The following is a 63500-nucleotide window of genomic DNA, read 5'->3' on the forward strand; positions in this document are numbered from 1 at the left end:
TCCAAATTTCTGCATATATCAGCAAATGGGCTGCAGACCCTGCCTGAGCTGATGTGCCATCCTAAGCGGCCATTGTGCACTGCTGACGGGACACCAAGCGCAGACCTAGCAGCCTGGCGCATACATGGTGCAGGGGATCATTTGGTACATCACTGGCACGCTCCTGCACATGGGGGCTCGGAAAGCCACAGCTGCTCTGGTGAGGTGCAGCGTGGTGCATCCTCCATCAGCTTGGGCCCAGGCTCAGCTGGGTCTGCAGGAGCGATATGTTGTGGCTTGCAAAATTCTCATTACCCAGTTTTGGATTTCACCAGAACCCTGCTGTGGTCCCTGGCAGCAGCCAAGGCTTCAGCTCTGAATCACGCCAACAGGCCAGCATTTAGCTGATGCAGTGAAGATCCCAGGCTGGAAATGAGCATGCCCATGTGCTACGCATTCGATCACCAGCACAACTGCTTGCTGTTCCTGCAGGGAGGGCTTTTATCCCCAGGTCTTCTGGCCCCAAAAGATCTTTTCAGACACACTCACACAATTTCAGCAGAAACTGGTTCCAAAGCAACATTTAAAAAGCAGTCATATATCCACATGAGTAGAGGACACACAAAGTAATATATTCACAGGAACAGCAGAAACTCATTGATCTAGAATTATGCCTGCCTTTATAACTTTCCCATGCAAGACCTCGAAAGAAAACCAGGCTGCAAAGAACTGTCATAAGCCTTTCAAGAGCTGACATGTATCCAAAAATGTGTCTGCTTCTCTGAATGATCCACTCTGCTTAGTCTGAAAAAAATCAGGGTCTTTCAGCAACAGTTGTGCCACGATTTCCCACCTCTATTTTGGCACAAACTCAAGGCTTGCCTTCTGACGTTTCGAAGCCTTCTCTTGTGATATTTGGAAAGCAGCCCCAGTGCAGACTATCAGTTCATGTGGCCCTTTGAAAAGGCGGTCTCAGACTTGTCCTTCAGAACATTGCTAGGGGGAGACACATTTTTGTCTCCTCCAATTACTGCTGTCCAGTTTTCTTTGCTTCATATTTCAGTCTGCTCTCCAGATTTGCTGGGCTCTGTACAATGGGGTCAGAAGAAACTTGCTTTTAACTGCTGAACAAAAGTGACATTTGTGCATGAGAAGGAAACTCTTCGGGTTATTTCAGGGTCAAGGAGGCTACTATTGATTCATATGATGGAGCCAGACCCAGTATCCTTCTATATCCCTCTGGTTTTCCCTTATGTTCCTCAGCATACTCTCAGGATGGTCAGTTTTTCCCCTCATGCTTTCATTTGTAGACCTCATAAGACAATTTTGGGGTTTGTTTGTGGTTGGTTTTTTTTTCTGGTTGGCATCCTCCTATCTCTTCTGGCCCAATGCTCTTTCAGTCAATGTGAACTACCACATGTCCCTCCTCCACCCCGGTAAAGGCTGAATACAGCTGCACGGGGTCTAACACAGCACAAACAACAAGGACTGAAGGCTGAAACCCCCATTGCCCTAAAGCCAACGTAGCTTGGCACAGCTTTTGACACTAATGCTGAAGATCTGTGGAATATATTTTCAGACAGATAAGAATGCTTCTTTCCCCATTGATTGCAGGGTTTTTTCATGGTCACCACTGCATGCAGTCAGAAGGGTTACAAGGTGGTGGGTGGAACTATGCTGATGGGCACATTTACCGTTGTAATGCTAAATCCCAATAAATTCTGTCTTTCCTTCTCCAGCCCTGACCTTTGAGCACTCAACACCGAGCTGTAACAGGAGGAACAGAGAAGGAGACATGGGATGGCTGGACAAAAAAATAGAGAAAATCACTACTTTCAAACTCAGCAGGGATGTGGGGAGGGAATGGGATTTGCTCCTAGGGTAAAACGTTGCTCCCTGAAAGGACCCATTCACGGGGGGTGGGGGGGGTGGGGGTGGGGGTGGGGCATGTCCAACCTTGTGTTTCTACACCAAAGGATCTTGATTGGTTTTCCGGCCATTGACTTCGCTGTGTTCATCTGTTTCCAAAGCCTTGAGAAGGCAAGCTGAAAAGAATCCCCCCCAAAAGCACCTTGGGGACCATCCCATTGCTTTTAAAATAAGACAGGGTAAAGCAAGAGAAAATACACTGTGAGGAGCAATTCTGCTGCAGCAAGACAAATGGATCAAAATTCTCCTAGGTCTCTTCCAGCTCTCACTGCTGGGAAACTTGAGCCTAGACCCCAGATGCTTTATAGCTCTCGATGTCTCCTGTGCCACGGAGTCACATAGATTTATGCTGCCTGAAGATCTGGCCCTTGCGCTGGAGCTAGTTGAGGAGCAAGTGTGCCCTCTAAAGCACCTTACAACTTGTTGGTGTCACCACCAGTGAGCAGGACACAGTCATGGGGTCAAGGGGAGCCCTCGCTTTTAGGATGGTGGGGTGTCTCCCTTTTTACAATCTTCAGTAAAATCTTTCTTTCTGAGTATAATTTTTTTTTCATTTTTGATGTATCATTTTTGATGATGCATGTACCAGCCCCACAACACACAGGAGCAGGAAGGGTATTGCACCTTGTGCAGCCACCTGCGGTGGGAATTTCCTTGGCTGTCCCCCGAGTTGAAGAGACAGGCATGCTGAATGGGAAAAGCAACATGTAGGGAGACAATCTTGACAATCTGGCCACCCCATAATTTGTGATGTGAGCTGTGAACATTTATTGCATAAATGTGTGCTGTGATCCTCCTTTTTATAAGGAAATTGAACAAAGTGGAGTTTTTTGAGATCCTTACAAACTAAAAAAGCTGCACAGGGTGCAGAAAATGCAATATATGTGCTTCTTGCTCTTCCTGCCTCTGCTCCTGATTCTTTCTGTGGCCAAGCATTGCCCCTCCAAAACATTTCCCCAGTCCTGTGCATGTGACCCTGCCTGCTGTAGGACCAGGTGGGTAGTGCCAGCCCCTCACATCCCAACGTCATTTATCCTATGGGCAAACCCTAAATGCTGTCCTCAGAAGTAGTCATTGAAGCACGATTCAAGTGATGCTTCATGACTGTGACAACAATGAAGGAGGCTCCCCTTGATTTGCCAGACTGGACGTATTTCGGAGATGCATCCTCAGATGAGGTGCTCTGGCTGTCCTCCTTCCCCTTAATTCCCAGTTACTTTTCTTCACACACATCTTTGCTTAGACTCCCCCTCACTTCTGTCTCAGCCCAGCACCTTTGCCAGCAGGGCTCATCCTCCTTCTTGGAAATCTCAAAGACAAGTCTTACTTTATATGGGGGGTGTTGAGAGGCACTGAAATGAAGATCATTACTTGGGTTTTCTAAAACAATCCAGAGCCTGACAACCTAAATCAATCAAAAATTTACAATGGTTGTACCAAAGAGAGCATTTGGTCTGATTTGGATGTCACTGAGATGTCCTGAATGTATCCAGAGAGGGAAGACAGGCTTCATCGTGCGCTTACACTTCCATTTGACCCCAACCTGAGGAGCTCCCTGTGTTTTGCAATACACTCACCTCCCCCTACTCATACCAGATTGAGCCATCATTTCTTATCAAGATCCCCAAGTGCAAGGTCACCAGGTTAAACTGTGTATTTCATTACCACAGGGCATGGGGATGCTAAAAGTTACAAGCATTCAACAGTAGGACCCCAATTAATTCTGCATATCTTAACGTGGTGGACACATTGCCTTGTATATTTGGACTCAAAACTTGGCCTACATTCATCTCTCCATACCAAGGGTAGATTCCACCTCCCACAGCTGCTTCTTACTAATTATCTTTCTTCTTGGTTTGGGGAGCAAGGGCTCTCTCTTGGGTTTGGTCAGAGGAAACAAAACAGCTCCATGGACATGTTTCAGTGTGTGTCTCTCCATATTTGCCACATGCAAACACAGGAACAAGCTGCAGCCCACAGCTCAGCGCAGTCCAGCTAGCACACTAATTATGGGAAGTAAATCGCTCATATGTGTGGGACATAATCTTTCCTTGCAGAGAAATTAGTTTTGACCTTCTGCTAACTGCTGAATACATTCTTGGGTTTGGGATAGGGTTGGGATTTCTTTAACTTTATCCAGATGAAGTGTATTAAGCAAGGGGCATAGGCAGTGGATATTTTTCTCAAAAGACTTTCCAGGCGGGTGATTCAAGCCCATCATCCACAGTAAACTCAGCAAAGTGGGCTCAATATGTTCTTTTTCCAGCTCTTGTGATCACACTTGCATTTCTGCTCTGGAGCCTCTAAGCACCAACAGGATGGAAGACTATGGTGCCAAAAGACATGGCAGGTGAAAGAAATAGTCCACGGACAAGGGTGTTAGACATGTTGAACTCCTTCCTGGCAAGTGTTTATAAATTATTGCCTCAACATTATGGCTTGTAGACCTGGGATCATGCAGACGGGACAATTCACTGCCCAGTCCAGCCATCAGGACCAGCCAGGTGCTCTGGCATGTAGCACGTGTGGGCAACACTTTACCCTCCACCCAAGAGCTGTGTGGACTGAGGTCTGCTCTCAGCTGCGCACATCCAGAGATCTCTTTCACATTTCAATCCACCTTACCCTAGCAGGACCCTGCTTTGGCCTCCTGACTGTGCCGTGCAAAGTGTGCTTAAGTGAGGGGGGCTGCCAAGGACCAGACCCCTGAGCAATCCCGTTCCTGTCTCAGACTCTGGCAAGGAACAAATGCGTCAGGAAAACTGCAAGAAAATCCAGAATAAGCAAACGTGGATCAATAGCAGGAATCTCTTTCTAACTTCCAGCAAATATTGACTTAAACCCCCAGAGCAGACATGGACAAATATTGCCTCATCAGACCTTGGGGGAAGGGATTAAAAATGTCTTTTCAATGGAAAAAGAAAATCTAAGCTCTAAGCTTTTTTTTTTGTTGTTTGCTTCTATTTGAATGTTCTGCTTTTTTTTTTCCCTGAAAAGAAAGCTCAAGTATTTTAATTTTTTCTCTGTGCTCAGAAATCTACCTACCATCCTCAAAGCAAAAACACCATGACACATTAAAAAGAAAACAATATTCCCTGTAAAAAAACAATTGGACTTTTACATCAGATTTGTTCTGGAGAATGAAGATTTACCTCCCTTCAGAATTTTCAAATTTTCTTTGTTATGTGAAAACTGATTATTTTAATTGCTGATGCTCTTGTTATCCTCATAAACATCCACTACCATGGAGAGAATGTGCCAGGGTCACGGCACATTATTACAGCATGTTTAATTTCTTCCTGAGGCTGATAGTCTCCTAAATAGTCAGTCTTGACATTTATACAGGGAGGCATTTGTGGCAAGAAACTCAAATACATCCAACACTGAAGCTGGCTGAATAAGCAGAACAAGACAAAAAAATCTTGAAGTGCAAGGAGGAAAAGGTTGAAATAGAGAGAGGTGTTGGCAGGGTAGGGGGGTGGTGTGGGTGGGTGTCAACCAATAACTTTTACATCTGTGTCAACTACCTGTAACACCAGAATGTTCAACTCCAGAAGAATTATAACAATACAAAGCTGTGGCTGGCAAAGCCATCATCTCACGGCTATTCAGTTCTCCTGTCCCTGGGCTACTGCTAGAAAATTAGTTTAGCTTCTTCTTTAACTTCCCTGCATCCACCATTGGTTTTCAATGTCATGCAAGTACATAGTCATCTCACCCATCCTTTGCTCTGCCGTATGATTCTTCTCTCCTTTAAATAGATTACAGTCTGCAGGATGTTGTGATGTGAGTGTCAGTCCTGCGGTGAAAATCAAAGATCATCAACCTGCAGATCTGTACCCAAAATGACCAAAAGATCACAGCGTTGTTTGGTGGGAAATGCATCTCCACTCCACTTTCTGGTGGGTCAGAAAACCACTGCCACCACAAGCCTCCCCTTAGCACTGTTCCCTGCAGAGACACTGGAATGCCAGGGAGATGGCGACGGCATCACTCCTTTCCCCTGCAGCTCATCCCTCCATCTCCAGCAGGCAGGAGGTCTCTGGGTGCCTGGTGTGTTACTGAGTAGATGAAGTTACTGGATGCTGCTGATCCTGGGTGGAGAAAGGCTCCAGGGCCATTGGTGCTAAGTGCACAGAAGCAGGAGCATGTCATCTAAAATGTACACTCCCATGTATGCCTAGTAGGGCCTGTAGCAATAGGACAAGGGGGAAAGCTTTAAGCTGAGAGAGGGGAGATTTAGGTTGGACATGAGGAAGAAACCCTTCCCCGTGAGGGCGGCGAGGCGCTGGCCCAGGCTGCCCAGAGCAGCTGTGGGTGCCCCATCCCTGGCAGGGCTCAAGGCCAGGCTGGACGGGGCTGGGAGCAGCCTGGGCTGGGGGGAGGGGGCCCTGCCCCTGGCAGGGGGTGGGACTGGCTGGTCTTGAAAGTTCCTTCCAAGCCAAACCGTTCTGTGATCCTACAGTTTGCAACAGTTGTGATGGCCCATGCCATCCTCACAGCAGCCCCAGGTCTGTTGGGCTGTGCTGTGAACAGCTGCCACAGCTGCCTGAATCCACCCACAAATTTCCCCAACAGCAGGGGCTTTGGCCACAGATAGTCCTGGTGGGGAAGCGGCTTCTGCCCATGTGTTCTGCAGAGCTGGCTTTCTCCTAGTGAATGCCCACCAGTCACAGCTAACGTGGCCCTGGGCTTTCTCAGGTGCCCCCATGTCAGGACTTGGGAACCTTTAAAAAAGCCTATATAGGCAGCTTGTGAATCTCCAACATCTCAACCTATTCCCATTTAGGACAGCTACTCCTCCTCCTTCCCTGCTTTCCTCTTACCAGCTCCTCCTCACTCCTTCCTCAGGGTCTGCTGCCTCATCCTCTTCTTCATCAGCACCGGCCACTTCTGTGGGACCCTCTTCCCCAATCCATCTCTAACTGCTAAAGGCCTCGAGAGGATTTAACCTGTGGAAATGAACTTCACTAACAATATACTAAATAATTCAAGTAAGAATTTAATTTACAAGCAGCAACAGAGACCTGTCTCTGAGCACCAGCCTGGGGGAAGGAATTTGCCACAGCTATTTCAAACATTTAAATTCTGCCTCTTTTTTTCCCTTTCAGTTGTCTAATTCCAAGATCTCAGCAAAGTTCAGAGGTGAGTGACTGTCTACTCAAAGAGATCATCAAGATTTTGAAATAGATGGAGCTCTTCTTGCCTGGGAGCAACAAACCATCCCAGACTTGCTGCGTCTTTGTGGAGTGGGTGAGTCCTACAGCTGTGAAGTTTCTTACACTGTCCTTGCGAGTATTTGGTGGTAGCTGTTGTTGAAGACAATATGTGAAATGTGAGTCAAAGTAGCACAGCAACTCCCAGGGTCCCAGATATGTTTGTTACTGGATTTGGTCATCTCTTCTGCCCTCTCGTCGTCTCAAAGCTGTATATTTTCAAAGATCCCAGTTCCAGAAAGGCCAATTGAAGATAATTTTGGGTATAGCCCAAGCCTCAGCTCCCTCTTTTCCTGTGGCTGACCCTGTACAGGGTAGCTGCCAACTCCCAGATAAATCCTCCTTCAGTAGCTCAGGGGCTATTGAATTGCACCCGCAGAGCTGGCGGGGTTACAGGACTTCCCTTGGACAGGATGGACAGTGTGATGGGACAGAGATCATAAACATGATACCCAGACATGGGCAGTCATGATAACCTTGCAGATGGCATCTCTGTAGTGATGGACCACAGATGCTCTCCACATCTGCCACCCCATTTGAGGCGCAAAGCAGGACAGAAGTCTTCACACCCAGCTCTGTAAGTATGTCTCCTGCTAGGCAAGGTTTGTGGTGGGGAGAACATCTATTATTACACCAACCTGCCACTGATTAGTAGACAAGGTTTCCATGACACCAGGCCTTCTGCAGGTCTGAAACAGGAGCAACAAAATTCTGTGGTGGTTACATTTCACTAGCAAGTGCTCAGAGTTAAACTAGATGTGTTAATTGACTGAAAGAAGGACAAAAAAAGGTTAAGTGCAAGCTATTCATTAATTGAAAGAAGAGGGTGGCAAGATGGTTATTTCCCATGGGAAAAGAGGAAGTTTGTCAGCTGTGGGACATGGAGAGTGTGGTGGTTTGGTAGGGAAAAGAGAGAGCTGGGGTTCCTCAGGCACTTAGTGAAAAAACAGTGTGAAGAAGAGAGACAAAAAGAGAAACTCCTTCAAATGCTTTCTACCCTCCCAGACCTGAGTCATACACTGGGTTTCCTCTGTGGAAGAAGACTCCCATCCAGTCTCAGACTGGCACAGAACAAAATCATAGCCAAAAGACAGAAACTCTAATGCATTTTAGTTGAATTTTACATTATCTTTAAAGCATCGCTATCTCACCTGTGTGTCTTCTGATATTCTCCATGCTAGTTACTTAACTAAATTATTGTAGTCAGAAGGTAGAGGGGTTTGCAACGTTATTTGAAGAACTTCTCACAAGAGTTCCAGGTAGCTGCCAAGGGTCTGGGGAAGAAATGCTGTCCACCTGCTGCTTCCCTGCGCCACTCTGTCTTTATTTATAGCACACTTTGAGGAGCTGGGCTGAAACCAAGCACCAGGCTGACAGCTGACACCAGCACTGAGCCAGACTCTGGCTGATTTACGCTGGGGAACAAAGCCAAAGGGAAATACAACTGCATGAGGGGAAGAAGTTGGCACTGCAGAGCACGGATGTATGGGATCAGCCAGGAACTTAATGGAGGTAGTCCATTTTGGAGCAATAATTTTGCTCCTCCTGTACATTTTGTTTTCCTTGTGTTAACATAAAAACCACCAATGGTCACTGTCTGCTGTAACTTCACATTTCTCAAGGACATTGACACCCAAAATGTGAAAGATTAGATCACTGACTCCAGGCTTGGATCTTGATCACCCAGCTGCAAACCTTGTGTGATGCCAGTCTCTGGTGTGATGCAAGGTGATGCAGACTGTGGTCCATGAAGGCATTAAACAGACCTGTGTGTGGCCAGGCAGGATGTGGAGCCCAAATACGTGTAATAGTTTTCAGATTTCATTGTACTCCCACACAAGCCTGTGCCCTATATCTGTGCCATTAACCTCTGAACTCTCCATGACCGTAATACCCATGTTCGGGACAAATATAGCTCAAGCGCTAAGCTACCTGGGTACCTTGGTATCACCACCACAATACCGAGGGCTGGGAACATCTTAAACTTTGATTTAAGTGAAACCACTTGTATAGCTTAGCTTTCCAATATTTGGCTTTTGTGATAGTTGCAGGCTGTAAAAGATTTTGACCTTTGTGTTTAGGAAAGTGTTTAAAGAGTTTGCAACTCCTGTCCCTGTTTTTAAAGGATGATAAAGCAGTACTTCATAGTTCTGAGAGGTTTTTTTGACTGTATGTTTCCATCAGGGACTTCCTCTGCTTTGTGTTGCTGGTTGTTGGGGGTGGAAGGTTGGTGTCGGGGAGCTGATATTGTCACAGAGTGCTGCAGCTGCTTGGTCTGGGACTGGAAAGGCTGAATCACTCTTTGGGTTGCAGTCCAAAACTTCCCACGAAGTGGTCCCTTCCCAGCAGGGGATGGAGCTTGACATTGTATGAAAAATCTCAAAGATGAGCAGGAGGAGAATTAAGTGGGTTTACTATCGTTTTTTCCTTCCACAAACTCCAGGCTGAGAAATAACAAGACAGTGGTTAGTATCATCACCAAATGGGTCATCTACATCAGTCTATCTACTTCTTGTAGGGACTATGCAAAAAGAAAGGATTTGATCTGGGTATTGATCCTAAGTAGTGCAGATGCATGGCAAGGACAAAGAACACCTTCAGCTGCTCAGGGACAAGCTGGTTCCAGATGCCCTGCCTACACGTGGCAGCTAAGGCCAACGAGGCAACAGCAAGAAGTCTAGCAGGAGCTGTGAACTGCATCTGCTAAGGAGCTCTTGAGGTCCCACAGGGAGCTGTGTCAGTCACGACAGCCTCCACCAGGACCTGCATTATCAACATGACATTTTCAGAACCATCAGCGATGAAGGAGGTCTGGGTGCTCGGTGTTTTGTTGTGAAATGTCAGACTGCGTTCAGGTTCAGATGGCCAAAGCATGGTATTGCAGTACTGTTAGGATCACAAGGTGTATTGATTGGCTCTCCAGGTTAATTAATGTTCTGAGAAATGCACAGTGGCAGTGCTGAATGCTGATCCTCAGCAGATGCAACTTGATATTCAGTTGGTGAAAACACTAATTTCAGCCTGGCTGAGACTCAGTGTGCACAGACCCGAGTGTTTCTTTCATATAATAAAAGCAAATAGCCAGGAGAAAAAAATCAGACTGCTTGCCCACCACTCCTGCAGCCCACTCTGCAGTCACCTTAGCTCATCTCAAAGGGAGGTCTTTCAAATCCTGCCTTTCATTTTCAAAATGATTAATCTCCATTCTTGCCGAGAACAAAGGGACCTACAAAGGGCTTTGCATTTAGCGAGGAAAACCAAGAAAAAGAATGAGCAACGTTTCATTTTATACACCATCAGTCATGGGCTACTGGATTTTGGTAGAAGAGCTGACAGCAGCTGTGCCAGAACCAGAAGGGACCTAGCTGTAGGCACAGCTTGTTAGAAATGACCTGGGAGCTGTGAAAAATCATCTCCTTTGAAATGGGTACAAAACAGTTTGATTTTTTGCTCCATTTAATGTGGGCTCAGCGGGAGCTAGAGATGGGTGCCAAAGTGAAGCCAAGCAAAAATCACTCAGCTGAGCCTTCCCAATAACTCTGCTGCTCGCCAGGGCATTTGGTTACAGAAGCATGAGTCCTTCTCATTTGTGCCAAACATATTGCTACGAGGTGAGTAATTTTGCCTTTATAAATTGAGCTATCACTGGAAGCAGGCAGACAGTAACGCAGAATTGTGCACACTTCTCCCAGTCCTTCCCAGCCTGGTATCTCTGGAGTGATCTGGGTTTAGTAATATTGCTCAAAGCATTTTAATTTTAAACATTGGCCTGGGTTAAAAAGAAAATAAAAATAAAAAATCCCCAAACTTGCAGAGCTGGGGACGTGGCCTTTCTTAAGTACAGCTCTTTGCTGTGAAGTAGAGAAATGTGATTTTGCAGATTCAAAACTTGATGCTTGAGTAAGTTGATTGAAGTGCTCAAGGTTTCCCATGGAGAGAAACTGGTTGAATAAAGGCAGTTCTGGTTCACTATTTTTCCTTATCATTTTGGAACTTGAAAAATTAGTAAAACAAGTAGAAGTCTTTCTTTTCCATAGTATTAAAGTTGCTTATAATAATAACCAGCATGACTGAGGATTAATACTGTCAGCATCTTCTGTCATCATACCAGATCCTTTTAATATTTCTTTTGTCATTTCTATCTTCCATTACATCTGAGGAAGAAGAAAATTGACAGGTCCTAATTTCCACTCTGTTCTGCTTAAATCAAATTAGGCCAGTTTATAACAGCTCAGTAATTCACATTTTTTTCCTTAATGGGAAAACCTAAATCTCTCTCTGCTTGCCTTTCTAATAACAATTCAAACTATTTTCTGAGCAAATCAATCCAGCAATACGCAGTTGTAATGGAGGAGATCATACCTCTTCCTCTTCATCTCAGCAGATATGAAGGAAAATTATAAGCAGTATTAATATTGTAAATGGTTTCACTGATCAAAGAAGTTTGGAACAGAGAAGGGCAACTGAAGACTGAAGATTTGGGTCATAATTTCAGGGGAACATCACCTACTGCTTTTCCCCTGTACGAGGATCTTCGTTAGGATATATCCTTATACAAATTATCTGTAACTGGACTTTTCTCCCATCTCCATCACGATTATGTTATGATTATCATTTCAAAAGTAGACAGTATTTTAGCAAACAACAGCTTGGACATGGGAGACAGTAAAGACCAGTTGTTTTTATTTAATGGTGATGTGAATTTGAATGCAATAAGATGCTGCAAGTCAGTGATGGAAGTGACTGTCCTTTTACTGCACTCCATGCAAGCACAGAACATAATCTCTTCTTAAAAAATGGATTCAGATAATTCACTAGATCTTTGCCATATAAAAATATATGTCCCTTTTTTAGCTAATAACAGATCTATAAGAAAGAGCCGAAGTGTGCCACCACTGGGAAAAGCTTTGAGATGAACAGTGAGGCACAACAAGCTACAGAAAATGGGTCCCCATGCATTTGAAGTGCAATGGAGTGAAATGCAATGGGTTATAAGGTGTGTGTGTGTGTGTGTGAGGAAATTATATATTTATTTATTTTTATACATTATATATATATATATATATGGGTTATATAAAGGATGAATTGTCCCCAAGAATTTGAGTTCACTTCTTCAGCAACAAGGTCTATCCAACGAGCCCAGTGAGCAATGCCTCAATGGAGTGTGCATCTGTCCCCTCAGGATTCAGGACTTCAGGCTGCTCCTGATGACAAACTGTTCCTCACCCTGCCAATATTCCCACTGAAATCCAGTAAGATGGGTAAAATGGGAATCAAAAATCTGCATCTTGAGTAGCACTCCTCTCCTATCAGCTGCTCTGTTTTCATGGTGTTATAGCTGTTATTTTTGGACACAGCAACCCACATTTCCTGCTAAGACTTGTTTCCACTGTAATTTATAGTCTCATTCCTACAGCGGCTTGAAGGTTCTTTGGATTGCAGTAGAAAATGTGTTGCTTATCTTGCTTGTGTAGGTCCAGTGGTCATCTGCCTGAGACGTGGTAGGCTCATCTATCAGGAGAGCACCTTGGTCAGTGTAGGAGCTGTATACAAGCCACCTGTAATGCTCCTCACCAACAGATGATTATTTTTGTGCAAGAGGCATTTTGAAAGACAGCGAAAGCCCCCTTCTGCTGTCTGGGGGCTGCTCCACAAGAAGTCAGGGGAAGAGGTGCTAAAAGCAGATTTCACAGGGGTGAGCTGGGAAACGTCTGCAGCCTTCACGTGTCCCATCCTGTCTGTAGCAAAATTGGACGTATTTTCTAGCCTGGGCTTGCAAAAACTCCAGGAAATAATTGAATTAACAATGATGCTGGCTATGATACACATTTGAACTTCTGTAGAAAAGTCTAAACTGTCATTTGATTTATGCCTGTACCAACATTTGTGTTTATACTAATAAACGCAACACATATATGGTAAGCCCATAATGTGCAGTTATCTGCTCCGAGCTGAAAATGGCCCAGCTAACCCCCGATAAGACCAGCACAGAGGCTGACAGCATCATCTCTCCTTGCTTGCCTGTGTCCAAAACACCAACGGAAGCATCCAAGGAATGGAAAATGGGATCTCTTGTACAAGTCCTTTCAGAGCGCATTGGACAGAGCCACGAATACCCTTTAGGGCTAGATCTCCAAGTAGCCCCAAGATCTGTGTGTCCACCAATGCTCACATCTCTGTTAGCTTGGATTAACAAAACTGTCTGATTCTTATAATGGGAGGATTGGCCTCTTCTGTATAATTCATCCTTTTACTCCAGGACAGTCTTCTATGGATGTAATCTTGTTAGCAGATGAAATATAGACTTGAATGCCAACACAACCCACTTCCAGTTCAAGTGATGTGTCCCCAGAAATGGACTCGCTAGTGCTCCAACTCTTCCAGGGCACCAGGACTGGGGCAAATCCAGGTGGAAGAGAAGTTGCAAGAAAGCATATGGGGGCAAAGACTACGACAGCAGGGAGAAACCTGGGAGAGGGGAAGACACTAACTGTGTCCCAGGACCTCAGACACATCTCTATGGGGTTTCCCTACCTACATCTAAAGAAAAATTCAGCTCACCAGAAATCCTGTCATTGGTTCAAAAGGTGGTTCCAGAAATGGAAATCTGTTTTGCTGGTCCTTTCTCCATTTTATCGGTGGCTCAGAGCTGGCAGTCAGGAAATCTGTTTTTCCTTCCCAAGTCTGTTATGGGCTCGCAGTAGGGCTAGGAACACATCTCCAGAGAAGGACGTGGCAATACCAGGTATGTTAGGTGGCTAATGAGCTGAAAGTGGGCTGGATACTGCATGAATGCCTTGGTTCTTCTAGGTGAAGTCCCCAAATATTTTTAATTTCCACATTTTTCAAAATGTTCAGATACAGAGTTGCAGTGAATCAAGCCCCCGTGCTGGGGTTACCTAGCTATGCACACTCCCCAAAATACCAAAAGATGCCTCATGGGATTTTCAAACGTGTCAAGGCACCTAAACCTCACTGACTTAAGAGGCTAAAGCTTACTCTCTTTAGGAGCTTTCAAAAATCCCAGCAGCATCACTCTGAATCTCTAAGCTTGCATGTCTTTCTCCAGGATAATGCCTCATTTCTGCCACATTTTCTGATGTCTTGGGCTTATTTGCCATTACTGGAAGGTTACCCTGGTAGTTAGACTTTCCTTTCTCAGCTAAGGAGGAGATTGCTTTACACAACGCCTTTCATCTTCCCTAATATGCTCCATATTATCCTCTTGATTTCTTCCATCTGGGCAAATCTTTTGTTGACCTCACCTGAAATCTAAAACCTTTCAAAATAAACCCTTCCACTTCTGTCTTCTGATCCAGCAATGGTGGATGTGACTGGGAGGTCAAAAGTCTGAGATTAGTCGTGACCTCACTCTTGGGCTTCGCGTTGGCAGTAGGTTGGAGGCTTTGAACTTGGCATCCTGACAAATTGTTATTACTACATACCAAAAATCAGCTCACCCTCGTGTCTGTGGGAGGGTGTGGGGGGAAAGACAGGGGAGATGGATTCCTTCAAAGAGCAAAGCTATTCCACACAGCACGACACCGAGACAGGAAGGTTTAACCCAAGAACCCCAAGGTAAATTCTTGACAGACACTAACTCCTAAAATACAGACCAGAAATGCTCTTAATTGAATCCTAACAGGCTCAGATGATGTGGACAGTGAATAACCATGTGAGCTTTTATTTTTGGAGGGTGAGCTGCCAACCTCTTGTGAAAACTGAGTAGGGATCAGAATTCTGCACTGAATGGCTCTCACATTTTACAAATCCAAGAATAAATAAAGTCAGACTGACACGAATATTTAGTCTGTAACACCAAAAGACATGACAAGATCTTCAGGGTCATCTGACTCTGCTATCAGAGGCAACTGCTTTGACAAAGGATGTTCTTGAACATATCAACCTCCATCTGAAGAGATAAATTTTCCTTTAATTTCATGTTAACCTTCATTATTGTCTATCTTTAGCTTGGAGAAATGAAGCTATTGCAACCTTCTCTCTGTCGGACAGTGGGCATGTGCGTGTGCTCATGTCTGCCCATTCCCACTGTAACAGCATTCAACCCTGTTAGCCAAGCTCAACCAAACCTGAAGGAGATTAGAGGTCAAAGAGTCTTTGCTCAGTATCCCCCTGAGAGCAAGGCTTTCTAGCCAGTCAGGCAGAGAGAGGCAGACCCATAACCACACTGAAGCCAGACAAATTCAACTTGGAAATAGAGTCTGTGTTTTTAACAGCACGGCTGTTAAATGAGAAAAGCTTCAATCGGACTTTGTGTCTTCTTAGGCAGCAGAGTCAGTCAGCCTCAAGACACAAATCCAGAGGAAACCTGGCTCCTTTCGATCCAGAACTACCTATTTCTTAGATTTTAAAGTCACAGTGGGCCATAAGATCATCTATTCTGAGCTCCATATAATATGGACCATAAAATCGCATACTCCAATAAGGAACCCAATAACTTCTGCTTGGCTAAAACCTCTGTTCCAGCAGGCATCTGCTCACAATTTGAAAATATCTGAAGAGGAAGAATCTACTACTTTCATTGGTATTTTGTCTCAACACTTAATCATTCCCACTGTTAAAGCACTGGGCCTCATTTTGAAATGAAATATGTCTGCTTTTAGGTTCCGGCCTTGGACCTCTGATAGACTACAAGGCTCTGTTGCCTCTGGGTGTTTTCTCCTGAGGATGGACTTCTACCCTTCTTGAGCCTCCTCTTGACCTCCCCGCAGCAAGTGAAGCAGGTGGAGAACTAGCATGAGACTCGTTTTTCCTAGCATTTTGAAACATTTTGTGACTTTTCACTTTTTTTGGGGGGGGGGGGGGGGGGCGGCTTTCAAAATAGGTTGACATAGCAATAGCTTGGACAACTTACAAACTAGATTTTTATTGATGCAGTCAATGCACAAGAGGGACCAAAGCAGGGAGAAGGGTGAGAGGTGAAAAAGCAAGAATTCAAACAACCTAAAAGTCTAATTTCTCAGTCTGATGTAGGCTTTGACAGTGCTAAAATGTTCATGTTGTTCACTATCTCCTGTCCTAAAATTCTTAAGTCAGAAACTAAGTTTTCAGAGAGAGCCAGAGGAAGAAGCAGTGACATATTCAGGGCTCACAAGAGGCTTCCACTAAGGATGAGGAAAGGCTAGGAGAAGGCACAGAAATGATAATATGATATCCTTACGGCTTGCTGAGCGTGTCCCAGAAATGGTGGCTCACATGGTTTCCCTTCTGGCGTTCTTCTGGCACAGCCTGACTAGGTCTCATCTTTTGCTCTGAAGGATGTCTAAATTTAACTGCAGTAGACAGGAGAGCACAGAGGCTACTCTTAGTCAATTTGGTGGAGTTCACGGAGGGTGAAAAGCAGAACCTGAATATTTGTGCAGACTTAAGCTCTTAAGGCCCTTACTGCCTGGCCCAGGGGTAACACAGCCCATAAATCTCTCCTCGCATGGTTTTCATTTTTAAGTTCTGCTTTAAAACAGAAAACCTGCATCTGGTGGAAGAATAAGCCAAGTATAACAATGGCTCATCGGGTGTGGTGGTAAAGCCGTTAAAAGTCTCACTGCGGACAAAGAACTGCGTATTGGAGCCTTCTTCTAGGTTCAGGACACTGACCACCTGCAACAGCTTCATCCATCGCAGGTCACCGGCAGATGGGTCATGGGATGTGCAAACCAGTATTGGTGCCTTCAGCTCAGGACCAAGCTCTGGCTTTCAGCGATGACCCCATCTACAGCCCAGCCCTGTGGGAATGCAGCAGCTACTGTCACAGAGACTGTCCACGTGCACTTCTCCATTGCCACCACCAGCAGAAAGCAAGCTGAGCCTTAAAAGGAAAATGATGAGTCAGAAAAGGAAAATCAGCTGGAATAGGTTTCAGGAAGCCTAGACTGCAAGGATGCAGCATGTCCTTTCACTTAACACAATAGTTTTATTTCCTCCATTCCCTGCCCCCAGAGTTGAAGAGGAGCAAACAAGGTTTCTGACCTACCAAATGCATGTCCATCTTCACAAGCATGTTGTTGAGTGGGCAACATACCTTCACATGGGAGAAGAAAAGAGGGACCTACCCAGCACTTTGAGGCATCCTGATATTATTGCCTCCCTAGTATATGCCAGAGGAGACAGGGGCACTTTTCCTGCAGATGCTTTTTTTTTTTTGATCCTTCTCCACTGCATTGCACTGAAGACTTCTTGTTTGTGGGTCTGCTGAGATGACATACCCACGCATCTCCTAGACTTAAAGCATGGGAGATCCTAAATGAAGAGAAAATTGGATTTTATGGGACCCTGGCCAACAAAGTCTTCCGAGTGCAATGGCACTGCTCTGTGTGAAGCGTGTGAAACAGCACTAACAAGGAGAGGAAGAGGGTTTAACCTTTGTTCCAGAGGCCATAAACCGCCATCCAGAGGGTGAAAAATGAGCAGCAACTCTATGACTATAAAATCCACGTGCTATGCTAGGCTGAGAAAACAGCACCGTTGGAAGTAGCAAATTTTCAGAGCCCAAAAGGAGCACAATGTCTTTCCAAAGGCATTAAAGTGTCCCCAGCGCCTCTTTGGAAACTTTGGTGAGCTGCCTGACTTTCATCCCATGGGGAAAGAAAGAGGCAGGTTTTCTACATTCATCCCCATTCCTGCCAGCTCAGAGGAAGGCAGAGGCTTCACCCAGCCCCACTCCATCTAGGCAAAACGAGGATCCATGAGGACATGTATTTGCTCCCGTCCTGCACGTGTCCAGCCCATTATCAGCACCAAGAAATGTCTCTCCTGATCTTCTACTCCCAGGGCCACGCTGTCATCTTGGGTGTCCCTAGCCCTGCTACCTTTAAAAGGGTCCATAATTCAGTGCCACTGGTGGAAACCACCACAAAGACTCTACCAACATCAGCAGAGGATTTTAGCAAGGGATAACACTGTTCACGCTGCAGTTCCCAGACTGTTGCTTGAAGCTTGTGGGAAAACACCAGGTCAGGCTGTCCTGCAGCAGTGGAGAGCTCTGGCAGGTCCCCAGGTTCGGTTTTCCAAGGATGGTTTTGCTGGAGTTGCACCGCCCTGTGATAGATGTTCAAGAGAGGAGAAGAAAGGATAGAAGGTGCCTTAAATATTTCAGGAACAGTTTCACCGGGTGACAAGGTCTTCACATCGTGAGCCTTCAGAGACTGGTAAGGACAGTGCTGGAGGGGAGAAGGGGAGGAAGGAAGGGCTGCTGGTGGGGTAGGGAAGGCTAAGGGGGATATAAACGATACGTTTATCACATGCTGAGATGCAGGTCTGCTTTTGTGGCTTTTTCTGTCTCTGGCAGGCCACTCTTTAGCTGGCTGGTACTGTGCTTTATTAGGGTTGTTCCCTTACACGTAGATGAGATAACGCAATGGTTTATAAATCATTCACTTCTGAGTCATCCTATATGAAATTCATGAAAGACACAAAGGCCTTCAGGTATTCCCAGGTGTGTGTACTGTAGAGACATCCAAACTGGGTGCAAAAGGAGCATACATTCATATGTTGCTATGACACAAAAGTATTTAATCCTTTAAGATTTATGCCAAAATATAACAGCATAAACTGGGACTGTCCCACTTTAGCCAGTTGCACTTAGCGAGCCAGTTCCCCAACAGCAAATGACAGCAGGACGCGGCTCTCTCCCATGCAAGCTGTTCGGTGAGCCTGCCCGCTGTCACATGAAAGCTTATCTCAGGTTTAAGCCCTGGCATGGACATCCCACCAACCACCACCTCCAACCCAGCTCATGCTCATGTTCCTCCAGCAAGACATGCTGGCACTTCCCTGCACATTTCATGATACATTTTTATTAGTCCAGGCACGTGCATACTTTTTTTTTTTTTTTAAACTCCATATCCTACATGTTTTTGAACCTGAAAGGGAAGCATTTCTTGGTTTTACAGGTTTGGATTTGTTCCTCTGGATTTAGGGCCGTATCTCTTAACAAAAACAAAATGCTGGAGTCCAATCTGTCAAATTAAAGCAAAGATTTACCAAAGGAAAATATGCTTACAAAGTAAATATAAATTAATTTAATTGGTTCCTATTATCACTTCTATTGGAGCCTGCAAGTATAATCTGGTGCTGAAGTAATTAATTGGGTGTGAAGTAGCTACTGTGCCAAAACTCACTTGTAGGGAATGAAACTCGCAGACTTCTTGGCCTGACTGTTACCTGCAGCGTCTTGGCTTTGTTATTTTGCAGAGCGGAGCAAATCACAGCGGTGAGCTGTGCAATCAAACGCTCAGATAAATGCCTCACTTTGTGTTTTTGTGATGGGGTGGTTATGACTACAGGCGTTTTCCCACCCGGGTCAGGTCGAGATTGGTTTCAGAGGGGAAGTCAGTGGACAGCTTTAGCGCTGCTGGGATTGCAGGCACTTATTTTTGTGGTTTTCTGTGGCTTAATATAGTCTTGGCTTTAATGGCTCTGTTTTTTCCCCTCCCTGCTCTGGCCTTGCAATAAAGGAGCTTTGTCTGGTGGTTTGCAGAGGGGATGGGGAGCAGTGAGGAGCGGAGGATGCTGCGATGGCATGGGTCTGTTCTCAGCAGCAGCAGCAATGACAGTCAGCACTCATGGCCGTCCATTGCATTTTGCCAGGACAGTCACCCATGCAAACTGGGAATTAGCTCAGGCAGCTGATCTGGATCAAAAACCAACCAGGCTCAAGTACCGCAGAGATTTTTGAGGTCCTGACACGTCCTGAGATTATGCTCAGTTGCTGCAATTGGAGCAAACAGGAGACATGGCTCTTCATGATGCTTCTTCCTGCCTCCTGCAGTTTTGGATTATTTTTTTTTTTGCACTTTGCAACGTCCCTAAACAAGAGGAGTCCCTCTTATTTTGCAATTATGGTACGTCAGCAAGCCCAGCTCTTCCCTGTACCGGGTGAAGACAGAACTGAGTCTGGGAATTCACCCCACACTTATGCATTTGCTTTTTCTCCACTGTGTCCAAAGCAAGCAGGACTGCAGCTGCTAAATACCCTCAGGAAAGCAGGTTTGGGGCTGGGACGGCACTCGGCGAGAGGCACTGGACAGCCGTCACAGGGTCCAGACTGTGCTTAAGGTACAGGAGCAAAAATCAGCTCCAAACACACCTTCTGACCCCTCCCCATGCACCTCCTGCCTACGGGGTCTCATGGGCAGTTTGCCACTGTGTGGCCTTTGGGGGCTGCTTGGAGACACACACAAAGACTTTAGAGAGACAAGACAACACCAAAAGTACAAGGACTTCAAGGTGACCGCTGTCCCCAGAGCGCTGACTAAGATTAGGAATGGGTTGTGGTGGGGACAAGCCTTTACATGCCAAGACACCAGCTCTGCTCCCTGGAGTCTTCGGTGAAAACAGCCAAGATGAAAGAAGTGCTGCTACTATTAGAGCTAACAAAAATGCTGACAGAACACTATGGACAAAAAAAAATAAAAATAAAAAGGCTTTCTGAGCAAAACCCCAACCTTAGTAGGAACAGCCTGATCACTATTTTCCAGTCTATTCCCACAAGAGAAAGCAGAGACCAGCCCTTATATCTTTCTAAAGTAGCATCAGTGCTCTGGTTTTTATTAAAAGATCTGATTTGTTGAAAATTATGCAGGTTTTGGTTTGTGAAACTTCTTTGCACCTCTTCCTCTGTCTCTGTATAAACATTTATATATGTATTGAACCAAAAACTTATTCTTAAATACAGATTTCAACAAGGTCCAACATCTTCATTAAGGTGTCTGAAGACTTTTGCTCAATGCCCAGCCCTGCCAAGCCCTCCTCTGGGCACCCTTGAGTCCCTCCTTGTACCCCACCGATTTGGCTAATGCAATCCCGCATCAGTGGTGGGACAGAGAATTAAAGGGATTCTTGATTGCCAGCCACATGGATTCTTCTGGATGTTGGATGCTCTCAGTCCTGTGGGATCCACGATCACAGGGTCCTGTCTTATTTTGGCGATAAAGTTGCAGGGCACAGAGGAGGGAGCAGGAACCAAGCTCACTCAGGATGGTGTGGATACACCCTAATGCAAAGGCACCCTGGACACATGCGTCTGGTCCCCAGCCAAACCCCCCAGACCTTGGGGGCTCATGGGGGAGCATTTGCCAAGGGCAGCACTTCACTGCAAAGCCCCGATGGACACCGGGGGGAGGAAAAACGCCAGACTGCCCCGGATAGCCTCACTGTGAACTGCTGGGGCTGGGAACGATCGCGGCTCATGGGCCAGCCCGGGCTGGGGAACCTCATAAATCATGTGGAAGTGCAGAGTTATGAGTTTCCTCAGACAAACACTGCTAATTACAGTGTGCTCTGATTGCTGGTGTGAGGCCACGTAACTCACTGGCGGGCCTGGGTTGGGGGGATGCTGGATGGGATGGTGTGATTTTTGTGGGGGCAGCTGGACTAACACCCCCCATGAGATGCAGGGCTGGAGCACAGCTCAGATGAACACCATTCCCTGCCAGCTCCACCCCAGAGTTAGCAACCTCTGCGTGCAAAGCCTCAGCCCTGCAAATTGTCTGAATGTGCCCTATTTTCCTCCTTTTGAGGCCAGCACTTCCCAGCAAAGCAAAAAGCAGTTCAAACCAGGAGGAAAGGCAAGCTGAGAGGCAGGCGTCAATGGGAGCTCCATCTGGGAAGGGCGATTACTCAGTGGTGCAAGTGCTCCAGGGCTGGGTCTTTGTAGTAAAGCAATCCTTGTGATCACTCCACGCCCGAACCGAGTGACTCAGAGTAAAAATAATTAAATATGTTAATAATTATCAGGGCCCCCTTTGATTAAAACAAATAAAGCTTGCAGTGTGTAAGCAAGGAGGAATGCATAGGTTTGCAGGGCTCGGCTCACAACCAGGAGCCGACAGCAAAAGCGGATGTGGTGCCTGGGTCAGGCATCAGAGAAGCACAGGGGAAAGCTTGAGCAAAACCCAACTGGAGATGTCAAGGGTGGCCAGGTCCCTGCTCTAGCACTTGCTCTCATCCGTGATCCCAATGTGCTGTCTCAAGGCCAGAGATGAAATGGGGGACTGTAAGCATCACATCTCCACATCTCAGCCCACCCAGGTGGGAGACCCAGCAGGTTTTGGGCAGCTGGTCCAGGAACCAGCATCACAGCAACTGCCAAGGGAAGGTGGAAAGCAATTTTGGAAGGCAAAGAAAACGTTGAATATAATTAATTGCACCCTGAAGGGTGTTCCTTCAGGATCCCTGGGCACCTGATGGGCGGAGGAGGCCACTCCTGAAGGGAGATTCACATCTCATGGGGGTTTCGTTGGACTTTTGAGGTGGCCAGAGGAAAGCCAGGCTCATGGCTTGGCCCCTTCAGTGCAGGGCTTCTAGGGTGAAGCCATACCACAAAAGGGCTTTTCTGCGCTAAGCCTTGCCAAAACGTTGGTCCTGCTTGAGGCAGGACATGGCGGACACTGTACCGAGTTTGGAAGGCAATTGTAAAAGCTTTTCAGAAGAGGTGGCTGTGCCCAGACAAGTGGCCCCTCTGCTCTTTACCCTACATGGGATGCTTGTCCCCTCTCTCCTTGGAGCCAAAGGCATCACCTGCACCCGCTGGGGTTTCTGGCCAGCAGTGGTCTGCCTCAAATGCTGAAGACTTGCACTTTCGACCAAGGGGAGGAGATGGTGCCGGTGTAGTGCTGGCACAGGAGAGCGTAGAGCTCCTCTCCTGTGCTGGAATGTGGCCGGGGGCAGGCAGGCGGCAGGGGTGCGCACAGCAGAGTCTGGAGAAGCCTTTCTACAGCTGTTTTGATCTCTCAAGTGTAAAGGTGATAAGAATCAGGGCCTGACGTTCTGGGAGAGCATTTATAGACATAGCAAAAAGCGCCTGTGGAGCAGGGGGGCGAGTTCACACCATATCACGCTCAGGATCAGTGACGCTCTAGGGAACAAATACCAAAACCTACTGCCAGGGTGTGTTTCCCATATGAGTGCTTATGCAGCACCATACGGTACCCACGCGTGTAACACCGCATGCATGTTATGGCCATGCTGGCTGCCAGGAGCTGAAGATCTATCTGCCTCGGCTTCACCATAGCTTTTGAAGGCAAACGCTTGAGTGAAGCTGCAGCCACTGCATGAGCAAAGACAGCACATCCCAGGGAGGAAATGCTCTTTGTATCCCAAAGCACTTTTATTCTCAGGATGGAGCTCATGTGAAACACAGGGCTCAGGTTGTTCTCCCTGCATGGCGTTGAGTGTCCCAGTTCGTGAGCAGATGCAGCTTTTCCACTGAAACACACCACCTCTGGGGCAGTATGTGAGAGCAGACAGCAAGATGACCCAACTGCTGGGAAGGGGAAGCAGGAAAAAAAACCCCAAAACACAGACCCGGTTCAAACCAATGGGGAAGCTGAGAGACATTCAGTGTACCCCCCCTCCCTGGAAATCAGCCTGGGCACTGGAGCTACTGCCCCTTCACAAGCCCAGAAGGGATCCAAACACAGCCAGTAGTGGACACCACCTGCAACTAGGACACAGCTATCAGACCCTTTCTTCCCACTCCTGAAGATGGGGCATGTGGAGAGGGGGTAGCCACCACCAACACCTTCTGCCATGTGGTCTGTGTCTGTTATTTTGAATCCCACCGCCCCGCTAATAAAACAAGCAATGTCCTTGTAGTGCTTTCCAAGGGGGAAACATAAAATGCATTTGCCGTTAGCTTATTTTTTTAAAGCTCTATTTAAGAAAAGGAGAGGAAAGGAATCCCTGCAAGGGGCACAGTTGCTAACAGGAGAGCTCAACACACGCTTGACTGCTCTTTCTTGTCCCTTACTACCCCACAGACTCCCTAGGAAGGCAAAAAAAAAAGGAGGGGGGGGGGGTGTGTTAGGTGATGTAGCTATACAGCATATATAGCAGCAGCTCCTTAACACATGGTTGTAGTTATGCAGCTGGGGAGCGGACATGAATGTTGGGAAGATACCTGGCCAGCGTGCAGCCAGCTGTGGTCTGATATCCAGGGTAACTGCGCCACCTCATGGTCCCCAGAGCCAAAGAGTTCAGGGATGCATGGTGTGACCCCCGTTCACTGAAAAGCATCTTCACAGCCTCCTCTGACAAAAGCTGCAGCAGCTTTATTCGCTGTAGTGGTCACCTCCTTTAGTAAGGCCAGCTGGGATTTGCTCCATGGATTACTGCCTTACTTTGACAACAGTCCCAGTAATCTGCAAATGAACTACTATTCCTTCTAAAACAATGACACAAGAGCTGGAGATGTCTTTCGACACAGATGTCCCCTGCCTGCTCTGGGACTGTTCCTTAAAGCACACACATTGCTTCTTCATCCAGTCCTGCTTTAAGAGACCCAGTCCCTGTGGCTCTTGCAGTCTCCCTGCAGATGTGAGCTTGCAACCCAGTAGATCCCAACCCAGAGAAGGGCTGTCCCAGATTATTGTGTCCTGCTTCCCTTTCCTTTGATCCACTCGAAATAATCTCTCCCGTTTGGCACCCCAGGCAGCCCTTCTTTCAGCCTCCTGTTCTCACCCTTCTCACACTTGCAGCTGATTGCTGGCCGTGTTACTTACAAGCTGTCACTCAGGCATTCATGCCTGGATTTTCTTGTTTTTTCCTCTGTAAGAGGTGGGGAGGGAGTTTTCACTGACTGAAGTCCGGCAAAAGATAGTCACCTAGTGCTCTCCCACAGTGAAGAGGGAGAGCGGGGCATCATCGGGGTTAAGCAAGCCCAGTCCAAGCTGGCTATCTAACACCATCCTACAACCACCCTCTGAAAATGCCTCACTTTTTCCCATGGGCCACATAAAGGTCCAGTCAACTATGTTTATTTGAAGCCCTTAAGCTGACCTGAATGCCAATGTACACGACCTATCTGCCTCCTACTGTCCTCAGGGATCAGCACCTCCACCTTTTCCCACTTGCCTTCATCCTTTCCTGCTCCTGCAACCAAATGCACTGCTGAGCCCTTGAGCTTAACTCCATTCTAACAAGGAGAGATTGTCTGAAAATCTCAGTGCCTTCTTCCCCTCATATCTAATTTGTGGTGCACAGTCAGTGCTGTCCAGCACTCCTGCTGTCTCCTCCTTATCCATGTTCAGCCATGCAGATTGCATTTCTATGGACAATTTCCCTTTGCTCCACTGGTCCATCACCAGTGGCCCTGGTCTGCAGCAAGAAAATTATAAAGATCACCATTAATTTATGTCAATGTCACACAGACTGCGTGTCCACGTATCACCGAATCCTGGCATGGGTTATTCCCGACACTGTAAAACACATGTAAAGCACAAGCAGAATACAAAATACTTCAGAGATCTGACGTACCCTAAATCTAGATACAGCTATTATTTTTTAAATTTCTCTCCCCCTCCTCCCCGCCCAGCATCTGTTCATAAAAGGCGGCTTTTGGCAGAAGATGCAGTTTGCAGCAATGGGCTTAAAGCTGTTCCAATTATTATTCTGCCATCCCCTTTACCCATCATCTCTCTTCTTCTCCTGGTACATACCTGCTCTCAACAAGCACTGCTGTTCGGTGGGAGCTGCGCGCTGGGCTCTGACATGGTGTTAGAGCTGCCTGGGGTGAAGGCTGCTCTTACAGAAAGAGGAGTCCGCTCAGGGAGAGGGATTTTACCTGCCTTGTTTAGAAATTCTGTCCCAGGGATCACCAGGGAAGAAATTCTTCATATCAGGACAATTTATTAAAAGATGTTTGAAAATCTTTTCTCTGGATTGACCCAAGATGTGATACAGAACCAGAACAAAATACTTAAAGAGGTAGCTGTCCCTCTGTACAAACAGTTCACAAGGCGAAGGAGGGATGAGCTGGGGAAACAACTGAAATACAGCCAAGGGAACCCATTTCAAGCCATTTGAGAATCTGCTGGTAAACTTTACTTGAAATCTTTTCTGCATCCTTGCCTTGAGCATCCACCCTGGATATGATTTCTTACTTTGAATTCAGTGGTTCTTACTGGAATGAAGAATTAGGGAGAGTTTTAAAGCAGAGAGGAGTGACTGACTGCTCAACTGCTGCCAGACTTTTTGACTTCATGCTTCAAGTAAAGCAGTGAGATGCAAGGTGTCCTTGGAAAGCTGGAGACATCAGCCCCAAGTAAAAGCAATCCATTCTGCTCCCTCCCCATCTCTTCCTCTGCCAGCTTTAGGATTAAGCTCCCAAATGCACTTCATATGCAGGAAGGGCCAGAACTGAACAAACCCATAAAAAGCTGAAACATTATGACCTATGCAGCTCGTCTTACCAGAACACCTTCCGGAGCAGGCACTGAAGTATCTCAGTTGTCTTTATGCCAGCAAAATGAGCACCGCCAAGGCCTGTTCCCTGGCCCGATGGCCAGATGAGATGGAAGGGTCTGTACCTTTATCATCAATCTCTGTTGCTTTCCGGAGCAGGCTGGTCACATCCATCTTGTCACTGGGAAGGCTACCTTGCCTGTGCAACTACAGGACTGCTTGGGTCTGGCCAAAACTGTTCCAGGGGCCATGCACGACACTTAGCTGTATGGCCAGCTGAGACCTGGGCTGGTTGCTAACATGGATATAGTCAGAGAGTTTTATGTGCTTGCAAGAGCAATGGTGCCACAGCCTCATCAGTGAAAACTTGCCAAGCGAGGTCCAACCTCACCCCACAAGTGAGGATCAAGGTTCAGATTCAGCTCAGGAGGTCACGTGGAAGCAAAGAAAGACCAAGACTGAAATGAAAACCTTATCATCTATATTATTTATGAGGAGAAGAAGGAAAACATTAAAAAAAAAAAATCTCAGTCCCACCTTTTTTCCCCTTTGCATTGTGTTTATGGCCTTTTTCATCCAACTAGTACTGTCAACAAATTCAGTGTTCGACTATCCTGTACAAAGCTGCTCAACATCTGTCTGGAGTCAGTGGGACAGATGGCAGCTACTGGATGGATGAGCTGATAGGGACTAGAAAAAGAGTGCGTCACATTCCCATTTGGGTTCCAGCTCTTCTCTCTGCCCTAATGTAATGAAGTAATGAGACATTTTAGCTGCTTCATACCTGTGGCTGCAACATCCTGTCTCCATCTGTGATCAAAGTAATCTAGGCATCAAAAACCATGTCAAAAGAACCACTGAATGAAAGTCAATGAGCCAGATCATGAATTAGATCAAACTAGATAATAAAGCTAGACTCATCCAGACTTCAAACAGAGCTAAAAGTCCCCTTGTAACTCCTTTTAAGTGCTAAGGTCATTATCAGTTCTTTATGACAGATCACAGATAATGCCATTGATTTCAGTGGATGCAACCACAAGTTTAAAGCAGGAGAGGTTGTATGATATTAGACTTTGATTCCTAGAAATAGTCTCTGTGCCAGAGCATGATTTGCACATATCACCTTGATAATTTTCTTCTTCAGCGTGCCACAGGAGCTCATCCTGTGCCATCTCTCACCCAGGACTTGTCAAGCATTTAAATGTCACAACCTCTTTTTGTCAATATTGCTATGCTCTGCTTTACGTTGGTCAAACAGAGGAAGAGAGATGTTCGGTGTGTTACCATACCCACGGAGTGGGAAAGCACCCCTTTGCAATTCAGAACAGCACTTAGCACTATGCCAAGGTTTACTGCTGACCTGAATCACACCAAAGAAAGCGAACAGAATAAGTGAGGACAGGAGAAAAGGGATTTGCACTCAAAACGCACATCACGTTTTAGATGCAGCTTCCCCTTTAGTGGTAGCAGGTAAAGACAGGAGAGAGCCATGTGCCCTCCCATTCTCAGGTCTGTTATTTGGAGTTGCCATATCAGACTTGGGGACCAGCCCGAGCTCTGGTTCCCACCTTCTCTTCCTGCAGCAACTGGTTTTAAGCTCAGACTGAGTGTGTTGTCATGTGAGTTCAGAAGATACGTTGACCGTATTTGCCAGTCCCAGAATTTGTATCATACAGTTGTTTGTCAAAGCCCCACCTATCCCGTGCAGCACTTCCTTTCTGATAATTGCTGCTGAGATATAGAGCTAAATAATGGAAAGGGAAGAAAACACTAAATCTCACCATTATCTTCAGGGTAGCCTGTTAAAACATGAACCCTCTGATATTTTCCTCCATGCTCCTTCCCTGAGATATGCCTCTGAGCATCCCTGGAATTTCCTTGCACTTGGAACACTGCCCTGAACTGTTGTGGGAACATGGTGAAGTTGGGAAGGTGTCATTTGGCATTGAAAGCTTCTCAGTTTTGTCAGGAATTAATGGAAACACAGAGTGGTGAGCTGCAAAAAGGAAAAGCAATGAAGATTTTTTGAAGTCTAGCTGAGTTTATCTGTTCATTGTAATGGTGAAGAGACTATAACTATAATAACCTGAGACTTTACGTCCCCCCTGCAAAGCCTACCCAGGGCATGCTCACATCTATCCAAGAGGAGAGGCGGTCTCAGGGCAGGGGCTAGTTCCTGTAGTGATGGCATCAATGGCAAAAAGCCATTTTGGACCCGGTTTCAAATCTCAGGTGAATGGCAGTGGCCTCCACCACAGCCCTGGGCTCACTTCAGTCACGAGTGCAAACACCACCATAAATGCCAGGCTTGCTCTTGTCTGTGCTACCAGAAACCGCAGGCACAGCACCGCTGTAGCATGAAGGGCAATACGAGTAACCTGCTGGGGCCACAGCTTCTACCTCAGGCACACACTGCTTAATCTCTGAGCCGGGTACCCTTTACATCTTGAGAGCTATAGTATTAAAGTTACTACAGTCTCCAGCACCTTCATTTCACAACTGTTTCCCAGCTCTCAGTATAAGCTGTCAGTCACTGGGGGCAATCCTGCAGTCACAGCCAAAGGATGCACTAAGCCCATCCACCTTGCTGTGATCCAGCAGAAGACAACCAGCTCTCTTCCAGAGGACACACACTCACCACGGTCATCATTTTATGCAGTCCTGGCTCCCAGACTGCACAGTTTGGGCACTGTCTGACACCCAGCCTCAAGCCACCTGAAATCTTGGGAGTACAGGAGCTTGGAGTCTGCACCTGATGGTACAGGTTGTCCCTATGGCTTCCCTCCCATTATTCTCATGTCTGTCACTAGCACCTATCGAAATGGTGCTTTGCTCAGACACCCTGAGCTCTACACAAACTCCCACAGCCCTTTGTGCCGGCCATGGTGCTTTCAAGGCATCACTGCTCTTAGTCCACAGCTCTTGCAGGTGCCTATGAGATCCAAAGAGAAAAAAAACCACCCTGGAAACAAGCCAAGAGATCATCAGGGAGATGGGAAGGGGATGAGAATCAAAATGTCAGCGTAGGCAACAAGTGTTCTGAAAGAGGAGCAAGGCAGCAAGTGTCTTATTCCCCTACTGGCACTTGAAAAAAAGGAGCTAGCCAAGAAAGCTCTCACAGACTCTTACCTTTGCGTTAAACAGAGGATATTATTAATCCGAAACAAACCCCTAGGAACTAAAGTCACAAGCAAGTTTTGCCACAGCTTGATTTCCACCTTGGTCTCTCCTGTTCACCAGGGAAGGGGGCTCATCGCGCGCACTGTGAAGTCAGCAGAGACATCTAGCGGCAAAATCAACATTAAAATACGCTGGGGAATACACCGGAGTGCTTTGCTTCATCTTTCAGACAGCTCGATTATCACCTGCTTTCTACTACGTGTAACGAGGCTGTATTTTTAACCGTTCTGTTGAAAAACACTGGAACGATGCTTTCCTAAATCCCCCAAACCCCAGCTTTATGGAGATAAAACACCTCTAGAACTACTGTGCTTCCTGCCTGTCCTCAGCCCCCCAGGACACTGTTCACCCCAACTCTCTCTTGCTTTTTGAGGAGTTGGAGGTATCGGTATTGTGTCTGGTTCTGGTTATGTTTTTTGGTCATGTGTGAAGGTTTCTGTATGCCATTGCTGCTGGGCTGATTGATGTGATCCTGTTACACAGCTCAGAACAATTTTTTTTCCATCTGCTCTTTGCAAATATGTTTTGTGTTAAGAGCTTTTCAAATTTTGGCTTTGATGGCACTGACTTTTGTTTAAAGACTCGCATTACCTGTTATGTTGAACATCTCTGTGCAGCTGTTCCATTTAGTCCAAATCTGTTCCTCACTGGACACAAACCACTATTCAGATTTGGCAGCTCTTTAAAAAAAACCCAACCTCTAAGAATATAACAAAGCAACGGCAAAATTCAATTTCTTAGTGGAGTAGGTAATTCTGCCAATTTACCTGCAGTGAAACTCTGGCTTATTCTCATTAAAGCCTGTAGTCCTTACTCTGCATTTATTCTACAGTCACAGATAATGGATTAAATATAATGCTGCAAATGAAAGATGTGAACACTGAACTGACAGTATAGGTAGAAAATTTTACTTTTATAATGATTTTTCAGGGTTCACATACATCTCACAAGAGACATTTGGCCAACCACGGGAGATCATTGCTGCGACAAGACTACAGTTGCTCATGCAAGAGATGACCGTGGCCCAGATTTTAATTGGTATTTTAGCAATGTTCAGTGCTGCAGTGCCCAAAGGACTTAGAGGAAGACTGGAGTGAGGATGTGAGCGCAAACAATCAAGGGCTTAAGTGAGCAACATAACAGCCCGCTTAGCAAAATCTCTGTTCATCACCTGGGCTGTGCTACCCAGCTATGCGTGCGGTCCTACCCTTGACCCACTTGCAGCATTAAAAATTTTAACTTACTGAGAGCCAGCAAGCTGCAGGCACTTCCATGAGTGAATCAGTTTGGAAAGCCAAATTTAGGCACTGAAGTCCATTAGGCATTGCAAGGTGAAACATTGAAACACCTCATCACCCAGTGGCTGGGCCACAGAGACAGTCAGGGATCTCCAGAGCAGTTGGGATCAGATACTTGATGGGATTCCATACCAGCTGCGAAACATTAAAAGGTTTAGAGGATTTCAGTGGAAAAAAGAAGGCAATAAGGGCTAGTTTTTGAGTTACCTTTTCAACTTTGGTAGTGTTTTTTTGGTAGTGGGGTTTTTTGGTTAGAGATTTTTATGGGGTTTTTGTAGCCATGTTTTTTTGGCAGTGATTCCTGACACTTTTTAAGTTGCAAGGAAAAGCACCACTTTTACCAGTAGTGTTGGCATCAAATCCATTAAGCAAACGATGAAAACTGGTTTTAAATTGTTTGCAACCTTTCAGCTGTGCTCATAGGTGCTCCATTGAATACTTTGGTCCCCTCACTGTCATTCCCCCTTTTTGTCATTCTCTTTTTGACTTGTCACATCCAGTAGAGAAAACCTCCTCCACCTCCAAGCACAAATGAAGAGGAGGAGACACAAAAAAAGTCTGCCAAGTACTGGCTGTGCCAGCAAAAAGAGGATCACCTCTCAGAAGGACATGGGGTTATCAACCAAATTAAACCTGGGGAGGATGTTCACTTCTGGAAGGGGCTGTCTCCTCTCCTGACCTCCCGTGCCACACAGACTGCAAGGTCCCTGCACACAGAGTAGCGAACAGCACCCACTCTCCTGCAGTCTGCACGCTTGCCCCCATGAGGCAGGGCTGTTGCTGGAGGGAGCTACAGCCCTGCTGTCTCCACCAATACATCTGCACCCATATCTGGAGCATCATCTTACAGAAAAATATGTAATTTAACTCTGAAGCCTTCATGGGATGAAAAATACATCCTGTCTTCTAGTAACCTGCTCTAGTGCTAATCACTCACCCTGTTGAAAACAATCTTACTCCATCCTGAACACCGCTGCCTTCCCCATCAAGTCCCTGTCTCCAAGCCTGCTAACTCTACCAGTCCTTCTCTGTAGGCAGGCAGCAACCCAAGAACAAAAGGACAACCAGTGTCTCTGCAGTTCAGAGCCATGTTAATATTAGTGGCTCCATCTCTTCTAGTAAATAAGATATTTCAGGCCCTGGTTAGTTCCAGTACCTTTCAAACAACAGATCAGCTGTATAAGAGTAAAAACACTATCCAGAGCTGTAATCAGTAATATTAAGCTTAAGGGAGGCTATAAATACCTATGGCTTAGTGTGTGGCTGAACCTCAAGCTACTAGGGAGAAGGAAGGGGCCAGGAGAAAGCTTTTGCTTCAGGCATCTCACCTTCTAATACATCCTAAAGAGATTTTTGCAGTTTCCCCTGTGTTGCTGGGTCTGGCCAGTGTCTGCAGCAAGACACTGAGCTGCAGTTTTAGAGAGAATGGCAATTTCGGCGATGCTGCAAACCAAAGACATCCATTATTTCCCAAAAGAAAAAAAAACCCAAAAACCAAACAATGGAGGAGTTGTCCAGTGTTTCTTCTCTTTTGGGAATGGGGAAGATATAAATTAAGTAACTACTTAGCTTGCAGAACTGGGACGATCTCTTTTTCTCTGTACTATTGCTGTAATGTAGGAACCAGTGAATATGGCTCTTGTCACTTGATACTTCATTTCAGTGCAAGTCTGAAGAATTCATACGCACAACAGACTGAGCTCTAAATACTTCCTCAGGAGAGACTTGGCTGCTGTTCCCAGAAACCTCTTCCTTCTCTTCTCTCATCATTACTGGACTTGCTTTCGCAGTGTCAACCCACAAGGTGGAGGGAAATGCTTGGCCAGAGAGTGGAAGACTCATAGGTTTTACAAGGCTCCTTGGCATCGATTCCAGCTCCCAAATTATTGCTTTTCACTGTTTAAATAATACAAGAACTCAGTCCAAAAAGGCAGCTTATCTGCATGGGAGAATCAAGACAATCTCTGAACCTGCAAAATCAGGCCACTTGTCTAAATATTTAGATATGAGCACCAAGGCATACAATCACTTACTGAAAAGGTAAGCAATAATTTTATTTTTATTTCTAACCCAGAAAACCTAATTATTACAATCTCTCAGCTCCTTTGATGGTTTCTTAGTGCCACCATTTCTCAGAATAGCTGAAATACTCAGAAATCTGAAATTACATGAAAGAAGACATTTTAATGGCATCTGATTTCAAAGGCACCGGCCATGAACATACTGCTAGAAAGCCTTTTGGGCAGGGGCTGCAAATCAACCAGCTTAAACCTAAGGCATCTATAATCACCAGTCTCGTTAGAAAATTTGGAAGGATTTGCCGTTGACAGATGCTCTCCTTCCTGGTTTGCCTTGCACATCCCTACTGCTCCTGACCACATTTAGATTAACGCAAAGAAGGTGAATATATTTAAATGCAGGTGGCTCTCTGTGGTAGGCAGATGACTCCGTAGGGCCATGCCGAGGACTGCCAAGCAGCAATTTAGTGTTGTCTCTGTTTGCACAGAAGGACCGCAGTGACTTGGAAAGCAAAGAAGAAGGAAATGTTTTCTCCATGACATACTATGGGCTGCCTATAATCAGCATCCTTCCTCGGCAGCTGGGCTTGATGAATGTTGCCAGCAGCTTGGGAATCCTTTTGGGTTCCCAGTGTCAAGAAGGAATCTGAAGCAATCAGGCAGGGACAAACACACCTACGCCCAAACCGCCCTGGTCACGCTAGAGCGAGTCCTGGTGTGATTGGGCTGGGAGACTGAATCCTTCAGAATAAACTCAATTCGAGCTGCTTATGGGGAATCATCAAGTTTATTAATCTAGTCCTCAGTAAGTTATCCAATCCTATTATATGGATCACATTTAAAAACTAGAAGAATCCCAATGTGCCTGGCTTTTCAATAGCAAAAATTAAACTAATTACCGTATTTGTCTGCTAGAATGTACTAAGTTGCCAGGCGGAAATGGTGTTAACAGTTCCGCATGCTCTTACACATGCTATTCTTTGACATGGTATTTTTAGCCCAGTTTCTGAAAGAAAGAATTTTTAAAACCCTGCGAATGTGCTGGGGTACTTGTGTGATCTTATCACGCCTTCCACTAGTACCTTTGAACCAACTGGCCAGTTTCATACAACTATGGGGAAGGAAGACAGGTCCTGCAGAACTACGAGAGACAGTGATCCGTCAGCTCCCCCTCACTACAAGAAACTGCTGGATGTGGGCTCACCTTTTATCAGACGTCAGAGAATCCACACAGGTGAGCTCCCCTTGGAACACAAATCAAGATGAAATGAAGCTTCTTTGGCTCTGCTAATCCCAAAGTAACTTCAAATCTTCTCTTCAAAAGGGCGAGGTGATGCCATGCCCTGTACTTGTATTTCTCTGACAGACAAAAAAAAGGTCACATCACACATTTCCTCAGCAATCCTTCCCATAATATATTTTTTTAATAATCTCTGCTCCATCAGTGTGTTTCCAGGTTGACATTTCCACTGTGTTGGGACATTTGGAACAAATCTACCTTTCAGTATGACTGCATTCAGGCAACATAAAGTGGTAGCTTAGAGGTGCTTCAGGACACACAAGACCCTTTCCAGTACTCCCATCATTTACAAACACCCACATAAGGGGGGATCTGAGCCATCCTTTTGAATCAAAGCTTTAAAGCCGTTTGTTTTGGCCTCCTTTAGAGCTGCAGGCCAAGTGAACTACAGCCATTTGTTCTGAAATCATAAATCTCACAAACTATAAAGTGGTTTCCTAATCCTTTTATTTTACAGGGCACACATTTTCTCAGTGAGCCGTGCCCCTTCTTAGCTGTGATTTAGAGAAATCTGCAGGATGAAACCATTCCAGACTTCAGAGCTGGATTTATCCAGCTGTTGTATTTTCCTTATTTTCTGGGCTGTCTGCTTCCACAAATGAGGTGCTCCAACCTGTCACAACCACCCTGTAAGAAGGAAAACAAAAGGATCAGCAGCAGCAGCACAACAAAGCTGAACCTGGAGCCAAATAAAAACTGTTCTGGATATTCAATTCACTAATCTTTCTAATTAAAAAAAAAAAAAATGAAACCAAAAACCAGACAAGACTGAGACATGAAGGGGTTGTGGCAGTGGCGGGTGGCGAAGGGAGACACGCTTGAGCAAACAGATTTTGAGGTCTGCAAGGACATCCTTCCACTGGGCAGGATCAAAGTAACACTGCTGGAGTGCATTAGGGAAAAAGTCACACGTGAATTGGGATCCTGGTGGTCTAGGAGGCAAAAAAAAAACAGGGGAGGGGCTTTGCTGAAGCTCCCCGTGACCATTCCTACTGCAACAAAATCCTGCACTTTAAATACCTCACTGCTGTTGAGACCACAACGGGCAAAAAAACTAGTAGGGATATCACAAACCACATACGACATCCACTCTTTTGGTCCTTCCCGGCCCTCCTGCTGTGTGCATCCTCTCCTACATCTGCAGCACAGCACTGGGTCTGCTCTCCCACGCTGAGATGGTGGAGGCAGGTGATGGCATCCTGCCTGGCTGAGGGAAACCACCTCCAGAAGACACCTCCTTCAGCAGCAGCTTAGCAGCAGTCACTCATGCTTTGCACAGGCCTGAACGTGCTGGTCTCTGCCATATCCATCACATGATGTCATACATTCATGAGGTGGCTGAGTATGCATCTGAAGACAGGGGTTTCACTCATTTTCGAGACCTGGAGGACCTCCTCCTAGGTGTCCCTGTCAAGAGTCAAAGAGGATGGGAGATGTCTCCACAGCAGCGCAAGGGAGCTAGTACCCTCACAGTGAACCCCTCCTTCAACAGCACCATGCACAGGTGGAGGACGTGGGAGCAGATGTGTAGATCACTGCCCATCTCTGCTTGCACAGGGAGAGGGAGCCAAGCTCTGAGTTACCAGCAGGTCTCTAGGGAACAGCCAGGGTCATGTCAATAGTCCCCATCTCCATTCCCATTCCCTACCCCGATCCAGTGGAATGACAGAGTGACACTTTGCAAAGAACAGAGAATCACCAGTAATTTTCCATCTGTAATGGGATATGGGCACAGTTTATTCCTAAAAGTAAAAGCAAATAAATGCAAGAAAAATCTAGAGCTGTCAAACACAGCACTGCTCTCTCGGCCCTCCAAGTACCACACTTGTGCAGTGCCTGGCAAGCTTCAGAGGTTGCTGCAAAATAGGTGTCCTTTTCAAACACCTGTAGGAACAACTGTTCTTGAGTGTTAAAATGTCCTTCATTACACAGTGAGGGTTTCATTTTAATAACTCTCTGCATTGCAACGTGAGTTTGCATGGTCCGGAACAGTTAGCCAGATGCTTGAGCTGAATCGTGTATTCAGAAGTAACAACAAAATAACAACACACAATGAACACATGAGCAGCATCTTTTACGTATTAGACACAAGTACAGTGAAGTGCTGAGAGCACAGAAAAAGCCACAATTTCCCACTTAGTTCTGCTGAGCTGATACTGAATCATAAATGTGGGATAACTTTCCAGAACAACTTTTCAAGATTTAACTGCAGCATCTGGAAAGTCTGTTCTGAAACACACTACACACCGATCTCAAGAACTCCAGGAGATTTGCACATACACAATCATTTTGCATTTAGCTTGGATCTCACCTGTATAGAAACTGAAGTTTATCTGCCTACTTCACATTCCTAGTGAGAAACTGTTATTGCCATATATTTTTCCTAGTATACAGTTTTGCTTCTTGTTCCCTTTTTTTTTTTTTTTTTTTATTACAGGAAGGAAATAGAAGAACGTCAGGTCTAAGGTGCCTGCTCTGTAATACAACACACATTTTTATTCCGCACAGAAAAGGAATGCCAAGTTGTTCAAATATCAAAACAGTTCTTCCCCTCACCCTGCTGCCGTAACACCTGTAACTTATCTATAAAAGTAAGCAAAAACCCCAACCCTAGACAAAAGATTTGCTCACTGCTCAGCTGTGCACTCACTCTAATTAAACGAGCTATCTAATAAATTGAAAAGCAAAACAAAAAGAAGATTTAATTTGTCTTTATCTGTTATGCAAATTAGTTGGATTGGGGTGGTACTGACATTTGATTTTATATAGTATTCATCCAGGTTTTTCAACTGAAACTTTCTGTAAACAGAAAATGATCTGTGAACTGCTCTGTTTTCCTGCATGGCTCATTCAGAATGAATGAAACTGGTTTTAAGATGAAATATTTTATTTTGATGATATCTAACCATACAAGTTTGTCTTAATTTGTCTTCAATTTAATCACGAGAAGATTAAAAATTTATAAAATTTTGCTTTACACCAGATTATGGCTGCTTCTGTAAAAGATACCTTCCTTTTTTTACTATTCAGGATTATTGTTGAATCAAAAATACCAATTATTTTATAGCATTGTTCCCAAATTCTTTCCTAGCCCAGGAGAAGCAGTTACTCTGTAAAGGCTATAATATATTGAAATATCCCTAATTAAAAAAAAATAATAATCCCAAAACTGCATACTCCTAACTCTTTATGCCTTTAGCACATTGAAACATCTACTGTGCAGCAGCTCTGGGACAAGCAAGGAATGCAAGACACATTTTTATCTGACCTAGCACAACTCCTACATGTAATAAGATATTACCAAGCTGTCTGTAAACGAAAACCCTAGTGGATCTCTGCTCGGCTCAGGGAAAGTATCACAGTACTTCAGGAAATACTGATTTGCTGGAAATGAAGAAATTAATGTATTAATTTTTTTGTAATTAGATAAACATGGGAGGTAGGTTTCTGAGTTAGCTGCGGATAGTTAATATTTTGAATGGATGTTTCCCACCCACGCTCCTTCCCTATACTCACACTCCTGTCTCCAACCTGTTCCCACCTTCTTTTCTGCAGAAATATTCAGTTTCAGGGTGCAAGTACCGGCGTGAAGAGGAACCTGTGAAGCAGAACCATTCATAAACTGCTGGCACCGCAAGAGGGGACAGCGCTGTTATGGGAGAAGAAGCTTGAATAACCAAAACCACATGGAATGAGTTTCTAAGATTCTTCCTCTGCTGGTGATCCTTCCTTGTCCACTGCTGACAAAGCATGAACCCAAACAGAATCTTAAGTTAGGAGAGGCTGTCTTAGCTTTTATGAAGGCCATGGATTGTATGTTCATTTACCACAAAGTAACTCACCCCTGCTACCTCTTCTCTTTAAGCATTGTTGGTCGTCTTTCTGCTGTCTCTCATCATGCCGTATCTGTAAGTTTCCTGGGCTAGTAAGACATTGTTTTATAGCACTAGGCAGGGCTTTGACAGACCTTGATGTCATGTTCTGATTCACTGCAAATTTTTCATGTGACCAGATAGAAGCTATAATCACTTCAGATATCTGATAACTGGGCCTCAGATCCCAGAGACTTTACGAAAATAAATCAATCAATGACATAGACAATATTCCATTAATGGGGGTCGTATGAACATCCACATTTATATCTACATGGTCTCTTGCATACAAAAGTGAGTCCTCCTGTGTCCCAAGCCAACCAGGAATCCTGGAGCCATCTCCCCACCTGCAGGAGGCTGGGTGGCTCAAATCCTCATAGCTAGAACATCTCCTGCTAAGCACGCTCAGCAGCTGACTGCCAGGGTGACCATCACATCTCATAACATTCTTGATCAGTGAGAAAACAAACAGAGGAAACGCTGCAACTTTTTATTTTTAAATACTGTAGTATTTAAACAACAGGCAACGACTGTACCAACTGCTCAAGCCAAGAATAAGTAGCTGTTCTGAGTGGATCCTGACTGTAGCGGCTGCTGCAGTCAATGGGTAAATCACCCCTTGGGGGTTATGCCATTTAGGATCGTACATTACCGATTAATACACAACACTGTAGTAAGGGCTGTTTCCTGCACTCACCCCTGAGGGAACTCTTAGGGGACACTCCAGTGTCAAGCCTAGAAAGTTCTTCCATCAGTTTGAGCTATTTTAAGGTCACCTTTTCCCTGAAGACTGTAAGAGTAGTTCCCTTGGCTGGGCTCCCTGCACAGCCAAGGTTACAGAAGGAAAACACAAATCTTACTTAATATTTGAAGAATGCTGGTATTTGAAGAAAAGTGAAGAGAAACTGTCTGCTTTTCTACAGTTGTGTTCCATGAAGGCAACGTTTTAAGATGGAGGGAGAAACAGGAGGCTAGGTGAGAAAATGGATGGGTTGGTTTGTTTAAACCTAACCTGATACCTCTTGGTCATTATGAGAATACAAACCAGTCTCCTAAAGATCAGAAGCAACGACTAACATGTGAACTGGGATTGAGAAGAGAATGCAGCTTTGTAGACAAAAAAAAACCCAGAGGACTGTTGGCCTGAAACTGGAAGGGGAAAGTAAATGGAGTAAAGTAGAAAAATATATAGCATATATAATATTTAATAGCAGAAATAGAATACACTAAGATTCATCTATTCTCTGAACCACAATTAAAATGAGGGAATGTATCAAACAAGGCAAATTTTAACACTGTTTAGGAAGATTTCATTGTCACAGTATCTACTGAAAGTCACCTGGGGAATGTAATACCAAGGCAGTTAAGCTCAGTGCTCTACTCAAATGCTGAATTTTGTTCCTAAATGAAGAGTTTCAAAACCTGTGCTTCTTCCTGCCTTTAACTGTGCATACCCAACCCGATACTGCTTTAAAGCTCCTTTCCACGGAGCGGGATAAGGCTAAACATTTTCTAAAACCCACAGCCTTTCAATGCATTTCCAGTTGAGAAATATAAAATACAGGCATCCAAAACCACTGACCTTTGTAAAGTATGAGTTCAGAGGACAGCAAGTTAGGCATAAAATTATAGGCCATACGGGGGCAGAAAAATAGCAGCCAGGCCTGGAAAGAGACCTGTCCTCCTTGCAGCTCTTTGCATGTCAGTGCTGGGAGAACAGTGGTGAGACCTGAAGGACTATGTAGCAGCAAGGTGTGCAGTAGCTCATGCATACCTTGGAGAAGCAAATAGAGCAGAAAACTGTTGCATCAGCATTTTCAGCATTTTTTTCCCCTTGAAGAGTTTCCCAAGAGCAATGGTGCCCTCTCAGATGGGAAATTACATCAGGCTCTAGCTGGATTGTCCTGCCTGAAAAGGTGCAAAGAATCAGGATTAGAGCTGCAAATCTGTTCCATTATCCTCATTGTTAGAATAAGAATGTGAAATAGTCTGGAAAATACAGGAATACCTGATGTTAAACTGTACACGTTACAAGTACTTTCCAAATCCAGCTTATACAGTAACACAGAAGGGTGCCTTTACATATGCCAGAACCCACACCAAAACCGCAGGTTTCCCAATAAACACATCTTCTGCGACGACGATACACTTACAGGATTAAAGTTTATAAGAACAACTAAACGAAGAGAGGTCTGCTCACCTGCCAAGCAGTAATTCCTTCAGGCTTTCTGCTGTTTCTGCAGACACTGAACAGGGTACCCTGTTTTACGCACAACATTGACTTGCAAGATGCAGTTTTGTACGGTGAACTTGAAGTCTTAACGTCAGTGCTCAGTTGCATACTTCCACTTAAATCTTTTCAGAGCGGAGTGGAAACTATCTAAAAATTAGCATGCATTTATGCTCATGTCTTTTTCCTAATTTAACAGTTGTGTGCTTGGATCTTAGGGTACAGGGTTCAGGAGGAGCTGGGTATGGCATGAACAAAGTCTCTCAGCAATAAGCTGTGTTCTTTCCCTCTGGGTGTGATTCTTCTTAACCAAAGCATTGCTCAGCAATGTTGACATCTGCAAGACAAAGAAGAACTTCATCTGGCTTTGCGTATTTTATCTACATATATATATACACACACAAAAAATGAACCAAAAAGTGACTTAGAAGTGTTAATTCGTTAGGCGAAGAAAAGTTCTCCAGGGTGCAAAGCCTCTTTTCTCAGTGAGGTTCCTGGCACTCATATTTTTCTGTTACTTTTTTATTATTAAAAAAAGGACTTTGAACCTGTATTTTTTTCATCTTAGTATGTACCTTTGTGGTATCCAAAGAACTCCAATAGTGATATTATCTGTCTCTTTCCTCCAGGGAGGAATTCATGCCAGACCATGATATTCCTGCTTATTCCTGGAGCACAGAGCCTCACACCAAGGTTAAGATAGCAAGCCTCCTTGGGGGCGCGGGGAGGGGAATGCAGGGGGAATGCGTATCACAGCACCATCCACTGTATAACCGTACCTCCTGCAGATCCCTCCCCTCTTCTTGAGAGCTGTTCAGCACTATAAATTAAGAGTTCAGGTCTGTATCCTACTAAGGCTGATCTCTGCATGCAGATACCCAAGGCTGTTCTTCAGCAGGATATGCTCACCAGCAAGGCTTTGCCCATAGGGATATATTCCTCCATGAATATTCTTCTCAGGATATGTACACGTGGCATAACTGGGCTGCAGCCCTTGAAGTAGTCTCTGATTTTTTAAAACAGATGATCCACCTTCAGCTTGTTGAGTCCCCCAGCTTAGAAAGGAGGTCAACTGTGCCTTTAGCTGGCTGCCTGCATGCTGGTGGACCTGCAGGAACAGATGCAGATCCAACCTTCCCAGCGCTGTCAGCCTCCTTGCAGCCACCTCCCCTCCATGCCGTGTGAGGCACCCCCTCGGTCAGCAGCACAAAGCTCTCCAGCCCACACCGGCTCAGCCTGACACCACTGCAGGAGAAGACCAGGACCCCACCTGGGCTTAAGTCTGGGCTTACATAGTACATAGGCTTAGAGCATCACACAACCAACGGACTGGTGCCCTTGACCACCATCTCATGTATCACCCCACCCCTCTCCTGCTTCCGTCACAACCCAAACCCACAACCACTCCTTCCCAATAGCTCATAAATGCCTTTCCTCCCCCAAGTTAGCAAGTGCTAACTGTATGGAAGTGCCCTGCTGCTTCGTTAGGAAAAAGCTGAGAACTTCAAGTTCTTCTGCTCTGGGAGTAACAGAGGACCAAAAAGTAAGGTGCTGGTGCTAAGCTTTTGCCCTCAACCACCATGTCCTGAAGGCAGTAGATACTGAAGTCTCCTTGTTGCTAGATTCTACCTGCTAGAAAAATCCCACTGAGGCTTCTGTGCCATGCCAGAGGTGTTGTCTTGCTGAGTCTACCTTCTAGAGGTTCTTCCAGAAGTAAGGAAAGACAGTCCTTTCCCCAGATCCTCAGACATCTGCTAGCTGAAGAGGCAACAGAATCTGAATTTTCAGACTCCAGCAGCCACGTATGTAGTCCCAGCTCTGACTGTAGACTGTCACAGATGGTCAGACTTAGTAGTCACCTCTCAGTGAAAGATGTCATGAGACACTATTGGCATATTTGCTGAACTGCCTCCAGCCCTGCCTTTCACAGGGATCTCAATTTTTAGGTGTAAATCAGTGCTGTTTAGTATCTCTCAGCAAAGGTAAAGCTGTAACAGGTCCCTCTCCTCCAGGTGCTGCAAGGGAAGCCTGTACTCTAGTCTGGACTCCATATGGTATGCTCGCAGGCTCACAGCGTGGCTTCTCAGCAGGAAGGATCCTAGGTTGCCCCCACAAATGTTTTATAGTGTTGCTGCTGGTGGAGCATGTGGTCACGAATGCACAAGGGTTTGTTGGAGGTCTGTAGATAGCACAGGTGGCCTTGGGGGATGATAAAGGCCATCATTTAGTCTGTAGCCCAAGTTCTACAGCTAGGAAACTAATATATTCCTGAAGAGCAGTGATGTCAGTTAATATGCACAGGGGGTTGTTGGGGAGTCTTATGCAAAACACTTACAAAATAGAAGAATGGGACTGCACGGGCGTCTGCTCTGTCACTGTTGCACTACTGCTTCTCAGTCTCACTGAACAAACTTTACTAGCACCTGCCTTGCCTTCAAGGACGCTTCCAGGGATAACTGTTGCCAGCTAAAACAGAAGACACACAGGCATGGTTTTAAGAAAAAAGCAAGCTTGCTACATTGAAATAAATAGAAACATCGGACAACTATAGCAATAATAAAATGAACAATTATTGCATTATGGAACATGCACATTGAATTTGATTTGATTAACAGTGTTACTCTGTAAAGCAAACTTATGATGAACATGCATCTATTTTGAAACCGCTGAAGATGTGTCTAAAACTTCCAACTCAATTTTTTTGCCAACACCTCATTACTTATGATCTAGGGTTTTCTAGATCAATCAAGATCTAAAAACCCAGATTTGTAAGTACTGTTTTCCTTAGGGAAAGCAGGCAGCATTAGAGGTCTGGAAATTACTGAATGTTAAGCCTACTTTGGGATAACACCTATTGTTATTCTAGGTTAGCAACTGCTGCCTGAAACAGATCCAGGAAAGAGATTTATTTTCATCTCCTTGGAGTAACTAGGATGTTTCTGGCAACTCGAGATTTGCAGTGTTGCACAGAAACAGCACGTGGGGGGAACAGGATAGCTGCACCCGGAATCATTAAGCGGCTCTGGTCCTCTGCTTCTTTACAGCAAAACCCTCATGGCCAAACAAGCAGGATTTCTGCAGACAGTGACAGAAATAACACTACAGGAGACAGAATGCTACATGCTAATTTTTCAAAGAAGCAATTTCTGAATTTTCTAACAGCATTTCCTGTTTTCAAACAGGAATTCTGCACATGGGAAAAGAAAATAGATTTTGTATATAGAAACAAGCATTGCTTTCAAAGCACAATCAGCTGAGCAGCTAAGGAAAACCCACTTTCACTGAAATTGTATCTCAGCAGTGATACTTAAAATAATTTGAACAGACCTGTCACTTCATTACACAGAATGTGCTAAAAGCCAGGTCAAAGCAAGGTAAATACCTCAGATATACCTTGGCAATACATCCTGCCAATTCAGGGCAGTATGTTTAAGATGATAATTCCCTCTGTCTCAAGAATCTGTAAAAAAAAAAATGGAAGCAAAGTTTACCTTCAGTGATTATTTGTCCCATTTTCAGACACTTCTCTGTCAGTCTCTGACCTGCTCTAGCAATAGCATTCTCTTTACAATTATGTTACCAGATTCTACTTCAGTCACACCCTTTTGCTGCACCTGCAGAAATAAGAAGGGAGCCACTACAGCTGCAGTAAATGGTTTTCCTCTGCACAACTCTCTTCAGTTAAAGGGGTAACTACCACTGCAATCTGTGATTCTTGTGGTTCTCCGCATCCTGCCAAACCATCGCTATTCAGACTACCTGCTACAGCTTCCTAAGCGATGCACTGATGCATCTAAAAAATGAGGCATTCCTTACCAACAGGACAATTCAAACAGGCTAAATAAGCAGCTTCTGATTGATTACAATCTAAGCATCTCTGTGAAGGGCAAAGCAACGACTGAACACAACAAGCAATCAAGGCTCTTGGAGCCAGCTAATTAGCAACGCTAGTCACAACGATATGTCTCAGCTGAGCTCCGGAAGACACTTCAGTAGCTAAAGGAGTGTTTTACTGCATTTCCCTTCTTCAATTTGCCTCAGTACATTGGTCAAAAAGATCTCATTTACACAGTCAGAAAGTAGTCTTCAGCTCTGCTGGCCAATTACACAGCACTGGGTATCAATTTTCCTTCTCTGATTATCCCTATAAGCCTGGGCTCATCCAACCTGACTTTACTGGTGTGGGGCTTACCAGCTCAGAGGTCACGACCACCTCGCTTTGTTGCATTTAGCAAGGGAACTCACAGATGTTCCCAGGATAGGAAAGATTTATTTATTTTATTAAAATTGCAATTGAGATCTTTAAAAAGAGGACAATTTTCTATATAACTTCTAATTACAAAATGCCTTTAATAGCATTAACATAGATTTGGGCTATTTTCATCTATTAAGAAGAACAGAGCAAGCTATTAGCTAAAACACTTTTTACTGATCGAGACAACAATTGCATTAACATGAAACCATGCCAGAAAGCATATAACTAATAGCAGTGGAAAGAAAAGATAAAACTTTTTAAGAGTAATTTTTACTACTCCAATGTAAATAAATGCTGCTGAAAGCATTTCTTAATATGTACATAGCCACTTTAATATCCAAGGCTACTCAGTAAAGTGTTGGGTTGTTGGGTTGTTTTTTTCCAAATTTATTCTTACTGTTTGACCATGTTAAATATTAAGAACTGTATTTGTCATAGTCCCTATAATCATGCAACTCTCTGTTGCTGGGGGCTTTTCCAACTGTAACTGGGAAGTATATAAAAGACAACTATAAATATGTTATAAAATTGACATGCATCAGATAGCTGCAAAACTTAACTTTTCAACCATTTCAAATTTAATCAGTTTCCACCTGTTTCAGTTAGACAGAACTTCCACAATTAAAAACACTGTATTTCATGCCATCTCAAAATATTTGTTTCCTGTGTCTTAATACAATGCCACTCACTAGAATTGCAAGAACAATGGAGAAAAAATTGCCAAAACTTAAAGGTACCTTACAAAAGAACACACATTCTCAGGCACAGCTTTACTAAGAAATTCAATACTATGTACAAAGCAATTCACATTTTATTTTAAATTGCAATAAACTGTACAAAAATGTTTCATTCTTGCCAAAAATAAACAGCAATATTTTCAAACTTACTTCTAGACAAACAACAAACTCTTGTTTTAATCTTTCCTGCATGAGTTTACAAATAGACAGTAAGATGCATGGGTTTGTGTCAGTCAGGATAGAACTAACAGATTTAAATGTTTGTAAAATAAATTTTAAGTTTTTAGTGTCTTTTAGGAGTTTCAATACTCCTGCCATGCTTGTTAAAAGCCTAAAGAAAAAGAAAAATTGTGTCTCACACAAAGGAATGTAAACAGCCATCGTGAGATTAAAGAGGTTGACTCTCCCAATGAAACCGTAAACGTACCTCTATATTACTAACATTCACTTTACACCAAGAACAGTCCACAGCACAGGGATCGTGCAATAGCTGAATCCACTCTCCAAAATGCCAATTTAAATATACATCAAAGACTTTTTCAAAAAGTTTTCAAGAATAAAATCCTAAGTAACAGAACTCAAATGGATTATCCTCTTTTTTAATATCTTGTGGTGTGGGGGGGTGGTGTCCTTATCCTAATTCATGAGCAAATATATAACTGCCCCATCAGATCTACAATCACAACGTACTTTTTCCATGATGCAATAACATAAACCAGCACCTAGTTAAGTCAATCGGATGTAGAAAACACCTCTGCCAAGAGCATGGGCTTATTTTCAGGCTTTGTTTTGCTTGCATAACACATTTAATGAGACTAACAAAACATAACTTGGGTCACTGACCACAGCTTCTTCTGTTTGAGACCTAAAATAGAAATACAACTGCAATGATTTTTTTAATTTCACAATTTTTTTCCTCAGCATTGAAACTCAATTAATAAAAAGCTGTTTCAACAGATCGGTTAGAGCTTAAAAAATTAAGCATCTTCTGCTCCTTCAGAGTTGTTTGAGGTCGTCTTGAAATTCCACTTTATCTGGATAGAGTTTAATGTAGGTGTCCACCATTAAATCTAAGTCATGTTTTATATCAAAGTTTATGTTCAGCAAAGCTAGGTTGCTTGACCTTTGCTCTGTCAAGGTGTTTTTCAGGTATGCCTTTAAGCGCTTTCGTCCCACTTCGTATTTTTCATTTTCCACCTTCATCACTGGAAGTATGCACAAGACTTTCAGCAGTGCGTAAACATTAGGGAAAAACTTTATGTCAGGCAAGTGAAGTGCTTCGTAAATAGTAGCTGGAAGTTCAATATCTTTTCCTCTGTGCTTCCACTTGATTCTCCAACAATGAAGCTCAGCAGAAAGCGTGTCTGGATTAGGCAAGTCATTTTTGTACATGTCCGCATGATGCTCCTCAGAAGTATTGAATTTGAGCTGCCCCATGACTGAGGGCACTAACGATAAACACTTGAGAGCTTTTAAATGTTGTTCTGAGAATATATCTTTTAATTCTTGAATAATGTGCTCCACTGTGGGGACACTAAGGATTTCTTTGTAGTAGTTTTCTGATGTTACCTCAGAGTCTAAGTTCCCCTGTTGTGCCCTGCGAAATTTTCCTGGGAGTTTAATTTGTACGTCCAGTTTTGTAGCCAAATTTGTTGCTTCCTCAAACCAAAATTCATGGTAAACTTCAATATTCTCCATCACTTCATTCAGAGAATGCAACACTGCTGTTAAGCTGCTAGCTGCAAAAAACACATCTGATGTTTGTCCTTGGAGATTTTTTCCAAATGCTCTTGTAAAAGACAGAACATTTTTCAGGATTACGATAGTGACAATGAAGTCAAAATCTGTCAATGCACTTGAAAGTACAAATGCTCGACCGGTAATAAAGTTGTTCCACCTGACGGATGAGTCACTGCTTACTGCATCCAAGCACAGCACCAATGCTTGCATGAGGTCCACCAAAACCTCAAAAGTATCATGCCTGCCTGTCCACTGAGAACGGCAGATCTCCTTCAGCTCATTACCCTTCTCCTCATTGTTCTGAAAAAGAACAGAAATTGTGTTGTCCAGTTCTACTAGTAATTCTGGAGACTGATTAAACAGACAGCAAACTTCTTCAATTGTTCCTAATGCAATGGAAACACCAACAACCGGAACGGATTTTGCTAGCCAAACATTTAAGGCACACGAGGAACACAGCGTATAAACAGCTTGTGGATACTTTTCCAAGAGTCTTGTAGCCACAACTTTCATTTTAGAAGCAAACCCACTGGAGACAATGTAGGCTTGACCTCGACAGTACTCCATGTTTAGACCCCACTTTTCAGTAATAGTTGCGTGAAACTTAACAGCTAAAATTTCAGGATCAGCCTCATACGGCAAAAAGCCTATGAATTCTTCTCTTAGATTATGAGCGTCATCAACAAATCTCACCAACACTGGCAAATGTTCCTCTCCTGCTATGTCTACTACTTCATCAGTGACAATAGAAAAGAAGTGCGAGTCTCTTACTTCCCTCAGCGTCTCTTCTCTAACACAGCTTTCACAGATCTCAAGCATTTGTTTCTGCTGAGTTTTTGAACAGTACTCAAGATTGACTGCAGTCATCTCAAATCGTTTCCTCAGAACTTCGTCTCCAGCATTTATTCTATATTCCAGTAGAGCCTGAAAGTTATCTGAAGTAAAGATACCTTCTGGCAGCTCGTCAACATTATGGCCATCCAAAGGAATATTTTGTTTGCCCATTAGGATCAAAATTTCAAACAAAGACTTAAGGTAATCTTTGTTTTCTCTTTCTTCCAATGTCAAGGGGCCAGCTTCTTCCTCTTGTTCTTCCCCTCCTTCTTCTGAGACAGTATTTTGTTCATTGCTTTCGTTCAATTCTTGAGTTGCCTGTTCCCGTTCAAAAGCTTCATCAACTACAAAAAGTAAAATACTGTAAGTGTCAAGATAACATGAACAAAAAACCCCATAAGATTTGCTTTCCCTTACTACCCCCATTACTTTTTAAGTTGCCGGAGCCCAGAGAAGAATGTTTCCAGTTTATAAGTGAATGAGTATTTCACAAAGAGTTTAGACTGCCTGTTTGAATCAAACAGGAACTCAATTATCCTCCTGATATATGTAGGAACTTAGTTATGTGTCCTGCATTACCTTGTCAGCCTTAGTAAACAATTTTTTTTATGAACTCAGTTATTTTGCTCACTTACTCTTTTGTTGCTTCAGTGTTCTTATTTCATCTTCACTCTTACAAAAAAACAAAACAAAACAAAATTGTATTGATGATGTCTAGCACATGTCCTTCAAATATTAGAACACATCAAGACCAGATACAAATTCTGCAAATGAGACCATTTTAAGGGCATTAATATTTACCAGTAAGCGCTAGAAGGTGCAAGAGAAGGAGGTTTCTTCAGGTAGTGTATTGCTATCACAGCACGTATCTACTAACTAAATGACAATCACCTGCTACTACTTCTAAGACTCCCATACTTATATAAGGTGTTTGTAATAATTATTAGTAAAGAGATTCCATTCAAGTATTCTGTTTCAGTATGAGCATGCACTGTCAGTAGACAGAAACATCTTTAACTTATTTTCACTCAATAAACACTCGAACTCACGAAGAAGTTTAAAAATTGGCTGTAATCTTCCAACATACAAGCAGAGTTTAGGAGTTGAATTCCTCTTAATTGTCAGCTTACTTATAGAAAAAGTGTCTCTAGGTCCCTGTGGTTATAAATCACACAAAAGAGGTATCAGTAAGACACAATTCCACAAAAAACACTTCTTGATCTTGCTTTTATACATAGATTATCTTTCCAGAACAGTAAGCTAAAATACACATCTGAATTGGTGCAGATTTCAGAAGTTAAATGGGTGAACTGAAGATCACAATCAATTTGTAGCATGAATTTCAGGGTACCGTGCATAAGTTGTATTCAGTTAGCGCTGTAATAACAAGCAAAAGGAAGTTATGCACTTTCTTTGGAAGACAGAATCAGTTCTGGACCAACACATTTCGTTTTCCGGATTATTTCATCAAACCTTCCTTAGCAGACAGAATTTACATCAGTATAGTATTTGGGCATTTAACTTATAATCCACAAAAAGATACTAGAATAGGCAGTACAGAAAATGCAAACACTCAAGTGCTTAGTACTGTTACTTGACATTTTTGCATAAAAGTTTCACATGAACTTACTTGCCTTTATTGTTTTAATATTAAAAAATATCTTTCATTAAAAACTTACGAGCTCTTTTATCCTTTTCCTGTGTCTGCTGTGGGGATTGTTCAGGTGACTTGTAAGATCAAATATAGTTGGCACGGCATTATCCCGTAAAACTGTCCTGTAAGGGCTCTGTAAGAAGACAGACACCTAGATGAGGTATTTCTTTGGGGAATTCTCACTGCGTGTGCACAAAAAAAACCAAAAATTTCAGATGCCATGCTTTTTTTAAAAAAAAAAAAAAAGTATTTTTACTTTCTGATGTTTGAAGAACAGAAAGCTATGCTATGCAATTCGCATTTCAGGGATATCAAGAGACCACTGAAAATGAGGAGAGGTACTAAAGAAAACCCCAACCCAAACCACAGATATTATTTCCTCCCTTTTATCTTCACATCAAGGACCCCAGATGCAATAATTTTAATTTACTGAAATATTATGATTAAAAAACCCCCAAACATACATTTCGGATAAAGAGACATTTATGTATCAAAAAGGAAACACTTTGTTACTATTGTGCTTTGTTTTTTATCACTTATTTCACAATTCTATAAACAATCACATAAACATTTTCATTGTGAAAGTATTCAACTGGCTTCTTTATGTAGACTTACAAATTCGACAAAACACTACTGTAAAAGGTCATATTAAAGAAAAATTTATCTGCCAAAAGAGCACGAAAAGGAAAAGACTTCTAGATATCATGTAAATGTTTCTAGCAGTTAAATACTAAGTAAAACTTTTGTATTTGGATATACTGTAAACTTATGTTGTCTAAATTGACTAATTTCCAGTAGGTATGATATTTATACCTGTCATTAGATTGAAATAAGTTTCACACAAACCAAGATTCATAAAGCTTCTTTTCATATTCAGAATTACCTTCAATATTCATTTGTTTGTTTCTGAGATGCAGGCTAATGAGAGACCTTGTCACATGTAATATGACCAGGACCTCACAGTCTGACCTGCATAGTTTAATTATCCTTCTTAACTAAAGGACTGATTTTACCTATATATCAGAGTGAAATTCAAACTCGATACAAAGCCCCAGGTCCACTGTTTCCTACTCTTACATAAGCTCTTAAAATCAACATTATCTTGTTAACAAAAAGAATTGAAAGCCATTATTTCATTAGCAGAAAACACTGCCATGATTTTAGCTGGATGAAACGTAACAGGAACCAAAAGCTTGACAGATGCATGTTTAAATTTCTTGGTCACAACAGTGTAATTTAACCTGATCACACCATGTACACACTTCTGTAACAGCACATTAATGATTTTAAGTAATTATAAGTATGTAAGCTTACACACTTATACCAAATAAATTTATACAGTGTTGTAACATCTAGTGACAATAAACAAAATGAGCATTGCTTAGCATGAGGAGAACTGCAGTGAAGATTAGTGCTCCAGAAACATGTTAAACCAGCAGCAGCAGTTCTGCTCTTCTCTTCCCCGACTGCTCGTTTCCACCTCAGCCTTTGTGCCAACATCTGCGAGCCTGTGTGGTGCCCTGGACCATGACAATGATCTCAATTAAGACTAAGAGATTAATTTTCCCAGGGATAAGTTACCTAGAAGATCAAAGATTAAAATGCAGCATTCTGATGAAAAGCATTAGTCAAATTTTGCAAGATGCGATAAATGCTTGGTTTTACTTACACTTCTACATATCATAGAAGTCTCAAAATGCTTAGCACACAATCTGTAATGCTTGTTGAGTTGATCTGGAGTTTTATCTTCTAAATCTGCCCTTCGACAGTTCTCTACCCATCTTTGACATCTGCATGCAAGCAAAAGAATTAGCTAATTTTAAGTTAAAACAAAACCCCCTACAATTTCAACCCGTACTCAAAACTGGATCGCAGTGAACCCTGCCTTTTATGTGAGGCTGAGGAAAGTTCTGTACACCTTCTGTTGTTACATACCATCAAATCTTTTTATAAATCTGTTTTCCTCCCTTTGCTCACCACTTAGCACCACCCCAGAAAATTCAGGATTCTTTTCCCTTAATTTATATATTCTTGCTTTTTCTCACACACACAACAGATTGTAATGCAGTTGCTCATGAAACCTGACCACTTAATTCTCACGAATTTAATCTTAAAAAGAAAACTTAACAAAGAGATGTGTTTGTAGACTAAAGTCATATAAAGTTTTTGAAGGCAGCTATTAAAATAGCTATCTTCTCTGCCTCCCTCCAAAACACAGCATTTTTCTTATTTATTGTGGTCATTGGGGAGTTTTGAGTAGATTTTTGAGAAGTGCCATAATAACAATTAAAAAAAGCAATCATTCTAATGACAGTGCTCAACATGCCTGAACTAAGTTATTGTTAAGATGTGTATTTTTACAACATCTACTTCTGCTTTAGATTAGTTTTCTGAGATATAACACAAAGCTAAGGAAACGTTTCCCCTTCTAATACTGCTTCTCTTAAATACGCAAGATATCATTTCCTCTGGTGAGCAAACCACTTGCAGTAATTGATGTAAATGCATTAGTTAGCTTGTATTTCCCTCAAAGGGGTCTATGCAATCGCTTTCTTGCTACAGATTTCTGAGCAACAACATGCAGAGACAGATGCTGCAGAGCTACTCCAGTAAAACTCACATGCCATTTCATTTGTGCTGTAAAAATACATATATATGAATTAACAAGACTCCAGCACCTATTGATATCCCTGTATTTAAAAATCTGGGGGCAGGGAAGTAATCTCCTTCCTGCAAAAATAATCCTCTGCAGCAGCATTATTTTAATGCACTTGCTTGCACCCTGTGGCATCACAGAGCCACCAATTTACAATGGCACACAAGTAAACAAAGTTGAAAACACACAATACGGAAGACTAAAAACCTTCACATGAACTCCACTGAGGATTTGTTCATTATTCTAACTGTACACAGTGCTTACACAAGCTCCCATTCCTCCTAGGGTAAATCCTTACCCAAACTCAAGAATGCCCGAGAAAACTACATTGTAAAGAATTACAGTAATACCAAAATAATTCTACAGCAAAAAGGAAAGGAACTTTCATTACAGTCTGTGACTTTACTTTAAAATCCGTCACTGTGCTACATACTTTTCAACACTGGTTCATACTTAAAAGTGTTGCGTTGTTTGCCTTTTTAAAATTGGTACATGTTGGCAATGTCCACAAAGTTCCAGGAACCTACACAGAGAAGTTACATGAAGAGTCTATTATTTCAGTACAGCAAAGTGGGTGAGATCTTCCCACAATGCAATCCTGCTGAAATTCATGAAAGTGAAAAAGCTACTCTGCCTGATTAAAAACAAAAGGCTCTAAACAGCCTTTTTCACTCCTAAATTAAAAAGAAGATGGGTCCTGACCCAAGAAACAGCTAGAAGTTGTTACTGCATTAAAATACAAAAATATTTTAAAATTATTTTTGACTACAAACATGTAAATTACTGCTCACAGGGACAAGGAGGGAGCAAAATACTTAATGATTATTCAACAACTTACGAAGGAGGGCTGTCCCCTCAGATGTTTTGGTGGGCAGCCCCAATGAGGAAATCCACAGCTCTGAATGGATTCACCATCATCTACTTTAACTGAGCGCAGTAACAGGCACCTGCGATGACGAAAGGGGGGAACCCTGAATTCTGATCTCTGCTGGGTAAACGGTTTGTGTACCTTAACTTTTAGTTCATGCAAAGTACCAAAATAACAGTGGCAGCAAGTGCCATAAAACAGGAATAATTTCTAATATTGCTCTTGGAGATCCACACATAGTATTCTTAATATGACTTAAAATAAGAAAAAAAATGGTTTAATATTTTTTTTTTTTTGTAGGACTGCAGATCTGGTGCTCTTGCCTGGACAGCAAGATCACCCCAGTAAGAGAACAGGAGAGCGTTCTTCGCTAAACCAAACTGTATAAACACAGTCCTTTAGCATGTAAATTAGATTGGATCTGGCTCTCATACTTTCTGAGTGGGTGCTGATTATTAGGTAACTCATAAACACTATCACATCAGGCTGTCACAAAAGCTGACAAGCCTCCCCTATAGCTAGTGGGGAGGGCTTCAGTCCAAAGGGGTATGCAGCAAAGAGCCCAGCCCTGGTGTTCTTACCTGCCTCTCTCATTGACCCAGTGAAGCTGAGGAAGACTGCCAGGGAGCAAAGTCAGAGCTCCTCACATTACGGTAACTCCTTTGAATCACCTCCTGGCAACCACACAGAGACAAATCGGTGGCAGCGATGGCACATCTAGAACTGGCACAGAGTTGTCAAGGACAGCCAAAAATCAGCCTGAATCCCTTCACCTCCAGTGTTGCTGCCAACCAGAGAACAAGTTAAGTAGATACCAGTAACAGCTAGGGACCAGAATCAAACTAATGAGCAATGGCAAAAGATACCATCAGCTCTTCAGAGGGGGCTTACTCAGGAAATGAGTCTCACAAAGATTAGATTAACCACCCAATCCTCCTTTCCGTTACCAACTTCTACCATTACACAGAACTGGCTATGGCCATGGCCTCTTGTGCCGAAGTCAACACTGAGTACATGATTCAAAAGAAGCCCTCAGCATGCAGTGCCCCAGTTTGCAGATCCGGCTCACACAGAGGCACCAAGTCCTCACACCCCATGGGTGCAGCAGATCAGTAACCAGAGCTCTACACATCTAGGAAAGCTGGAGCATTGACATCCTCTCAAGTAGCTACAGGACTAGAGGGAGATGGTAGAGGTTATGCAGCTGGACTCAAACACACAAACTCCATCTGAGTCTGAATTTGGCCCTTCAGTCTTGCTATGAGTTTGGCTCCAAATAAGTTTGACTTTCCGAGGAACAAAAACAAAGAAAAAGGAGATCAGTCCCCTGAAATCACCCAGCATAGCTCTGCAAGGTATTTCCCAAGCAACAATTCAAAAGATTTTAGAATAAAATTATGTGTAAGATTTTGTCCAGTTTTTTGGTATTCAGCTAACGCAGACCGTACACTGTTGCACAGATGCTTTAGCTGCAAAGCATCTGGCACAAATTAAAAGCCATCTCAATCCAATATATTACACCACTGCTTAGGTATTGCTCATTAGCTTTTAAGGTTTTTTTCAGTCACAAACTTTACATTTTCAGAGATCTGCTGACATCTCATGGAAGCTCAAACGGCATTTTATTGAGGTGCGGATAGAGTGTAACTCATTTATGTTACCTCAGTAGTAGTCAACTGCAGCAGAAGAGCACCTCTCAAGAAGTATTTTGTTCTAAATACTCACACCTCCCTTCACTAAAACCACCGTGACAGTCACAGACATCCTTATTGAGGTCTATTTACATTCATGTTTGATATGAAAAGACTATGTACCGTTCATTAAATGCAGCTGGTTCTTTTTCAAAGCCTTATCTGTGCACCCCTTCTAGTTTTCTGAGGTAGTAGCAATAAAAGATGATAGTCCTAAATAACTGGTTAGCTCTCACAGAACTGCAAATACTCTGAAGATCTGACTTGAAATACCTTACTGGAACTGCTGAGCACTGAAATGGGAAAGTTGTAAAGGCAATTATTCAGTTATTGAGGAAAAACTGAAAGCAGTAAGGTAGTCAAGAAATACAATGGCTGTATTTCTCAATTATTTTTATTTTTTTCTTGATTGAAATTTATTTTTAAAGATGCATTCTAATGTCATTAGTGTCAACTTTCTCACCGTAAGCTGCCAAGTGCAGACAACACATTTCTGGCATAAAGTACTTTGCTTGCTAGACCAGTTTGACCTATAACGGTAAGAGGTTTCTATGACAGCAAGCAGTACAAGCAACACATTGTCACTGACAACTGCAGATGACTGCTGTAGTTCAAACCCGAGAATAAACCACTAACATGCTCCGGTCTACAAAGCCAGAAGGTTGCATGGATTTATAATATATAATCTGCTCTGGACATTTTAACATAGGTTTAAATGAGAAAGGCGTTAAGATATTGGGGGCGGGGGGGATGGGCAGGGAACCTGTTGAGAACTTCAAGAGTGTTATCTTTGTCACTACATGTTTTTAAGAGCACAACAAAGACACCAGAAACAGTTTAGGTATAGCTTATCCTTCCTTTAGACAGTGCAAAGGTCTAGATGATCCTTCAGGGTAATTTTTAACTCTATTTTCTACTATTCTGTTACAGGAACATTAATCGTATTAGCATGAACTACTTCAAGGGGATTATGAAGTAGACGTGCACTCAGAAAGCATGAGAAAGCATGCTTACTCACACACTGTAGAAATGTGAGCCAGTACATGGTTCCTAAAAACATGTCTGTGATCCAGATCAACGTCTGCAAAAGAAATATCCATAAATCTGTACGATTCCAACCCCCTGTAGCTGGCAAGCATTCTTTTTTTTGAAAGGGTATTTTATTTCTAAACTTCCATAAATGTTAAAAGTAGTAGTATTCTAATTTTGAAATACTGGTGTGTGTGTTTTTTAGAAATTGTCTTTAGAATATGTGCATTGCTTAATTAACTGCACACTTTTTAATGTATCTATGTATTACTACCACAGAAGACATTCATTTAAAATGTCTTTCCAAGAAAAATTACGAACTGAACGGGGCATTTTCTTCACACGCCCAGTAACCAATTTTGCCCAATCTGACATGATCCAGATTTCACAGCACAGACTCCTTACAAATTAAGACTGAAATCCAGACAGCACCAAATCTCTTCAATTCCTCACAAACTGCAGTCATCCCTTGGACTGTTTAAGTCTGTGGCTCTCACGGGACAGGGTGGAAAGTGACAACACTAGGTGAAATCATACAAACGAAAGGTTAAGAGAAGGTAATCAACTATTTCCATTTTACTCTTCATTAAAGCCATAAACGTATGTAATACTGGTTGTACTACAAAACCTCACATGTATGGGCATCAGGAAAGAGGTCTGGTTACCCTAGCATTGAATTCACTCAGGAGAGCCTGATGACATCTGAAAACACAGCTTTAAGCAGCAGCTACTACCTATAGGAGCTTTTTGTATCTTAGTCTGAAATCACTTACAGGGGACTGTTTTCTAAGAAGAAATTATGTACCCACAATTCCCAAGTGTTTTGAAATTTTCCAAAAATCAGGTCAAGTAGCTTCAAGGAAGGAAGCAAGTGGATGTCAAGTATAAATCATCAAAAATTTCAGCCTTAATTACCTACTGTTAGGAGATAACTGGTATTGCTCTAGTGCCTATGCACCTTCGAAAATTGTAAGGAGCAAGTTAAGTCAAACGATTTTAAGAATATTATCTAGATTTAAATGTGAGGTTGTACGTGGGGGTTTCCATGTCTAAATGCATGTTTTATTTTTCATGGTATTTTCCATGTCTTCTCACTCACACGCTTCTCGCTTTACCAGTGCGCCACTCCTTTTCATCTGCTGGGAACTTGAAATCCTGTCGCTTTTGCTGTTGCTTATGATGCTTTGCCACCAACCACCACCCTTGCAATCCTGTGACAGCTGCCTGTCACACTGGTGTCCTATTTGCCACATTGCACACCTCACTGTCCAGCACCACATCACCTCAGTACACACAGGAGGACTGACGGACTTCCACCACCTGAGCCAGTCCTGACCCTGCGCTGGCCACCCACAATGCGTGGGCTCCCCTGGCTCATCCCATTGCTCCCGCAGCTTCTAACAGCCACACACCCCATCTCTGCCGCACACTCCTAGCAGATGTGCAGCCTCACACACACACCCCCAGCCAGGCAGGCCCCCACAGCCAGGCACTCCATCACACTTCAGCCCGCATCCCCCAGCCAGGCAGCCTTCACACCCTCAGCCCCCCACTCCCCTCACAGCCAGGCAGCTCCTCACGTGCCCAGCACCCCCCACTCCCCTTATGGCCAGGCAGCCCCTCACACCCGTTTTTGTATATATATTTATTTATATTTATACATATAAAGCACCTACCACCATATTGATAAACATTCTTTGAAACCACTCCTGACAGTAGAGTAAGAACAGGAGTCAGTCTCCTCACTCACAGAGCCCCCACTCTCCTCATAACCAGGCAGCCTCTCACATCTCAGCCCCCCCAACTCCTGTCACGGCCAGGCAGCCCCTCACACCTCAGCCCCCCTCCCAGCCAGACAGCCCCTCAGCACTACCCACCCTCCACAGCCCCCCCTTCCCCTCAGGGCCAGGCAGCTCCTCACATATTCAGCACCCCCCACCTCCCCTCAGGGCCAGGCAGCCCCTCACAGCCTCAGCCCCCCCGAACACCCAGGCAGCCCCTCACAGCCTCAGCCCCCCCGAACACCCAGGCAGCTCCCACTCTCCTGACAGCCATGCAGGCAGCCCCTCACACCTCAGCCCGCGCCCCCCGCAAACCAGACAGCCCCTCATCCCCCCCCCCCCCCCCAACATCACTAGGCAGCCCTTCAGCGTCCCCCCCGCCCCGGCAGCCCCTCACCCGCCCCCCCGCAGCGGCACCGCCGCCTGCCACCGCCACTCCCCCGTCCCCCCGGGAACAGCGGCGGCAGCGCCAGCGCATGCGCAGCTGCTCGCCCGCCTCCCCGCCGCAGGCCGGAGGGTCCCGCGGAGCCCCGCCCCCCCCGGCGCCACAGCGCGCGCGGCCTCCGCCAGGAGAGCCAGCAGCTCCGGACGGCTGCGGCCCCCCCGCGCCCCTCCCGCCCCGGCCCCGCCGCCGCCGCACCCCCGCTAGGTGAGCAGGCGCGGCAAGGGGGCGCGGGGGGAAGGGAGAGGGATGGAGACGCCTCCCCGCCGCCGTATCTCCTCAGACGGAGCGGAGGGCTGCGGACCGGCGGGGCCGGAGGAGAAGAGGCGAGCGCCTCCACACCCCACCCCCCAGCCGCCAATCTTGCGGCGCGGGCTGCCTTCCTGAGGCGGCGCCGGCAGTGCCCGGCTGGGGTCTCACCTGACCGGGTCCCGGGGGAAGCGGAAGAAGGCCAGGTCGGACTGGGTGCTCTTGCGGGTGCAGTTGGGGGCCGCACAGAAGTTCGGCATGGTCCCCCAGATTGGCGCCGCTGCCCCTTTAAATGCGCGGGCCGGAGGGAGGGGGGGTTGTATGTGGGGTGGAGGAGGAGGAGGACGGGGGGGGGGGGGGGGGGGGGAGGGAGGGAGGGGGGTAGGGGGGGGGAAGCGGCTCTACACTGCTGTGAGCGGCCGGGAGGATTCACCGCCACCCTCCGCCGGGACAAGAGCCGCCTCCTTCCCACAATGCGTCGCGCCAGGCCACTGGCCGGAGAGTGCGCATGCGCCGCGCCGTGCCGGCGGGGCCCGGATAAGCGCTGCGCGTGCGTCCCGGGCGCGCCACCGCCCCGCCCAGCGTGCGCGCGGGCCGACACCGAGCCTGCGCGTGGGGGGGGGGGGGGAGCGGCCGCCGGCGGTGCCGCGCATGCGCGGGGGCTGGGCGCGCCGGGGCGGAGAGCGGATTGTAGGTGTTCGCTTCGTCGGGTGTGTGTACCTTAGAAACGGAATTGGGGGCTACAGCGGAATCATAATCTTCTTCTCTTGTGTGTTTTCTTCTGTTTTGCTTTATAGGAAGAAGTTTGCCTTATGGCCCGGATGGATAATGACAGGAGCCACTTCCGTTTTAAGTAGAAGTCAAACAGGGAGTGTACCGAGCATGAGGGCTTTGTCAGGCTAAAAATGAAACAAAAGCCTAGAAAAAAGAAACAGGAAAAATAAAACTGGATAGCTGGAAGAAGAAAAATATTTATTCACCAAATGTGGCCTGCTAGTAGTTTGAGGGAGTAGATACAGTAGCTGTGAAACATATAAGTTCTGATGGCAAATGGTAATTGTTTCAGGTTGGGCTTTAGGAAGCGTAATTCAAACATATTAGCCAAAGTCTGTGTCTTTTCAAAAAAGCACATAAAGGAAAAACAAACAAAAAAAAGGTACTCGATTCCTTTTGGCTAACTTTGAAACTTCGATCCTTTTTTGTTTGGTATGAGTTGGACAAATTCTGTCTTTCACATGAGGAAGCCTTGCCGTCAGGTGCCCTTCAGACTCGAGGCATGTGTCTGTCAGTGGACTAATTGCAATAACTTCAATTTATTTGGTGGTATTTCTTTGCTAGAATTCTAACTCTGGCATTCCTTTTAAGTAGTTTTGAGTAGTTGTTTACGCCAGTGCTAAACATAAGCTTAGCTGAACCTGACTGCTTTCACTTCACCGGGTGATCACCAATGTTCTTCTACAGTGAACTGTATACAGGAGTTAATCAGATCAGGAAACTTTTTTTAAATAGGGTCATTTAGCTTTAGGTTAGATTTAATTCAGGTAACTGCCATCTGATTTGCTATGCGGATTGCATAAATGTTCATGCTGACACAAGGGAACACAGAGCAGGATTATGTTCAATCGCAGTAATAGCTTAGGAGCATATTGTATAATGTTAGTGTGAAATTTAAAACACTTAAAACAGGTTTCACTAGGCAAAAAATACTTCTTCAGCATGAAATAGTAAGAAAATTGTCTTTTGCTCAAGACTGAAGGGCCTTTTCTCCTCCAGATTGATTCACCAAATAAAAGTGTGTGCATACTGAAACTCCTTAGGGTTCTGAACAGCCAGACAAGAATGTTACAGTGGCAATATTAAAAAGAAATTAACCAACGTATTTCTGAACTGCTAGTTCTGACAGAAGCATCTATTGGTATGCATCATTTCAATCATTATACAAGGATGTTATGGCTGTTATCTTCAAATGTGTATGTAGTTACGTATGAGCTTTCCTAATGAGCTGAATGCAATGGCTTGTCCAGAAAGTTAACTTACTAAATTCTGCGGGGTGATGTTTTCTATGGGGAGACTAATTTTTAAGAGATCCCCATATAATGGAAAGAAAATGAATGTGATTATTTTCAAAACCTAACAATGTTACCAGTAGCCCATTATTTTAAAAGAAAATTGGTTTACATTACTACTTAGTTGGAAAATTCCAAAATTAGCTTTTGTTGTTGAGTACAGGAAATCACCAAACCCTTTGATTTTTCTGGCAGAGTAGCCTTTGTAGTGTACATGTATAATTTCTTTCCTGGTGATTTTGTGTGTTAAGTGATCCTCCAGATCACTGAAGTATTGTTCACAGTGTGTTTCTAAGTGTGTCTGTCTGTTGACATTGAATGGACATTATATACTGTATTAGTACTGTTGTACATCTGTATTCTCTGGATAAACTATTAAAGGAATTTTGTGTTTGTGTGGATTTTTTAATAGCTGTTTTTTCCCTGCTGTGTCATTAAGTCAGCTGTATCTTAAATCCAGGATGCTCTATCACATAATAATGGTTGTAAATTAACCTTGTAATGTACTTCTGGAAATCAACTGCATGTCTCTTTCCCAGGCTGAAAGTCAGGATGCCTTTATTTTCCGATTGTACCATGTTAAGTACAATTGTGTACTCCTTCAGGTTTCCTGCTATTAAAAGTTTATTGGCAAGGGAATATTTGAAGTCTGAAATGCTTTCATGACTCTTACTACTATTATGTTACCTTGCAAGTCATACAGCCCCATTGTTGCTGGGATAACCTGTCAAAGAACTACATGGACATCAGGTTAATCCCGTAGATGTATTTTTGTAGATCTGTATCCAGGCGTCCTGAAATTCACAACAACAGAATGAAAAACAAGATGGTTCTGTCCAGGGTTTGCCTGCAGTTCTGGAGAACTGGGAGGCAAAGGTGGGGGAATAAGTCTTGTACACTGTATGACTGCAGCCCTCTGACACTGCCTGAGTGTGTGCTGGGCATGTGATACTGGTGAGCAGTGTGCGATTTGAACTCCAACCCTAAGTTGGAGCAATCCAGCATGCTGGCTCCCTCATGGTTAGCTTTTTGCAAATGAGCGTTGGCAATGTCTAGGATGATACTCAAAGGTTATAAGACCCATTTCCTGTTAGTGTTTTCTCTTGATGGATTTCTGTTAATTCCAATTCAAAGAATGATGATTTTCACAGGTTTTGTGTCAGGTCTTCAATGTAAGGAAATCCAGAGGGCTGTTGGCTTCGCAGTACTGGGCTTTTATGCGAGGGTGTGGTGTCGGGGTCTACCCAAATCGCATGATTCTATGCACAGGCTGGCTGTATTCTTGCCTACTCGCCCACTCTGTCTTTACTCATAGCTGTCTGTATTCCGGCTTAGAGATTCTCTCCCTGCATAGGAAAGCAGCCTTCTAAATTACAGGCAACTGCTCTGAGTCCAGTCCTTGCTTCCACCTGCTTCCACCTGAGCTGCTGGAGTTTCTGAAGTGTTCAGCCAGCCCACGCAGATGATCACAGCCTACCGTGCTGCTCTGTGAGTGGCACATGCTAAAGGAAAGACCTTTGTATCACCATGAAGGAGTTAAAGTGAGAAAATGTGAGCCATCATTTATTTTCCCTATTTGCCCCTTTTGCAGGGATTACAGGTTGACTTTTATTTGTTTCTGCAAGCCTTGCTAACTGCCAGTGTTAAACTCCAACCTCTTAAAAAGTACATGAGCTGACCCCAAAGTTTCAGCAAAGGGTGTGCAGTGACAAAAATGTTACTCTTTCTGGTTTGCAAACTCAGCACCAGCTTCCTTTCCTTTTCCATTGCTGTTTTCACCCTGCAACAACGCTGTATGTTTAAGTGAACTTTTATTTGCAAGGTGTTCTGGGATCAATATAATTTATTGAATTCAGGGCACAGCAAATGGATGGGATCCTTCAAAAACTGTTGGGCATAAAGAGTTTCCAGATGATTGTATTGCTAGGAAAAAACAAGGTCCTGGATTGTCCAGATAAGTGAATGCCTAGTTTCATTGGCCATTAGGTAACTGTGATCATTAACTGTCCTGTTGTCTGTGGAGCTGCCATTGTTGTCCAGTCTCCACAGTGACTGAATACATCCTTTACAGTTGATAGGTTTGCTTGCTCCCCCAGTGTTTACAGCATATCTAACCTTGTAAAAATCTTTAGTCAAAATCAGGAACAAGTCATTCACCGATGAGTTGAACTTCAAAGCAATCCACAGTCTGTTGATCGGTTAAAGGTGCAACTGGAGAAAGAACATGTGAACTCCCCTAAAATGCAATGCAAATTAGGTCCTAGCCAAATTCTTCTAAGTGCTAAGCTGGGGTATGTTCTTTGCATTGCAGAATTATGCTTGAATTACCAATGGTTTGTAGAGCACATATGTGACCATAGATAAGGACACAAGTTGTGCAGTGGGAGTGATAACTTTAATACTGCGCTGTGATCCCAGGCTTTCTGCTCTGAGAAGTGGCTTTGCTTTCTTCCCCACAAGTCTGTACGTTCTTCACCAATACAGCACACCACAAGGAGGATGGAGGTTTGCATCTGCCTCCCCAGATTGTAGAGGATGCTAACTTTAATTTGCTCTTTGATATGCTGTAGGATGACACAATGAATGTTGTTTTCATTATCTGAGGTTATATAATAAAGTTTTTGCCTCAGTGCTTAAACAGGTGCTCAACTCGATGCTTAGTGGTGTTTTGATGGATTTAAGCCTTGCTGAATTTAGGTACTTTCAGCACTGAAGCTCTTAGGATTTGTAAAATAAATACGTATGTTGAATATAATATGCATTACTTATAATGGGGGAGGGGGGGGAATCTATGTTAACTGGCAACACAAAGCTATCTTCAGTGAAAGTAGCTGAAATATCTGTGTGGATTTAAATAAATAGTCCTGAGTGACAATCCCTGTATCTGATAAGGCTGTATATAAAAGGCTGCTCTGGCAAGCTGCCAGCACCTAAACACTGCTGAAGCTTCTGCTGTTATCTTATCCAGGAGAAAAAATGTGACGGGAAAGTGTTTGAGGAGGAAGAAAGAGTTTAGGAGTGGTCTGAGGGTGATAGAATAAAATTAAAATAGAGATGCTTATGTCAGGAAAATGTATCAAGTCACTGAATAACCTCTTTAAGAGAATTAGAAGCTCCATTGGTTAGGCCATTTAACTTGGGGGGGTGGGGAAGACCAAGAAATCTTTTTAACTTTTATTAGAATCTAGGCTATTTCTCTCTTATGCAAGACATGGGAGATAGTTTAAACCATCTTTAAACTCCCTAAAATTTAAAATTACCAACAGCATTGCATTC

General features: G+C 44.1%; 1 protein-coding gene and 2 long non-coding RNA genes across 5 annotated transcripts; 1 reads left to right on the forward strand and 2 right to left on the reverse strand.

Annotated features, from left to right (window-relative positions):
- Nucleotides 1-34550: 34550 nt before the first annotated feature.
- LOC130144468 (uncharacterized) lies at nucleotides 34551-41124 on the reverse strand. The gene is made up of 3 exons (XR_008820141.1): nucleotides 41002-41124; nucleotides 40193-40559; nucleotides 34551-39900 (listed from the first exon to the last, which is right to left on the reverse strand). It is a non-coding gene; the product is annotated as an uncharacterized LOC130144468 (long non-coding RNA).
- Nucleotides 41125-45270: 4146 nt separating this feature from the next.
- On the reverse strand, nucleotides 45271-58520 carry THAP12 (THAP domain containing 12). Of its 3 annotated transcripts, XM_056328200.1 has the most exons (7): nucleotides 58330-58484; nucleotides 53548-53750; nucleotides 52937-53045; nucleotides 51112-51232; nucleotides 49468-49575; nucleotides 48424-48460; nucleotides 45271-48132 (listed from the first exon to the last, which is right to left on the reverse strand). In XM_056328200.1, the coding sequence occupies exons 4-7, from the start codon at nucleotides 51124-51126 to the stop codon at nucleotides 46211-46213; spliced, it is 2082 nt and encodes a 693-aa protein (XP_056184175.1). In that variant the 5' UTR covers nucleotides 51127-51232; nucleotides 52937-53045; nucleotides 53548-53750; nucleotides 58330-58484; the 3' UTR covers nucleotides 45271-46210. The 3 variants fall into 3 exon arrangements, with proteins under 3 accessions (XP_056184175.1, XP_056184173.1, XP_056184172.1); XM_056328198.1 differs by lacking the exon at nucleotides 52937-53045; XM_056328197.1 differs by lacking the exons at nucleotides 52937-53045; nucleotides 53548-53750 and having other exon boundaries at nucleotides 58330-58520.
- Nucleotides 57936-60625, forward strand: LOC130144467 (uncharacterized). The gene is made up of 2 exons (XR_008820140.1): nucleotides 57936-58364; nucleotides 58956-60625. It is a non-coding gene; the product is annotated as an uncharacterized LOC130144467 (long non-coding RNA).
- The last annotated feature ends 2875 nt before the right edge of the window (nucleotides 60626-63500 follow it).

Source organism: Falco biarmicus, chromosome 2 (genome assembly GCF_023638135.1).
Source record: "Falco biarmicus isolate bFalBia1 chromosome 2, bFalBia1.pri, whole genome shotgun sequence".
NCBI lineage: Eukaryota > Metazoa > Chordata > Aves > Falconiformes > Falconidae > Falco > Falco biarmicus.

What these genes read in the sequence shown, in the direction of transcription:
- THAP12 (XM_056328197.1), bottom strand. Translation starts at nt 58,418, where the DNA reads ATGCCGAACTTCTGTGCGGCCCCCAACTGCACCCGCAAGAGCACCCAG. An exon ending in GGAAAAGGATAAAAGAGCTC is followed by an intron (nt 48,461 to 49,467) that starts GTAAGTTTTTAA and finishes TTTTTTTGTAAG; the next exon opens with AGTGAAGATGAAATAAGAAC. An exon ending in AACACTGAAGCAACAAAAGA is followed by an intron (nt 48,133 to 48,423) that starts GTAAGTGAGCAA and finishes TACTTTTTGTAG; the next exon opens with TTGATGAAGCTTTTGAACGG.